This window comes from Microplitis mediator, chromosome 9 (genome assembly GCF_029852145.1).
Source record: "Microplitis mediator isolate UGA2020A chromosome 9, iyMicMedi2.1, whole genome shotgun sequence".
Lineage (NCBI taxonomy): Eukaryota > Metazoa > Arthropoda > Insecta > Hymenoptera > Braconidae > Microplitis > Microplitis mediator.
Genome location: NC_079977.1, coordinates 13,777,917 through 13,837,186, shown reverse-complemented (window position 1 = coordinate 13,837,186; position 59,270 = coordinate 13,777,917). Strand labels below are relative to the sequence as shown.

General features: G+C 30.2%; 5 protein-coding genes across 6 annotated transcripts; 1 reads left to right on the top strand and 4 right to left on the bottom strand.

Moving 5' to 3' along the window:
* Window positions 1-30,900: 30,900 nt before the first annotated feature.
* LOC130674516 (uncharacterized) lies at window positions 30,901-37,128 on the bottom strand. The gene is made up of 2 exons (XM_057479865.1): window positions 34,268-37,128; window positions 30,901-34,138 (listed from the first exon to the last, which is right to left on the bottom strand). Exons 1-2 carry the CDS (start codon window positions 34,566-34,568, stop codon window positions 33,960-33,962), a joined length of 480 nt encoding a protein of 159 aa, XP_057335848.1. The 5' UTR covers window positions 34,569-37,128; the 3' UTR covers window positions 30,901-33,959.
* A 4,967-nt stretch (window positions 37,129-42,095) lies between these two features.
* Window positions 42,096-55,906, top strand: LOC130674515 (uncharacterized). 2 transcript variants are annotated; one of them, XM_057479863.1, is made up of 2 exons: window positions 42,096-46,147; window positions 47,543-55,906. In XM_057479863.1, the coding sequence occupies exons 1-2, from the start codon at window positions 42,620-42,622 to the stop codon at window positions 49,571-49,573; spliced, it is 5,559 nt and encodes a 1,852-aa protein (XP_057335846.1). In that variant the 5' UTR covers window positions 42,096-42,619; the 3' UTR covers window positions 49,574-55,906. The 2 variants fall into 2 exon arrangements, with proteins under 2 accessions (XP_057335846.1, XP_057335847.1); XM_057479864.1 differs by having other exon boundaries at window positions 42,097-45,475.
* On the bottom strand, window positions 49,914-53,202 carry LOC130674517 (uncharacterized). The gene is made up of 3 exons (XM_057479866.1): window positions 51,003-53,202; window positions 50,634-50,801; window positions 49,914-50,518 (listed from the first exon to the last, which is right to left on the bottom strand). The coding sequence occupies exons 1-3, from the start codon at window positions 51,042-51,044 to the stop codon at window positions 50,255-50,257; spliced, it is 474 nt and encodes a 157-aa protein (XP_057335849.1). The 5' UTR covers window positions 51,045-53,202; the 3' UTR covers window positions 49,914-50,254.
* Window positions 55,907-56,593: 687 nt separating the features above from the next.
* Window positions 56,594-57,958, bottom strand: LOC130674175 (uncharacterized). The gene is made up of 2 exons (XM_057479445.1): window positions 57,244-57,958; window positions 56,594-57,189 (listed from the first exon to the last, which is right to left on the bottom strand). Exons 1-2 carry the CDS (start codon window positions 57,956-57,958, stop codon window positions 56,594-56,596), a joined length of 1,311 nt encoding a protein of 436 aa, XP_057335428.1.
* An 87-nt stretch (window positions 57,959-58,045) lies between these two features.
* Window positions 58,046-59,008, bottom strand: LOC130674174 (uncharacterized). The gene has a single exon (XM_057479444.1). The coding sequence runs from the start codon at window positions 59,006-59,008 to the stop codon at window positions 58,046-58,048; it is 963 nt and encodes a 320-aa protein (XP_057335427.1).
* Between the last annotated feature and the right edge of the window lie 262 nt (window positions 59,009-59,270).

Below are 59,270 nucleotides of genomic sequence, written 5' to 3'. Positions count from 1 at the left end.
GCTCTAATAACTTTGAAACAGATGGATTGAACGAAAAATGATAAGAGACCTTTTTTGTAGAACGTTCAATTTCCTACAAAAATATGTACTAGTCTCTTTGATCTATTGATTTGTTAACGAAGTTAAAAATACTTAAAGCTAAAAAAAAAAATTTTCCCATGTTATTTAAATGGGAAAATCGAATTCTTCAATGAGCTAGGTCTGTAATCGACATAGAATTTTTTTTCTTGCGCGTAATTTTTTTTTTCTGTGTTGAACTATGGTTTTTTCCACATGCACTTAAAAAAAAAATCTGGCTCCGAAATGAAGCACCCTAATATATATATATATATATATATATATATATATATATATATATATATATATATATATATATATATATATATATATATATATATATATATATATATATATATATATATATGTAATATATATATATATGTAATATATATATATATGTAATATAACCAATTTTGTCATTACGATTACGCCTACAATCCTTATCGGATCTTAATGAAATTTTCTACACTTATTCTACCGACGATTATCACGGTTAAATTGGAAGATGGGCTTAGTCGGTTGATTAGTTTAAAAGTTATGGCTGTTTGAAATTTTCACGATTTTTCGAAAAAATCAACTTTTATTTACTTTTAAAGTTCAAATAACTTTAAAACTAAAACTGATAGACACTTTTTGTAAAAAGTAACTTAAAGCTTGTTTAATAAGCTTTAATTTTATACCTCAAACTTTATGTTTCGACTATTACTTCCAATAATTTTATGGTCTTGAAAGTTTGGATCGAATAAAAAAATCTAAAAAAATGGTTTTCATTCCGGATAACTTCTGTATTTCCCAATATAATCTAATTCCGCCCGTTATATTTTGTTGTGAATGAAATAATCTGTAAATTTTGCAACTATTTTATATTTTCAAAGTATTTTGTTCATAACTTTTGATGCTTCAAACGTACCTGTACGCCTTAAAATCAAAACTGGTCCCGTCATCACGATAGCGCTTACAATTGTTATCGGATCCTGATGAAATTTTTTACATTTATTCTATAGGCGATTATCTTGATCAATTTCGAAGATGGGCTAAATCGGTCTATTAGTTTAAAAGTTATGACTGTTCGAAATTTTCACGATTTTTTGAAAGAATTAGCTTTTATTCACTATTAAAGTTTATGTTACTTTAAAACTAAAACTGATAAACAATTTTCGTAAAAAGTATCTTGAAGCTTGTTTAATGGGCTTTAATTTTTGACCTTTAACTTTATTTTACAATTATTTCCTCCAATAATTTGATAGCCAAAACATTTTCGAAAAATATTTCCCAAATATGTAGAAATATTGCGTGTTAGTAAAAGATATCGATACTGCCATTCTAATATGCCTTATCCCACATTTGAGAAATTTTTCAGGAGACTATAAAAACGTTTCACGGTCGGCAAAACAAAATTATTTGTAATATGTTTACATTGGTATAACCTATAAATTCATTTTCATGTTTTTCATAAAATACTGGCATTTGTAGTGAATAAATAATTTTGAATTGTATGCCGTAAGAAGAGTCAAAAATTATACATAATTACCTTCCTATTAATGTCGTTAATTGCTTGCTTAAATTATTAAAATTAACTTAAAATTGAAAATGTTCAGCGTGACTGAACCTATACGAATGTGGGATACGACATATTAGAATGTCGCGAAAGTCTGCGTGTGGGATACGACATATTAGAATATTTATTTAAAAATACTAAATAAACAATTTGACCTCTAAAATTTTTACACAAGCTGCACATTGTTACAATGATTTCATTTTTCAAAAAAAGTGAAAATGTCAAATTTTGTGGGATACGCCCTATTAGAATGGCATGTTTTTTTCATTTTATGAAATAAAGTTTATTTGAGGATGTAGGTATAACAAAACTTAATCAGAAGTTCTTAAAAAAAAGAAATTAAATTAATGAAAATACTTTAAAAAAAGAATTTTTTACGAAAATCTCTTAACGACTGGCAAAAGATCGAATTGAAAGGAGTTGAGAGAAACATTGCTGTTTCTTATATTTTAAATTTCAAAATCAACGACAAAACATTTTAGGAGCTATCTGTAAGTATTGATTTTTTTGCGTAGTAAGTAATAGCTGTAATATTTATTACAGATGAAGTCGATAAATAGAATTTACTAACAAACCGAGGATACGTAGACAACGTTTTTTCTGTTTTGACGGAATCACGTAACAAGTTGAATTTATCAAAGAACATAGCATACATGGAAACTTGTTTGACCGTGATACTTATCTAGATGACATCATTGTCATGGTCTTAAAGCGTAGGCTTATCTACCCACATTTGATATGATCTTTTTTATAGCGACCATTTTTGTACATTGATTATTCAGAAACTGAATTTAATTATATTTTCAAGATATTATTAACGTAACGAGACCGAAGTCTGCCTTTTTTTTACAGGAGACCGTTTCTTCGCCCTTTTCGGTATACACGCGATTTTCAAGACACAAATGCAATGGCTTAGTTGAAAGAAAAACAAGGTAATTTAGAATACTTAAGAATGTATTTATCGATTTCTATCAAGGTTTTGTTGCGCTATATAGAACGGAATTATTGCTTTACATAAATTATTATCAGAATCCATTTCAACGAAGGAAAGAGCTTAATACTCGAAATTATTTGTTTGAAATTATACGTAGAATATTTGGAATCATCGAATAATGGGATGATTTTTTGAAATAAATCCATCTCGTTTATCTATATAACCTGAAGAACATTATGGAACAAAATTTTGCATGTTTTATGTACTCTTTATAATATTTTTATTCTTTTCCAAGCGTTTTCATTAGCACGGAAGAATTACCGTTGTTGAATCACTGATAATGGTTTTAATTTGGTTGTGATTCGGTCAAATTTCGAAAGTATACTAAGAATTTCTAACAAGACAATAAAAAAAAAGGCCATTCGGCAGCCGAAATGGAAGTAGATTTCTCATTGTTTAATTTTTTTCACTGTTAAAATAAAAGTTGATAATAAAATCAAATTTTTTTTTACATTTTCTTAAAAATTCTTAAAACAAAAGAAATCCAAAAATTATAAGTATAATGCCAAAAATTGAAGCTAACTAAATGAGCTTCAGAAGAATTTTTGATAATGCACTATATGTTTTGATTTGACGTTATTTGAAGATTCGTATGCATATATTCAAACTATTGGACCAATGGTATTCCGGACCCTATTCGAAAAATTATGAAAGATTATGGTTTTAGGGCTCGAGAATTCTACCATAAGGACAAAGGCGATAATTTGCTTTCAATAAAATCTACTAATAAAATATTCTAAGATTAAAAATTGATTGCGATACATCAAAGTGTCATACTTGAAATTAGTACTAATATTTGAAATAAAAAGCCTATTAGAATATCGAACGACGAGTAGATATAGAGAATATTATCATCATAACTAATGTTAATCTTGTTATTGATATATCATATCATTTATACACTGTCGATAAAACAAAATTGTATATACCCACTGAATTGAGATGTATGGATTTTATAAGTGTCACACTGCGATTATATGAATTTAAGTAGCTCCATGAATGTACTAAGGAGTAGGAGAACTAATGCAATAGCAAAATTTCATTGAATGAATGGTAAAATAAGTAATTCCAGTGGTCTAGGTATATATATAGGCATGAAAATTAAAGCTTATTCGAAGAGCTTTCAGATGGATTTGATGTAAAGTCGATAAGTTAACACATTTAAAAGATATTGAAGGAAGAATAAATAAAAATATATGAATTTTGGACATTTTGAAAATTTAGAAATGCTATAACTTCTAAACTAATGGACCAATTGAGCTCATTTTCAAACTCGAACAAGGTAGTCACCCACAAAATACGTATACTAAGTTTCAAGGTGATCGGTGTGAAATTGTGGCTATGATCAAAGTGAAAACCCGCATAAAATTAGTTTTTATAATATTTTGTAAATGTTCAAAACCATTTATCTACTAGAAAAAATGGTCAAATTAATGAGCTGTATAGTCAAAATTGTAGGCAATCGGACGAGCTTTCACATAGAACAAACGAAAATAAGCTATATCTTACCGTTTAGAAGTTACATCCAGTTAAAGCAGCAAACAAATTTTTTTTGAAAATTTTGCAAAATTTCAATTAACTATAACTTCTAAACTTATTGGCCGAAATGGCTCATCTTCGAACTCATTCAAGGTAATCGTCCATAGAATAAGTATACTAAGTTTCATTAAGATCGGTGTAGAATTGCGGACGCTATCGTTGGAGAACGGCGCGTTATATTATATATATATATATATATATATATATATATATATATATATATATATATATATAAATACATATATAAACTTTTGAACTGAATGTATTTCCTGACTCAGCTCGTCGAGCTGAGTTTAGAGGTAGCAAAATTTTTCAAAAATTCCATCATGAGGACAAATACAATACCCTGATTAAAAAAAATGATTAAAAAGTATTTAAAATGATTTGTTTTTTAATCATTTTAAATACTTTTTAATCCTTCAAACCATTTCTAATCCTGTCTCTTATGGACATTTAACGTGTGAAATCATTTTTAATCATTTATTTTAATCAGGGTAGTTAGATTTTTATGAAATCTACTAAAAATAAAAAGACCCTGCTTTCAAAATCCGATAGATTCTTATAGCTGTATTATAAGGCTCTATACTTAACCACAGCATTTCTTATAGAACTCATTCATTCTTATAAAATCTCTATGGGAATTTATAAGAATCTATTGTATCCTATGAGATTTTCTAAACAGGGGAGCGTAAAAATTATGGTCTTGCAAGTAATGTATCGGGGAAGAGGGAGGAGCAAAATGGACCCCTTAAGAAAAACGGACTTATATTCTTAGTGGTTCGTACTTGTTTTACTTTTTTCTAGCCCCTTACCATATTTTTAGTCTTGAAATGCCACGTCTGTTGAAAATTAAAAACCTTTCAATCTGAGGCAAAATGGGCCCCCCCAAAAAAAGTTTTAATTTTTTATTTTTTTTACCCTTTTCACTTTTTCTAGTCCTCTGCCATGTATTTGTAATCAAAATGCTCCAAAAATTAAAATTTGGAGCAAAATGGGCCCTCTAAGAAATCTACTAAAATTCGATTATTATTTTATTTTATCTTAATAGTATGCTACACATCAAGGGAGGAAAGTAATACCTTCCAAAACGAATGTATAATTACCTACACGAGATGAAGGCACAGGTGGCAAACACTCGGATTGGGATTTCCTCCCTGATTAAAAACTCCGATTGAAACCAATGAATTCCGATTGAAAGTCTATCGGATTTCAATCGGAGCTAATCGGAGTTAATCGAAATACAGCGGTTTCAATCGGAAGTTTAAATTAGGGCTACTTTCCTCCGTGGTGTGTATACGATTTTTCACCAGATCTGCACCTAAAAGTTTAATTTTTTGCCTCTGTTTTGTGGGAAGAATGGCGCATGCACGTTTTTTATCATTTGTTCTCTCATAAAAAAAAAGGACGACTTTCTTCCCTATAAATAGGGCAGGAATTTAAACTTTCAGTACAGGTATAGTAAAAAAGCTAATTACTAAATTTTTCAGAATATTGATTTTTCACGCTTAATTACACTCATGCCATAAATTAAAGGAACAGAAAAATTTTAGATATTTTTGCAAGGCTGTAACTTCGTAAAAAATAATCGTATCGAAAAAAAAAAAAATTTTGTAGCATGAAATCTCTAGTTTCGATGCATTTTAAAAAAAATTTTCTTAGATCTTCAGCCATTGCGCAAACATGAGAAATACCGCGAGACAAAAATTTTCTAAATTTTTTCTTTTCTTTGAGAGAGTCTACGGGCTGCGAAAAAATTTTTTCAGCTAAACCAATGCATAGGTCGGTTAGCGAATTTAATTAGCTTTAATTTGCATTTTTTTTAGATTCGTGCGACAACTTGTCGCTGAGATATCAGCCTTCTAACGAAAAATGATCCTTTTGGGTTTGATCATCGATATTTCAGGTACCAATGATCACACAGTAAATTTGAGGGTGGCGTTGAAAACTTGAATAAATTCCCTACAAGCCCCTTTCATCATTTTTCATGAAAAAATTTTTTTTTATTCTTAACATCCGTATGAAGTGAGTACAAAAAAGTGACTTTTTTTGGTTTTTCAGTAAATCAACCGCTACTTTGTAAATATCGATAAAAAAATAATGTTGCCAGGTACTTTTAAGCTTAATGTACCTCGAATAACCCTGAAAATTTTTAAATTGATCTATCGAACCGTTTTTTGGGGTGGTTTGATCAAAGCTTTGCTGAACAATAAAAAGAACAAGTTTTGTTCCTTTAATTGTGTAATCTGAATAAAAATTAAAAAATTAATTTTTTTCGACTATTCTTTAATTTTACGTTGATAATTCAGCAAAGGCATGGAAATGACAAAAAAAAAATTTCCAAAAAATCTCAAAAAATATCGAAGAAAAAAAAAAAATTGAAACTTGTTTGTCTGTGTACGAAATTTTTTTTGATAAAACTTCTGTCTTCTTCTCTTTGTTATAAGATTCATACATTGTGTTCAGAATATATATATATATATATATATATATATATATATATATATATATATATATATATATATGTGCAGCTTACAAATTTACATATATAATTATCAATATATGTAATACATATATGTGCTAACTTATAAGTTTACATATATGATTATAAATATATATAATACATGTATTAACTTATAAACTTACGCATATAATTAATTATATCAAAACTTCCCAAATCGAAATTTAACTTTGCTTAAGTACTCAATATACTGAAATGTTCCTATTTCTGTACTCGTGATTCTTAAGTGGACCTAAATAAGTATTTTAGTTACTTTTCACTCTTATTAGGTCCTATGGATTTTAAAAAATCGAAATTTAACATCTTTTAAGAACCTATAAAAACTATTCATTATCATTGGGTAGGATAAATTCTAAACTTTCTAGTTAAAACCTAAGTATCCTAAATAGAAATAATCGTCAAATTCTATGTTACTTTTTTTTCTAATTTAACATCTTTCAGTGAATTTAACTAAACCCTATGAGTACATTATACGCTGAATAGTTCCTAAAGATTTTATAACAGAAAAAGATCATCTTTTTTTTTAATCTAAAGGAACTATTTATACTTATTCTAAGTCTTATAATTTCTTTCATCTTTGGGTAGGACCTAAACATTCAGCGTATGATGAATCTTAAATTCTAAACTTTGTATTTCTAATGCTAAAAATAATTAATAATGACAATTAAAATTATATTAATAATTTAATGAAAAATCATAAAATATAAATCTACTTTTATAACAAAAAAAAAAAAAACTAACTAACAAAAAAAAATTCAAATATCCAATAAATTTCTATGAAATATTTCATTTTTTAATTTTACATTATCAGAAAGACATGTAACAGTTTTTTGTAGATTTATGCTATTTTTAAGCCGAAAAATTTTTATGAAGAAAATTCACTTTTGAAAGTAACTTGCGAATAAAATCCCTTGGAGATTTGAATCACGGTGGAAACAGGGTGGGTTTGTTCCATTTTACCACTGTGATTACGCGGTGTATCCACCGTGGATACACTGTGTATACCCGGTCGTGAAATGGAACAAACCCACCGTGTAACCACGGTTGATCGACGGTGTTTCCACCGTGATTCAAATCTGCGAGGGATTTCTAAATCTTAAATCTCCTTGTATTATTTTTGCTCAAAATTTTCCATCAGTTATTCAAAATTTTTTAAAAAATTTTTAAATTGTCTTACACGTTGAACCTATTTTAATTATAAGTAATTCAAATAAATATAAAAACTGCACGAGCCTACTAATTTTTTTCTGCACGGAAAAAAGCGCAGCTCAAAATTAGCTAATAATTATAGTCGTCAAATAAAAATTACTTTCCTAAGAGAAATTTACAATCCCAAACCAAAAATTACTATTATCAATGGAAAATTACATTTTTTTGTTGATTCTTACAATCAGTATTGTAAATTTTACGATTTGTAAAAGTTACACGGAGAGAAAAGAATAGTAATTATTACCATTCTACATGGTAACCATGCTCATTTTCAGTAAAATGGTAAATGATGCTATGTAGAATAGGATACATTACCATTTTTCTGGTAATGATTACTATGCTACATTGAAACGAGTGAAATGGTAAATATCGCTAGTCTGCACGGGAATCAGAGCTATGTAGACTGGTAATGAGTCCCATGCTAGAATAGCTGTCCCTACAGTTTAATAAATATACATGCTATAGTATGCGCGAAAGGTTGCGCAGTAACATGCGTGTATGTGTTTATGTATGTGTGAAAGTTGGTGTCATCTCCTTTGTTAATAATTTTATTATTTTGTGTAAAAAATTTATTAAATCTACAAACTAAATTAAGAAATTGATTTGAATAAAAAAGTAAATAATGGTTGATCGAAGTGTAAGTATTTGAACATTTAAATAATAATTTTTTAATACTCTAATCATTTTATTTTAATAAACCTGACATATAACCTCTTTTATTGCATGCAGGTTCCTGCTATCCATTTAGGTGATGTAGATCCTGGCGAATCTGGCCCGCCCCAATTATTATTAATTTATATTTAGAAAATTATATAATAATTGTAATTTTATTGTTAAAAGTTAATGATTATTAAAAAAATATGTGTTTTATGTTCTGATTTGCTTTTAATCTAAGTTATTGAGCAAGTTGAAATTCCAATAAATTACATTTTGATTGTTTATTACAAAGCATTTTAATTAATTGAATTATTATTAATTTTCAATCAGGAAATTATATTTCATTATAAGTGCTCATTTAATTATTTCAATGAATTAATTTAATTTATGTATGTGTATTTTAAATAACCTGATTTACGGATTCTATCATAACCTTATTCACTAAATTTTACATAAATTACATAGCAAATATTGCTAGGTAAAATTGTAATCTCGTCCATTTACATAGTCCGCTCGTCAATGTAGAATAGTAATCATTCCTATGCTAGCATAGCCAACGTTACCATTTAGAATGGAGGGGATTACTTTGCCACTTGACTCTCATCGCTAAAAAATCCTCGTTTCTATGTAACATAGGAATGATTACCATTCTACATTGGAATCAGATCTATTCTTTTCTCTCCGTGTATAATACAGATTAGCAAAAATTGAATAAAGAATGGTAATTATCCATAATTATTTTACAACGATCGTTCTGGAAATAACAATATTCAAAAATCTTTTTGATAATATTACAATTCTGAGTTAAAAACATTTGTAAGTGTATAAATTGAATATTACAATTCATTAAAAATAAATTACTATAAAACTTATATTTCTTTTTATCTATTCCATAAAATTCAGTAGATAAAATAAAAAATATTAGTATATAGAGTAGATAGTGATTTTCATTTGGAAACAACAGAAAAGTCACTCATGACTCAAGTTATGTTTACATGAATTTCGCAAAAATTATTCATTGATATCCCGATTATTACAATTTGTAAGATTATTAATTTTATTTTATAACATTTTAAAACTATTACTAAAAACATTGTAAAAAGAACTCAGGTATTCTAAAAATTATAATATCAAATAAATTTTGTTAAGGTATTGCAGTTTTTAAAACATCGATAACGTGAATTGCTACTTAGCGGGTAAAAATTACTATTTGCCATTGTGACTTTTAATGCGTAAGATATAATATAGAGGTCATTGTATTTTATTTATATTTGCCATATACTTTGAGATATTGGGAGGGTACCTGTAGCCGAATGGTTAGCATGCTTGCACTTAAACTGGAATATTCGGAAGGCGTAGGTTCGAATCCCATACTGGTAAAAAAAAAAAAGATGGTGGATTTTAAATTGGTATTGAGATATATACATTTATATATATACAGATAAATTCCGACAGTATGTATATATATATATATATATATATATATATATATATATATATATGTTGGAAAAAAAATTTATTATTACACACAAGGAGACAATTTTTACTATCTGGATTAGTAAAAATTCAATAGCAGTCTCAGTAAAAGTTTTATTCTAAGATAGATTTTTTACTAAATCAAATGGTAAATTTTATTGAATGCTTTAGTTTTGTACTCTAAAACTGAAAGTAATTTTACTTATAATTTAGTAATTCATAGGATTAAGCGATTATAATTTTTACTCATTTAAAAGGAAAATTTCCACATTATTGGACCGTTTCAAGTTTGCCTCGGCGAAATAGTAATTTTTATTTGAAAATTAACGAATATTACCAGATTTTTTTCTCCGTGTGGATTTAATTTAGAATTTCTACACGGAGAGAAATGAAGCTCAATATTAACGAAAAAATACTGTCTGATTTTCGATTTCTACTAAATCTGTTTAGAAAATCTTAAATTATAATAATTTTTATGAAAAATTAGTAGAAAGTAACAGGTACGCAAAAAAAATTACAGAGTAGCATAATGATTTTTGAAGTCTTTGATTTTTAATAACCAACAAATATAAAATAAGTTATGCTATGAAAGTAATATCAAAATAAATCTTGAAATTTTATAAAGTCCCGGGAAAAAATCACCATGCATGATCATGTATGATCATGCATGATTCGTGCCTGATCGTGCAAGATTCATGCATAATTCGTGCCTGATCGTGCAAGATTCATGCATAATTCAGTCTTGATCCTGCATGACTCATTCATGGCCAGGCATGACTCATTCGTGATCAAGCATGATCATGCATGACTCATTCTAGATCAAGCTTGCGCATGCATTAAGTTTGAAATAATTGTATCCAGAGATATTATCCATCAGGAAAGGTCATGCTTGAGCATGCTCTATTATGCATGACCATGCATGGTTCATACTTGATCATGCATAACTCATTCATGGCCAGGCATGACTCATTGGTGATCAAGCATGATCATGCATGGCTCATTCTAGATTAGACTTGCTCATAACTTACGTTATGAATAATTGTCTACAGAGATATTATTTATCAGGAAAGGTCATGATTGAGCATGCTCTGTCATGCATGACCATACATGGTTCATACTTGATCACGTATAACTCATTTGTGATCAAGCATGATCATGCATGATTCATTCTAGATCAGGCTTGCTCATGACTTACGTTAGAAATCATTGTATCTCGAGATGGAATCCCTCGGGAAAGGTCATGGTTGAGCATGCTCTGTCATCCATGATCATGCACGGTGCAGACATGATCATCATCGGTTCTATGCAAATAGTGAAAACTATTTATAAATATTCATGATCATAAATGACTAAGCATACTCGTTCATATTTGTATTCATTCGGCTATCTATATTTTTCTCAATTTATCTATAAATTGTCTTATTGAGAAGGTTATTTGAATGTTTGCATGTTTAAATTTCCACTATATATAAATGGTTTTCGCTAAATTTAAATTTGTATTCATAAATATTAATTGTTTAATACATTAAGTGAATAATATGTTAAAAACAGTTTTTAATGAAAGTTCAAAATAAAAGAACCAATGAAAATTGATAAATTACTCTCTATCATTTGTATAGTACGATTAATTATATACCTTAGTTTCTAATACTTACAGCAACATCTTTCAAATAAATAAGCTATGGGAATGCATGTGCATGCATAATAACGCGTGCTCATGTATGGGAATGCCTGATCGTATTTTTCATAAGCAGCCAATATTTAAATACGACCAAACGTGCTCAAGAGGAATCACAGATTACAAAATCATATGCCTGCTCAGGGAAGATCATGCATGATAATGTATGATCATGCATGATAATGTATGGTCATGCATGATCATGTCTGGTCATGCATGATCATGTCTGGTCATGCATGACTGGGCACGATCATGACTTCTCAGGCAGAATCATGCATGATCATGACTGCTCAGGCAAAATTATGCCTGTTCATGTCTGGCCAAAATTCAGGCCTGATCATGCATGAGATTTAAGCCTGCTCAGGCATGATCATGCATGCTGATTTTTTCCCGGGTCATTTATTGCGCATGTCCAGTATTAGCTTTCATGTAATATGAACACTATAGCGCTACCTTCATAGAAGTCAAAAATGGTTCAACAACAGTTTAAATACTCTTACGATTTACTATTAGTTTTTTAAACATGGAAAAACGGTTTATTTACAGCTGTAATGTACGACAATTTATTGGTTTTAAGATCAAAATGAAACCAAAATCAATCGATTTTATAATGATTGTTTCTTTGAAATTTAACTTTTCCAAAATGGTTAATACATAATCATAATGCTTCATCCAAACCATTTTTAAACGATAAAAAACTAGTGAAGAAACAGTTAATGGGCACACGTAAAAAAATGCTGAAGTTGAATTTACCACACCAAACTAGTAAAAATTGTACTACACTTTGTTGTCGCCGCATTGACAATTGTGGTAATATAAGCCACAGTGTGCATGATATTTCTTTACTATAGGAGTTCTGCCCTGTGGAAAAGGTCTTATAAAATCTTATAAAAAAAATTGGCTATGAGAAAACGATCAGTATTTGTCCACGAAAAATCTCAAAAATTCTGATACAATTATTTTCTCATTGATGGTGCATCAAAAAAAATTTTTTCTTAAAATTCTCAGATAAATTATCAGAATCTATAAGAAACAGAAGCTGTAATATTGTGATTATAAGTATTTATAAGTTTTCGAAAAATGTAAAGTTTACAATTGAGTAGATATTGGAAATGAATAAGATTGTATGAGACGATTTCTGAAGTAATCATACAAGATTTGATACTGATTAATCAATGTGAGTACAGTAATTTTCCATATAGTAACGAAAAAATTTATGAGATTGATTAAGTTATAGTTTCTTTAGTATTGATTAAGGTTTATATGCTAAATTATTGAATTTTTTAGCATGAATTCAAAAAGTTTTTATTATGTATACTCGAGAATATTTGTATGAGTATTTACGCGGAAAATCCTTAGCAATCTATTCACGAAAAATCTATGAAATTGAGTCAGTTCATTTATTCATCAAAAATTACTCAAGTATACATCAATAATAAATATTAAAGTCATGATGTATTATGGGATATACCATAGTACAACCCAAACAGGTACTTATTGGTCTGTCAAATGACAGAGGAGTACTCGAATAAAATCGTATTGAAATTTGGAATATAACACTTCTGAAATAAATGTCTTGCCAGGGACACTACAAATCGTAGGCGCGATCTCGTGGCGAGCACCGAACTACTCCCGCTGCTGCTGCTTAGCACCGGTGACTTTCCCCTTCTCCATATCGATCTTTTCTCCCGAGAAATTTTTTTCTCTTGGCTTAAGCAACTTTTGTTATTTTGGTCGGAGAATACAAAAATACTTGCGTGAAAAGAATAGTACACGGAGAGAAAAGAATAGTAATTATTACCATTCTACATGGTAACCATGCTCATTTTCAGTAAAATGGTAAATGATGCTATGTAGAATAGGATACATTACCATTTTTCTGGTAATGATTACTATGCTACATTGAAACGAGTGAAATGGTAAATATCGCTAGTCTGCACGGGAATCAGAGCTATGTAGACTGGTAATGAGTCCCATGCTAGAATAGCTGTCCCTACAGTTTAATAAATATACATGCTATAGTATGCGCGAAAGGTTGCGCAGTAACATGCGTGTATGTGTTTATGTATGTGTGAAAGTTGGTGTCATCTCCTTTGTTAATAATTTTATTATTTTGTGTAAAAAATTTATTAAATCTACAAACTAAATTAAGAAATTGATTTGAATAAAAAAGTAAATAATGGTTGATCGAAGTGTAAGTATTTGAACATTTAAATAATAATTTTTTAATACTCTAATCATTTTATTTTAATAAACCTGACATATAACCTCTTTTATTGCATGCAGGTTCCTGCTATCCATTTAGGTGATGTAGATCCTGGCGAATCTGGCCCGCCCCAATTATTATTAATTTATATTTAGAAAATTATATAATAATTGTAATTTTATTGTTAAAAGTTAATGATTATTAAAAAAATATGTGTTTTATGTTCTGATTTGCTTTTAATCTAAGTTATTGAGCAAGTTGAAATTCCAATAAATTACATTTTGATTGTTTATTACAAAGCATTTTAATTAATTGAATTATTATTAATTTTCAATCAGGAAATTATATTTCATTATAAGTGCTCATTTAATTATTTCAATGAATTAATTTAATTTATGTATGTGTATTTTAAATAACCTGATTTACGGATTCTATCATAACCTTATTCACTAAATTTTACATAAATTACATAGCAAATATTGCTAGGTAAAATTGTAATCTCGTCCATTTACATAGTCCGCTCGTCAATGTAGAATAGTAATCATTCCTATGCTAGCATAGCCAACGTTACCATTTAGAATGGAGGGGATTACTTTGCCACTTGACTCTCATCGCTAAAAAATCCTCGTTTCTATGTAACATAGGAATGATTACCATTCTACATTGGAATCAGATCTATTCTTTTCTCTCCGTGTACTTGTTCCGAGAAATTTTATTCTGTTTAACCAAAAAAATGCAATATTGCTACAAAAAAATAATGTATCTTGCACCAGAAAAAAAAAAAAGGGGCAAGATACATTAGTGGGTTTGTAAAAAATCACATAAAAACTTATATTTTCACTCATCTCCGAACAGTTAAAATATTCAAAGTACAAGAAAAAGTGATAATATTAGTATTTTTGGTGTAAATTCTTATTAAAAAAAATGAAGTTAAGCAATTATTTTTGAATGAATCTGATAAAATTAATATTTTATGTGAATGGAAATTATTTATAAAATCTCATAAGTACTCCATAATATTTTATAAGTAATAGCCTTCTAACTAAAACTTACAAAAACTCATAAATCACATAGCTTTTAAATTAAAATTAAATCTTTTAAGTTTTTACAAGTTAATTTGATTATAGATTTTCTTACTAATTCTCATAAAATTTTTATGAGAAAAAGGTCTGCATTTGTCCATGTGATTCCTGATTCAGTCTCATAAAATTTTGGCGAAATACATGTTAAATATTTTCTCATAAAATATGATAAATATTGCACGACTCATAATGCGAAGCATTAGGGAGTGCTTTACGATCAAAAATTTTTATTCGCCTCCTTTCTACAACTATTTCTGTTATTATCGTCTTATTAGTGAACAGAAACATCTCACATGATGCACCAATTTACAGACAATGTAATAAAGATTATTTCTGCGATTTTCAAAAACAAATTCAGTGCAATAGAAACGAGAAAATCATTAAAATAAACTAAAATATTTTCCCGTCAAGCAGTAAAAAAATTTTGTATCTTGAAAACACAATATCTCGAAAAAGAATCCATAATTTAACTCCATTTTTTTTTTAAATGACTCGTTTTGCCCTAGAAGGATTTGCTTTCGAAAATGGCTATCTAACTTTGTGTTATGCAATTGTAATTAATAAAAAATTAAATCGCATTTTCTTTAATTTTAGCCTAAAAAATATGTGTGGACATTCGTCTTAACAAGTGCGCATGCGTGGTATTTTTTTTTTTCTAATACTATCACCCAGTGTGCCTGCGCCATACTTTTAACCGATTCATTCGGCGCGGGTATTTCGAAAATAAAAATATAAAAAATTGAGATTAGACGAATAAATAAATAAATAAAAATAATAAATAAACAAGTGAAAAATAAAAATAGAAAAAAAAAGTAAAATTTTTCACAGATCGTACGGCGAAAAATTTCGGAATTTTTTACGTTTGAAATTTATTATTTTTTTTTTTTTATTTTAAATAAAATTATTTTTTTTATCATTTTTATATAAATAAATAACATTTGTACTTCAAATTTTATTTATTTTTATTTTTTTTATTTTGCCTGCGACATTACTCTTTCGGAATATTTTAATGTTTACGATCAAATAAGCATTATGAGTCGTGCACTTTTGGATTTTCCAAACTTTTTTTAGTTTTTTTTTTAAGATATTCAATAAGATATTATCTCCTAGGATAACTCTTACTAAAACTTATAAATTCTGAAAATTTCGTATAAAAAAATAATCTTATTGAGATTTTGTAAGTATTATAACATCGGAATTCGCCTGATCAATTCTTATTGAAAATACATTAGAATAAACTGTAACAATCTTATAGAAGTAAAAGTACTTATTCAATCTCATAATCGTTGGCGGAATTCGAGTCACAAAATCTCATAAATTAAAAAATCTTACTCATTCTTTCAAAAATCTAGTACGGAAATCATGATAGGAAAACATCAAAAGCTTTGACTCATAGATTCTCATAAAAATTCATATGAGAATTTCTTAAAATCTCATAGATATTTTCGAAGCTCATAGATTCTCATAAAAAATATTCAATATCTTATCAGAATTTATGAGAGCTTTTCCACAGGGTGCTTACTACTGTAATGTGGTAAAACTTTGTGGGCTCCACAACTACTCAATGTAGTATAAAATACTTATTTTGTGGTTTTTGGAACCACACAATTTAATATAACCTAATGAACACAATTATGTCAAACTGACGTCAGAATGATGTCAGCTACGTCATGATTTACGTAAGATGTAAGTCATATATGAGTCATATATGACTCATAATTTCCCGCTTCCTGACGTAAGATTTTTACGTAAGATAGATGACGTAAATATGACCTCCGATTGAGATCATCATGACTTAACTGACGTCAGATTGACATCACTCTGATCTCATAGAGGAGTAAAGTTGCTACCAAATTCTTACAAAAATATGACGTCCAGCTGACGTACTTGTCATTTAGTTGACGTCAAGGTGACACAAATTTAATCTAAAAATAGTGATGACCTTTAGAACAAGTATACCCGGGGAAAAAAAATTATATATAACCATATACAATCAGCGGCGGGTATTCATACCGTACCCGGTTACAAGCGTGCCTTGCAGATCTCTACTATTATCACTCTACCAACATACAACTTTCTTAAATAGATTTCTATGCGAAAATATCAATACTAAATATATTTATGTTGCAAAATAATTCTATGTAAAATTATCTCTATGTAAACTTATTCTATTAAGTATAAATATATGCGAAAATAATTCATGTCCAAAATATCTCTATATTATATATCTCTATGAAAATTAAGTCTCTACAAAATTTACTATAATATGACAGAATTAGGTGTTAACATATTTATATTATGGAATTTCTCCATAACTATACAACTCTCCTTAATATTTCTCTATTCTGCATATCTCTATGACACAACAATTCTATGAAAAAATTTTTCTATTTAAAAATTTTTCTATGTTGACAAAAGTCAGTTTCATAAGATCTCTCAGCAAAAAAAAAACTAAGTTTTACGAATGATTTTGTGTCTTACCACCAGCAATCGCGTGGCGCTACCATAAAATTCCAACAACAATACAATAATAATGATAATGATTTAAGTAATTATAATTTTTTCTTTTTAAATGTCATTAAATTTGAATCCTGACTTTGTCAGTATTTTATTATAATTTCATTTGAATCCTGACTTTGTCAATATTTTATTATAATTTCAAATTTAATGACATTTAAAAAGAAAAAATTATAATTACTTAAATCATTATCATTATTATTGTATTGTTGTTGGAATTTTATGGTAGCGCCACGCGATTGCTGGTGGTAAGACACAAAATCATTCGTAAAACTTAGTTTTTTTTTTGCTGAGAGATCTTATGAAACTGACTTTTGTCAACATAGAAAAATTTTTAAATAGAAAAATTTTTTCATAGAATTGTTGTGTCATAGAGATATGCAGAATAGAGAAATATTAAGGAGAGTTGTATAGTTATGGAGAAATTCCATAATATAAATATGTTAACACCTAATTCTGTCATATTATAGTAAATTTTGTAGAGACTTAATTTTCATAGAGATATATAATATAGAGATATTTTGGACATGAATTATTTTCGCATATATTTATACTTAATAGAATAAGTTTACATAGAGATAATTTTACATAGAATTATTTTGCAACATAAATATATTTAGTATTGATATTTTCGCCTAGAAATCTATTTAAGAGAGTTGTATGTTGGTAGAGTGATATTAGTAGAGATCTGCAAGGCACGCTTGTAACCGGGTACGGTATGAATACCCGCCGCTGATTGTATATTATATAATTATGTAAGATTATATATAACCATGTGATTTTTTTAGTGGCACTATATATGATTATATGCAATTATATAAAATCATATATAATTATATATAATTCTGTATAATTATATATAATTGTATATAATTATATACAACCATATATAATTATGTGAAATTAAATATATTCATTTTTTATTTTGTTGTGGCATTATATATATTCATTTTTTATTTTTTTGTGGCATTATATATAATTCTGTATAATTATATATAATTGTATATAATTATATATAACCATATATAATTATGTGAAATTATATATAACACAGGTCTATAATGATTTTGGTGCTGCTAAAAGTAGAACTGATTTCAAGTACATTCGATACCCTGATAAAAACGTGATACTTACTTTTTTAATGCTACGTATAGTTTTCGAGATTTCATTCATTAAAAAACAAAAGAACATTTAGTTCAAAACAGTTAAATACATTTAATTACACATTTTATTTCACAGGTTAGAAGCTTCTCTTTTTAGATTTTCTCCGATGGATGTCTTCAGGACATTCCCGTGTAATACTCCAACAGTAATCTGCCATCATATGCTCATCCCAGCGACCTTGGTATCTATCTTCTATCACCTTTCAATCTTGATGAAAACGTTCTCATTATAGTGCCGGATAGCTCAACTGGTAGAGCACTCGGCACGATACCGAATTGGTCTGGGTTCGATTCCCAGTTCGGGCTATCTATATTTTTCTCAATTTATCTATAAATTGTCTTATTGAGAAGGTTTGCATGTTTATGTTTCCACTACATTTAAATGGTGGCATATCGACGCCATATCAATATTATTAACTTAAAAAAAAATTTATTGATTATAATGACATTCATTATGATAAAATACGTTTTTTAGGTTATTATGACGATCGATACAAACCTGAACGTAGCTTCATAATTTTGACAGCTTCGCACGACATCTTGTGGGCTAATTAACCAAAATATAACCTAGAATTAGCGGCACCAAACAAAAAATTTTTTTTTGTAGACCTGCGTAATCATTTGTGATTTTTTTGTGGCATTATATATAATTATTAGGGTGCTTCATTTCGGAGCCAGATTTTTTTTTTTTCAAGTGCATGAGGAAAAAACCATAGTTCAACAAAAAAAAAAAAATTTTCGCGCATGAAAAAAATTATATGTCGATTACAGGCCTAGCTCATTGAAAAATTCGATTTCCTCATTTAAATAACATCCCTCGCAGATTTGAATCACGGTGAAAACACCGTGGAAGTGTAAACACCGTGGATCCACCGTGGTTACACGGTGGGTTTGTTCCATTTTACCACCGGGTATACACAGTGTATCCTCTGTGATTACGTGGTGTATCCACCGTGATTTCACGGTGGCTTGACGACTGTGTATACACGGTGTTCCCACTGTGATTACGCGGTGTACCCACCGTGATTCCACGGTGGCTTTGTGCTATTTCACCACCGTGGTTCCACAGTGTATCCACTGCGTAATCACAGTGAAAACACCGTGTATACACGGTGGCAAAGCCACCGTGGAATCACGGTGGATACACCGCGTAATCACAGTGGTACAATGGAACAAACCCACCGTGTTTCCACCGTGATTCAAATCTGCGAGGGATGGGAAAAATTTTTTTTCTAGCTTTAAGTATTTTTAACCTCGTTAACAAATCAATAGATCAAATAGACTAATCCATATTTTTGTAGGAAATTGCACGTTCTACAAAAAAGGTCTCTTATCATTTTTCGATAAATCCATCTATTTCAAAGTTATCAGAGCTCGAAGTAAAGTTGGAGACGTTTTTATTTTTCCGATGAAACTATCAGACTTATCACAAAATTTTGTAAAGTCTTTTTTGTTGACAATTTTATTCTCTACAAATTATTATCAGTAAAATAAAATACTTTGTTCACAGTTTTGTGGAAATATTTATATGATGTTTATTTAAATTTTCACAACGTTTCGTCGGTTTCTCGACTTCCTCAGGTGCTAGAACAATTAAATACAAAAATACTTTACAATAATATTCGTATAATTACATTACAAAAACATTATCATAACATTGTATCACTCAGACAGTATAAACTCAACTCAAAAATTCAATTTATGACTAAGTCCAAGAATACAACAAAAACACACATACCTCAATTCCCTGTTGAAACAATCTCATAGATTCCCATAAAAAAATATTTACCCTAGAAATTTAATGAGAAATGGCAGTGTATTTGGCACTGAAATTCCTCATAGTTTCTCATAGAACGATTGTATGAGAAAAAACGCAAAAGTCTTATTTTTTATTCAGTTCTCATAAAATCTGATAAAATTTTTATAAGAAATTTAAAATGTTTTGTATGTTTATGATATTTTATGAGACATGAAATCATAAGCAGAGCAGTCTATCATTTCAAGCGATTTTGAATAATCTTATGCGATTGAAAGGTATTTTCGTCTTATAATTAAATGAGAAAATATTAATAATCGACTGCGATTTTCCTATAAGGTTTTATGTGGAAATAGTACACTGAGAAAATAATTTTCTCCTGACAACTAAATTTTAGTTATGACAAGTAAATGATTTGATTGCCCGCATTGCCAATCATATATTTGGTTATTTTAACTAAATATTTTATAATCAACCAACAAAACTAGTTATTGGAAACTATAAAATATTTAGTAAAGATAATTACGTGTTTAGTAGAAAGCATAAAATCAAATTAATTATCTGTAGAGTTTATAAAGTAGTCATAATGAAATATATGAGTGATCTTTAGAGAATGTGTTATTAATAATAATTGAATATTATTTTAAAATGACAGAATATTTATTTAACAGTTAAATAAATGCATATTCAAAAGAATAATTTATTTCCTTGCCACTTAATTTTTTTCGTACTATGACAAAAATTGTTCAGAAAAAACATTAATATTAAACATTAATGTCATAGTCTAAAACAGGATACCACTATAATCAAAAATTTTCAGCGGATAATCCGTCCCATGAATGCTTCAAGCTGGCGAATATAAAAACTCTGAAATAAGTATCTTACCAGGGACACCACAAATGGTGGGCGCGATCTAGTGGTGAGCACCGAACTACTCCCACTGCTGCTGCCTAACATTATAACTTTTTAAATCAATAATCATTTGGTTCAAATAGATATTTATTAACCTCGAACAAATATATATATATTTATTCTAAATGAATATATTTTTTTTCGTATCTAAGTAATGTTTATTAGAGTTAATATAACAATACTTTGCTTTAATATTTGGATTTATTGGGACTATAAAATAGTTTAGTTGTCCCTTAAATAAATATTTTCTTAACTTTACCAAATGATTTTATTATCTTAGAGAGAGAAATATTAATGTCAACCGAAAAGGGTCTATTAAATCATTTGTTAAAAATGATAAAATAGATTATATTGACGTAATAAAATTTAGTTGTCCCAAATAAATTTTAGTTTTTGATTTTAGATTTTGAATGAATTTATGCGAATGAAAGGGATTTTCGTTTTATAATTATATGAGAACGTATAAAAAATGAATTGCAATGTTCCTATGAGCTTTTATGTGGAAATAGTAGATCGTATTTTTTCCAGCAGTTTTGAATGAATTTATGAGATTGAAAGGGATTTTTGTCGTATAATTAGATGAGACGTATGGATTATCGACTGCAATTTTCCTATGAGGTTTGATGAGGAAATACTTAATCTTTATGTCATTTCGAGTGATTTTGAATGAATTTATGAGAATGAAAGGGATTTTCGTTTGATAATTATATGAAAATATATAATTAATTAACTGCAATGTTCCTATGAGGTTTTATATGGAAGTAGTCATCACATATTATTTCCAGAGATTTTGAATGAATTAATACACGGAGAAAAAAATCTGGTAATATTCGTTAATTTTCAAATAAGAATTACTATTTCGCCGAGGCAAACTTGAAACGGTCCAATAATGTGGAAATTTTCCTTTTAAATGAGTAAAAATTATAATCGCTTAATCCTATGAATTACTAAATTATAAGTAAAATTACTTTCAGTTTTAGAGTACAAAACTAAAGCATTCAATAAAATTTACCATTTGATTTAGTAAAAAATCTATCTTAGAATAAAACTTTTACTGAGACTGCTATTGAATTTTTACTAATCCAGATAGTAAAAATTGTCTCCTTGTGTGTAATAATAAATTTTTTTTCCAACATATATATATATATATATATATATATATATATATATATATATATATATATATATATATATATATATATATATATACATACTGTCGGAATTTATCTGTATATATATAAATGTATATATCTCAATACCAATTTAAAATCCACCATCTTTTTTTTTTTTTTACCAGTATGGGATTCGAACCTACGCCTTCCGAATATTCCAGTTTAAGTGCAAGCATGCTAACCATTCGGCTACAGGTACCCTCCCAATATCTCAAAGTATATGCCAAATATAAATAAAATACAATGACCTCTATATTATATCTTACGCATTAAAAATCACAATGGCAAATAGTAATTTTTACCCGCTAAGTAGCAATTCACGTTATCGATGTTTTAAAAACTGCAATACCTTAACAAAATTTATTTGATATTATAATTTTTAGAATACCTGAGTTCTTTTTACAATGTTTTCAGTAATAGTTTTAAAATGTTATAAAATAAAATTAATAATCTTACAAATTGTAATAATCGGGATATCAATGAATAATTTTTGCGAAATTCATGTAAACATAACTTGAGTCATGAGTGACTTTTCTGTTGTTTCCAAATGAAAATCACTATCTACTCTATATACTAATATTTTTTATTTTATCTACTGAATTTTATGGAATAGATAAAAAGAAATATAAGTTTTATAGTAATTTATTTTTAATGAATTGTAATATTCAATTTATACACTTACAAATGTTTTTAACGAAGAATTGTAATATTATCAAAAAGATTTTTGAATATTGTTATTTCCAGAACGATCGTTGTAAAATAATTATGGATTATTACCATTCTTTATTCAATTTTTGCTAATCTGTATTATATCTTTTACAAATCGTAAAATTTACAATACTGATTGTAAGAATCAACAAAAAAATGTAATTTTCCATTGATAATAGTAATTTTTGGTTTGGGATTGTAAATTTCTCTTAGGAAAGTAATTTTTATTTGACGACTATAATTATTAGCTAATTTTGAGCTGCGCTTTTTTCCGTGTAAGATTAAAAAGGATTCTCGTCTTATAATTGGCTGAGAACGGATGAATCATCGATTAAGTATATCCATTAAAATCTTATAGAAACATTGCAGTTAATTTATCATACCATCTCATTAAATTATGAGACGAAAATACCGTGTAATCTTCTAAATTCATTCAAAATCGCTTGAAATGATATAGCGATATCAACTATTTCCACATAAAACCTCATAGGAAGATTGTAGTTACTTAATTATACGTTCTGATTTAATTATAAGACGAAATTTTCTTTCAATTTTATTAATTTATGCGATTGAAAGCGATTTTCGTCTTATAATTAGATGAGACGTATGAATTATCGACTGCAATTTTCCTTTGAGGTTTTATGAAGAAATACTTAATCTTTATGTCATTTCGAGTGATTTTGAATGAATTTATGAGAATGAAAGGGATTTTCGTTTGATAATTATATGAGAATGTGTAATTGATTAACTGCAATGTCCCTATGAGGATTTATGAGGGAATAGTTGATTTCCATATCATTTCAAGCGATATTGAATGAACTAATGAAGTTGAAAACGATTTTCGTCTTATAATTAAATGTGAACGTACGAATAATCGACTAAAATTTTGCTATGAGGTTTTATATGCAAATCCTTAATCTTTCTATCATTTTACGCGATTTTGAATGAATTAATAAGATGGAAAGGCATTTTTGACTTATTATTATACGAGAACGTATGAGTAATCAACTGCAATGTCACTATGAGGATTAATACGGGAATAGTTTGTTTTATTGTTTTAAGCGGTTATAAAATATCATTCAACATTAATAGGCTCCTACACGGAGAGAATTTTATGGTAAAAGTTACCAGCAAGTTATAGTACAATTCTTAAACTGAATTATATGATTGATAATATCATTTAAATTATTAAATAAACAATCTGAATGGTAGTATCTACCATCTATATGGTCAAGTTTACCAATTATTTATGATAACCAGAAATTATAACTGTTATTATATTAAATAATTACTACTATTATAAAAAATCGTAATTCTTAATAACCTGATGGTAATGGTTACTATCAGCCTGAATATTGATGACCATCTAAGCTAATAAAAAATTAAAATATAAACGTTATAGTCTGACGCTTGTCTATGTGTAATTTGTTTAACTGGGGAAGTGATTAATTTCACACACACACACACACACACACACACACACACACACACACACACACACACACACCTACGCACGGGTTCGCACACGGGTGCGCACACTTACCTGCACACATACGTACACTTATCCGCACACATGCACACGCACGCACGCACACGCGCGCGCTTGCACTCATACACCCACTCGGACATACACACACGTGACACTCATGCACACACACATTCTTAGTTAAGAATTTTTACAACTTTGAATGGTAATAGTTACCATCATCGATTGTAACAATTATAATTTTTAATAATTACAATTAGCATCTTCGATAGTAACCGTTACCATCATCAATTGTAATTGTTATCATTTTCAATAGTAATACTAATCAGTACAACCACTGAAAAATGTTATTACCATTTTAGATAGTTAAAATTACAATTGTTGTATTGTAGATACAATAATTAATTTCTCTCCGTGTAGATATAATAATTTTTCTTTATGTAAAATCTTCAAACATTACGTAGTTAAAAACATTTTTTTAAAAATTATTAAAAAATTTTTTTTTCTAATCGATTTAAATCGTTCCTTTTAATAAGGGATGTCATTAAGCTTCATATTTTCCAATAGTCGACCACAACAAATCCACTAAAAGTAAAAGATTTTCTGAGAGTTACTGATTTTTAAAAAAGTCTCATTGAATCTCATAAATCTAGCGTTTTCGAAAAATAGATTTTATGAGAAATTTATGTCATTATGATATATACCAAGTTCTCATCGGATCTCATAGGATGACAATTTCAACATGAAGAAATAAAATTTATTATAATTCTTTCAAATTTGTTTAGTAGAAATAATATAGTTAATAATCATGTAGGAACTTTTTATTTACTTGAACATTTGAATAGTAATTTAAGAGAAATTTCTTGTTAGATAAGTCTCTTAGAAACTCATAAATCAAGTAACCACATAAATATATTTTTATGAGAAATTGATGTGTATTTGGCACTGAAATTACTCATTAAATCTTTTAAAATTTTTGCATTCATTACTCTGCGGAAATGTCTTATAAAATCTTTTAAATACTCTAAAATTTTTTTACGAGAATTCAACTTTAGATAAAGTCCCATTCAAACTCATAAAACTCGTAGGTGTTTTTACATAAATAGAATTGATGAGATTTTGAGAGATTTTTACGTATCAGAATATTCTATATAAACTCTCATTAAGAGTAAAGTAGTAAATACTTATAAAAACTCATAAAGAAATTTTCTATATTCAATCTTATAGAAATTTCTGACGATTTAACTTATAGTATCTCATAACATAAAAATTCTCATTCATTCCCATGAAAATTGTATAAGATATATCGCTTAAGATCATGAACAAAATAAAAACCCATAAATTCTCATAAAGAGTTTTATGAGCAAATTTTTCGTTTCTCATAGAAAATTTTGTAGCTCATAAAGTCTCATAGAAAAATATGTTTTTTTTATGAGAATCTATGAGTTTGTTTCAACAGGGTTATTAAACATCAATTGTTAAAATCATGTCAAATGAATCAAGACAGGTTAACAACCTGAACTTATTCCCATAATATTCAAAATTAATTTATTCATGTTTTAATTAATAAATAATAAAACCAATAACAAACATTAATTAACCAAAACTCTGTCAATGCTACAATGCTCTACCCTCAGGTAATAACAGCTGATACTAATGTACTATACGTTCTCACAACAACAGTCATCTACATACTCGTACCATCAAAACTTTGGGCCCTGTCGCTATTTAAAATTACGTTATATACAGAACTTTGGGTATCAGTCCTCTTATTAATTGTATTATTCAACTTAATAAAACACATCTCCCCGAATGTCTTAAATAAAATAAAAGATTACAGAAAAAAGTTGTTAGAAGATAAATTATCTTTTTCTAATTTCATTCCAGGAGATTTTTGGCAAGAAAAAATGAAATATCATAATGATCGTTTTGTTCTTGCTCTCTATATTTACTTCGATAATTTCGAAGCTGGAAATCCATTAGGCTCCCATGCTGAAAACAATAAATTTGGTGCGATGTATGGAACTATTTCTTGTTTACCAGAGAAATACTCTTCATGTTTAGAATATATATTTTTAGTAATGTTATTTTATTCTGATTACCGTAAACGATTTGGTAATTTTACACTTTTTCGAGCAGTAAAGGATGAAATTAATTAATTGCAACAAGATGGAATCACTGTACAAAATGGTTCTGAAACTGAAACTATTTACTTTGAATTGGGTCTTATTATTGGAGATAATTTGGGACAGAATTCTATATTTGGACTGGTGGAAGGTTTCAATGCAAACTATTGTAGAATTTGTCGTATGCATAAATCAAATTGCCAAATTACTTGTACTGAAGATGACTCTTTGCCTCGTAATGAAATTAATTATAATGAAGATTTGGAGAAAAAAGATTGTTCATCAACAGGTGTAAGTGAAAAATGCATTTGGAATGAAATTGATAATTTTCATATTATGATAAATTTTTATGTTGATGTAATGCATGATGTTTATGAAGGAGTTTGCGTATACAGTATGACAGCGATTTTAGAGTACCTCATCTTTAAAAAAAAATTTTTTTCTCGTGACCGACTGAATATTCGAATTAAAAATTTCAATTGGAATTTTACTGAAAAATCTAATGCACCCCCAACAATATCATTTTCTGACAAAAGTAAGCATCATTTAAAAATTAGAATGTCAGCATCAGAAATGCTCTGTTTTGTAAGATACTTCAGATTAATGATGGGTGATTTGGTAAAAAATGAAAATGATGAAGGTTGGTTATTATATAAGGGGCATTCCACGCCAAATCGACCACTTTTGACCCCGACCCCTTTCGATTTGGCTGAAAATTTTTTTTCCTTTTATGCCCGATTAAAATCATTTTTCAGAAAATTTTCAAATTTTTTTACCCAACCCAAAAAAAGTTATGAGTTTTTCAAAAATAAGGCTTTTATTTTATCAAATAGCTATAACTTCTTCAAGAATTGACTAATCGGGACGTTTTTTTTTTTTCAAAATTTTTGTCATTGAATGTACTTTAAAAAAAAAAATACAAAAAAATTTTATGATGATAAACTCTATGAAATTTTCAGTTTTTTTGAAAAAAACCGTGATTTTCTTAAAGTACGTCATGTTTTATTTTTTTTTTATTTTCTCAAAAAAAACTTCATTTAATGCTGCAATTTTTCCCGCCAATCCTAGAGTAGGCCGACTATTCCTTCTATTTTTTTTTATCAATTGAAAAAAAAATTTTTGCCCAGTTGGGCTTATTTTGGAGGATTACCACTATCAATGAATTTTTTCGTCTCAATTCTTCAAAGCCGGATGTCATCTATAAATCCTCAAAAATTTCCAGACTGATGTTTAGCAAAACATGCCCAACTGGGCAAAATTTTTTTTTTCAATTGATAAAAAAAAATAGAAGGAATAGTCGGCCCACTCTAGGATTGGCGGGAAAAATTGCAGCATTAAATGAAGTTTTTTTTGAGAAAATAAAAAAAAAAATAAAACATGACGTAATTTAAGAAAATCACGGTTTTTTTCAAAAAAACTGAAAATTTCATAGAGTTTATCATCATAAAATTTTTTTGTATTTTTTTTTTAAAGTACATTCAATGACAAAAATTTTGAAAAAAAAAACGTCCCGATTAGTCAATTCTTGAAGAAGTTATAGCTATTTGATAAAATAAAAGCCTTATTTTTGAAAAACTCATAACTTTTTTTGGGTTGGGTAAAAAAATTTGAAAATTTTCTGAAAAATGATTTTAATCGGGTATAAAAGGAAAAAAAATTTTCAGCCAAATCGAAAGGGGTCGGGGTCAAAAGTGGTCGATTTGGCGTGGAATGCCCCATAAACATCTACGACAAATCGTCGATATTGTAACTGCACCTACTATTCCAAGAAATTCACTAATTCTTTGAAAATCTTTAATTTATAAACATTATTTGTTATACCTCAAAATTTCTGATAACAAGTTAACTCCTATATTTCATTTACTTTTACATTATCTACGTCTTATCTTACTGAATGGTCCACCGTCGCGATGATCTTGTATGCGCTTCGAATCAAAACATCATGAATTAAAATTAGCATCAACTCAATCGGGTACTAAACATTTATTACAGAGTATTGTTACCAAATGGGAATTAAAGTTTCTTTCAAGTATTGAACCAAATAAAATTGGTAAAGAAATAGAAAATAATTCATATCATCGGATAGAGGTTAAAGGTGGTATAGTATTGAATTTGAAATGGATTCAAATTAATGGTACCAAGTATCACGTGGGTTCAATTTTATTTTTGAATTTAAATAATTCACAACTTCCAACATTTGGAAAGGTGGACTTAATTTTTTTAGTTGATAAGGAAGTTGATTTTTTATTTGAAATATTTAATTCTGAAAAGTTTTATTACGATTTTTTTGCTAATTGTATAAAACGAACGAATAAAAGACAAAAAACTATTAGAAGTTATGATAGTCAGCAGCGTCACATTCCATGTTTAATTTGCCCTCGCGGTTTTGCGAATGCCGTAAAAATGCCGTAAATTTTCGGCATTTATACACATGCCGTAGATATCCTGCGATTTTGCCAGATTTATCCTGATATAATGAAAAATTGTAAAAAATTTGGTTTTATTTTATATTTGCTTCTGCGGTTAAAATCATCGAAAATGTGCAAAGTGTAAAATTTTATATTTTATTCTATTAGTTCACACATTTCTTATTGAAACAAAAGAATGTAAGTGAAAATAAGAATCCGGGAAAATTGAGGTTTTCAATTTTCTTAAGTTTGTTTGTATAGATATAAATACAATTAGTGTCAACTTTCGAATAAGCGATTTGGCATAATGGTTAACAGATCAGGCTTTAAATCATTAGGACTCGGGATCGAGCCCACGAGTTGGCGGGTTTTTTTTTTTTTTTTTTTCATGACAGTTACTGTACATATAACTTTATAATGTTATATATAATTAAATAAAATTTTATATAATTATATATAATTTTTGTTCCGGGTAGAACGGTTTAATGCTGCAAAAATGCCGAAAATATGCTGTATAATTGCGGTTTTAATGCTGTTAAAATACCGTATTTTTTCTGTTTTATTACCGTAAATATTCTGAATTTTTTTCGTAAATTTTTGGTAGTAATGCGGCAAAAAAACTGGATGCCAATAGTTCGTCCTAACGGACATGTTATACAACGTACTACTCTGGCAAAAACGACATCTAGAAATCGTGACAAAAGTACCAACGCAACATCTGGAAATCGCGACATTCGTCCAGCGTGACATTTGGATCGTTACACTGTACGTAAAATGTGACACTCATGCAAGTGCGACGTCTGAAAAAAACGACATCTAGACAAGTCGAAAATGTTGCAAACGTGACATTTGAAAAACTCACCAATCTGAAAATGGGACATTTGACAAACACGACAGTCAAGCCAACGATAAATGTGGTAAAGTCGACAAATATGTTATGTGACGTTTAGAAATATGGACATCTTTGCACAAGGACAATTGTACATTGTGACAATTGTAAAATTTGACTTTTGGAAATGTTACCACTCACTTACAAGCGACATATGGATAACGTGACAGTTGAACATAGTGACACTTGTGAAAAGGTACATTCGGAAAAATAATTATTTCTACTTACCAGCAATGAATTTATAAGAAATCCGTAGATAAAGTAGATTTCTTATGGTAATGAAACATGGAAAGAGAGAGGACATACATTTTAAATAAAACTCTAACTAATGCAGCCAAAAAATTATTTTAATATGTTTAATAAATTTTAGGATAAAACAATCCAATTGAAAATATTAAATTAAATTTATTTATCATTATCACTAACTCAAATTGATATTATTCTACGTACATAATAAAATGCTATACAAATAATGTTAATTAAAAATAATCTCGTAATATAAATTTTTTTGTACCTAATTGAATTTATGAAATCAAACTTACTTACCATGCTCTTATACCAGCTATATTCTGAGTACACTATCTAATTCTATAAAAATAAGAATAATTAGGATATAAATTGATGGTTTATACAAAAAATATTGCTGAAAGTTTTTTTTTTTTTATTAGGAAAATTGATATTTATTGTTTTTTTATAATATTGGAAGGTTACAACAAACAATTCAAATTTTTTTTTTTAAGTTAAATTACTATATTATTAAATAATATAAATTATTAAAAACCGACAATAGAAAACCTGACAATATAAAAAAAAATTTTTACTTTCAATATTTAGATAATTTATCTAGTAAAGTTAGTATAAAATTTTATTACTTAGTATATAATTTTTAATCTTCATTAGAGTCATGTTATTTCGCTTTTTAAGGCCAAACTCAGACAGCTCCCCCTCCCCTTTTGGAAATATTCAATAACTTTTAAGGTCATGCCTAGACAGTGCCCCCCACTTCTTCAAAAATTTCAATGGCTTTGAACTGTTATAACCATGTTAAAATTTTAGTAATTAATTAAAAAAAAATTAAAACCTTAATTGAAAAAAGGAGAACGTAATCGTAATTTCACTAAGATATAGATTTAAAAAAAAACATTTGCAGTTGATATCAATTGGAAGCTGAACGAAATTTGTAAAATAAATTTCAGTATAATCTTCATGTTAATTTTATAATTTGAATTTTCAAATTTTCTAGGCTAAAATTTATTCAACAAATTTCGTTTAACTCCTGATTGATATCAATTGCAAGTAATTTTTAAAAAATTCTATACCTCGGTGAAATTACGACTACGTTCTCCTTTTTTCAATTAAGGTTTTAATTTTTTTTTTTAATTAATTAATAAAATTTTAATACGGTTATGGCAGTTGAAAGCCATTGAAATTTTTGAAGTGGGGGGCACTGTCTGAAATGCCCTTAACTGTCAAAGCGTGTCAAAATTTAATCAATTAATGAGAAAAAAAAATCAAGCCTTAATTAAAAAGAAGGTCAACGTAGTTGCAATTTTGCTGAGATGTAGAATTCAAAAAAATTACTAACAGATGTTATCAATTAAAGTTAAACGAAATTCGTTGAATAATATTTAGCCTAAAAATTTAAACAATTAGAATTATCAAATTTACATAAAGAGTTTACTGAAATTCATTCAACAAATTTCGTTTAACTCCCAATTGATGTAAACTATAAGTTGTTTTATTTGAATTCCACATGACAATGAAATTGCAACTTGTAACGGGGTAAATATTTAAAATTACAACTTTAAATCAACATGACTTCCCGCGGTTGATTAATTACCCATAGTACCCCATATGCGTTACTATTTTATCGACTTGTCGCCGGGCGCGCTAATTTAAGGGGCTCGTCCCCAAGACCCAATAAGGAAATAAGTTGGAGTGGTGGATTTTCCGATAAGGGCCGAATGATCGCGAACTTAGATTTGATAAGTGAGTGACAAGAGTGAAAACGGACACAGTCGGACGGACCGGCAGAAGACACGGACGAGTGACCACACGTGAACAGCAAGAGAAGTTGGAGGAAAGAACCAAATCAACGGAAATCGGCAGGAAGGCTGTTATAAAAAGGGACGCCACGATCGCTGGAAAAATTTAAGGAGAGGTAAACCAATTGTCGGCCGGTTGCCACAAATTATTAAGTAACTAATTAATTAATAATAATTAAATAATTCGTGAGCAGTCGCCATTTCCGATTGGATTAAAATATAAATTGTCGGCAAGAAGAACAGTATTCAAAATAAATTTACACGCGGTCCGTCTGAAAATTTCTCGGCAGGAGAGCCAGAAATTATAAATAATAAATCTAGTCATTAAGGAATTGTTATACTATAAATTAATCAATTTTATTTAATAAGAAAAATATAAAATATAAAATTTACAAAACCGAAAATTAAAGGAAAATTAAAAGTGCAGTGAAATTAGTGATAAAAGAATAAGGATATAAGTAATTAAATTTATTAGTAATGGAAATCAGTTCTTGTTGTACAAATTTGTTATTAACGTGAAGACTAGTTGTAAATGGATAAAAGAGAGATAGCGTCAGTCGTTGGCGGCAGTTTTTCGGTGTCAGTAAATTCTTACTCAACAACTTGATATTCGAAAAACTGAAAGTATATAAAATTGTCATGTTGATAAAGTGTCGTTATAAAATTGTAGAATCATTAAAAATTACGGATAGAAATTTAGTCCAGTGGACACATAAATAAAATCGAGATTAAATAAAATTGTGCGTGTAAAATAATCGGGAAAATCATACATTGTAAACGTGTGTGTGAGTGTGAATACAGTCCTGGGGACTCGAATGTAAAACGTGTGTGTGTGTGAGAGAAAAAATTAAGTTTCCTGTGGAAACGTTTTAAAATAATAGATCCAGGGGATCTGGCAAGTTGCCAAATTGTTTTAAATAATTTGATCCAGGGGATCAGGCCGGTGGCCATATTCGTGAAAGTCCAGGGGACTAAATTTTAATTTTATTAAGATCCAGGGGATCAGGCCGGTGGCCATTTCGTATAAAAGTCCAGGGGAGTCGTTTATTTAAATAAGATCCAGGGGATCAGGCCGGTGGCCATTTCGTTATAAAAAGTCCAGGGGACTCGTCGTCGTTCAATTAAGATCCAGGGGATCAGGCCGGTGGCCAATTCGTATAAAAGTCCAGGGGACTCATTCGTCGTATATAATAAAAGATCCAGGGGATCAGGCCGGTGGCCATTTCGTGTAAAAGTCCAGGGGACTAATTCGTATAATTAATAAAAGTCCGGTGGACAAAATTTTAATTATTAGTGTTAAGAATAAAAGTCCGGTGGACAATATTGTTATAATTAGTTATAAGTAAAATAAAAGCCCGGTGGGTATAATTGTGATTCGGTAAATAAAATTTAAAATTATATTGATTTGAATTGTGTGTAAAAATTAATTTAATCCCTCAATCTCCTCACTCTTATATATTTTCAACGACCCTGATTTATAAATTATAACATCTCCGGTTCTGGAAGGCCGAGTCTTATCTTCCAGTGGCGCCCTTATTAACATCAATTAATAAAGGGGCCAAACTTGGCAAGGTTGAGATACACCTTGTTATAAACTACATTGTCTTTTTTTTTAATTTATTGTTTAATTTTTATTCCAATTGTTAATAAAATTTTGATACGCTTATGAAAGTGAAAAGTCATTGAATATTTTTTCGAAATAGGGAAGGGGCAGTGTCTGAGAGTACCCTCAAAACGAAATTTCTTTTTTTTATAAAACCTTGCTGAAGACCATCTTTGACACCGTTTTTAAAAGTTTTTTTAAATAATAAAAACTTCGTTTACATACTGATGACACATTTGACATATGAAATCACCACCCTCGGTTAGCACATCATTCAACATCTTCTTATGACAGGCTTCGCAAAAAGTATAGTGCCCACAGGGCTTGTAGTAGACGTTCGGAACAGCGGCCATGTAAGTCATACATTCTTCACTTCCTAAAATGGACAAGGTTTATTTGAGATTATTTAATATTTAACATTATAAACGAATATCCAACAACAAGAGTGAAACTGATTTAATCGAATAGATAATTAATATCATGAGATATTGAATATTCAACTTACTGATAGCGTTGTTCAAGTCCGCAGGTGTAACCGCGTCGCGCCGTAAACTGCAGGCAACATCAGCACCATTTAGGTCGGGATTAGGAACATTGCCATGAGAATAGTCATCAAAATCGAGAATGATAGTGTCAGCCTCGGATTCTTCCGAATCATTATCAATATCATTATTTGAATCCATGTAAGTAACATCATCGGGATTGCTAGAAGTAACAGCTGCAGCTTCATTATCTACATCTCCATTAGTCTCATCATCGGAATTACCAGTATCAACATCTGCAATCACTTCATTTTCTGAATCCATGTTGGTGTCATCATCGGAAGAATATCCGTTTCGAAAATCACCAAGAGTCCTAGCTATTAGTGATAAGATATCCTAATTATTCTTATTTTTATAGAATTAGATAGTGTACTCAGAATATAGCTGGTATAAGAGCATGGTAAGTAAGTTTGATTTCATAAATTCAATTAGGTACAAAAAAATTTATATTACGAGATTATTTTTAATTAACATTATTTGTATAGCATTTTATTATGTACGTAGAATAATATCAATTTGAGTTAGTGATAATGATAAATAAATTTAATTTAATATTTTCAATTGGATTGTTTTATCCTAAAATTTATTAAACATATTAAAATAATTTTTTGGCTGCATTAGTTAGAGTTTTATTTAAAATGTATGTCCTCTCTCTTTCCATGTTTCATTACCATAAGAAATCTACTTTATCTACGGATTTCTTATAAATTCATTGCTGGTAAGTAGAAATAATTATTTTTCCGAATGTACCTTTTCACAAGTGTCACTATGTTCAACTGTCACGTTATCCATATGTCGCTTGTAAGTGAGTGGTAACATTTCCAAAAGTCAAATTTTACAATTGTCACAATGTACAATTGTCCTTGTGCAAAGATGTCCATATTTCTAAACGTCACATAACATATTTGTCGACTTTACCACATTTATCGTTGGCTTGACTGTCGTGTTTGTCAAATGTCCCATTTTCAGATTGGTGAGTTTTTCAAATGTCACGTTTGCAACATTGTCGACTTGTCTAGATGTCGTTTTTTTCAGACGTCGCACTTGCATGAGTGTCACATTTTACGTACAGTGTAACGATCCAAATGTCACGCTGGACGAATGTCGCGATTTCCAGATGTTGCGTTGGTACTTTTGTCACGATTTCTAGATGTCGTTTTTGCCAGAGTAGTACGTTGTATAACATGTCCGTTAGGACGAACTAATGGCACCCAAAAAACTGGCCAAAATAACTTGAATAATACCATATTTATGCAGTATTTATACCGTATAATTCCGGTATTATTTCGGTATTTCCAAAACCGCGAGGGTGTATAAAAGGTAATGACTATTACGTAGGTACTAGACATATGGTATAGAGTATCAGATTGTTTCTAATAAAAAATTGCTATTATGACTTAATCTTAAAAAAATTTTATAATCATATTATAACTCGAATAAAGTACATGGTCAGTGAATCAAAATATATTTCATAAAAAAAAAAAAATTTGTTCTGTATTACCTGTCATTCTTCCTTCTGCTTACCTCACCTACAACTTCTTCTATTAAATTTTATTTCTATACTCTTATCAGTGAATAGTGATTTTAATGCAATTTTTAGAATCTTTGCTTATTGAGTATTTGTTATTTCTTGGAATTATAACTTTTAAAACGATGTTTTTCATATTTTCTATTAATAAAAATAAATACTTAATTATTCTAAGTTTATGCTTATACGAGAATTTATAGATTACAAATATTTTTTTAAAATTATCCTTATCAGGTATTGATAAAAAGTAGGCTTTTAAAATTTGAGTCCCTATTATTTCAAGTTATTCATTATGTTGTAATTGTTACGTCCCAGCCTGCTCATCAGATGGCTCTGCCAATTTTTAAATCTTAAATAATAATAGACCGACCTGAGACCCGCCAAATCGATATATTTAAATAATAGAATAATAATATATTTTCTTTATAATAAATATTAATAAGTATGCACTTAAAAATGATCAAGTAGATAAGATATTTTTAATGCATTATAATATTTATTCATCATCGACAATTTCTCTAAAAGAATGTTAATGAATAAAAATAGATAAGAATAATTGTACGACAAATAATGACTGTTAAAAGAATATAAAAAGTGAAATTAGTTTTTCCACGAAAAAGTGAAAACATTGAAAAACATCGTCCGACTGCTGACGCAACAGCATCCGCGTCGAACGATGATAACGAACTCCCTCTTTTTGGGAATAAGGCCCTAAAACCTTATCCCACTTTTTCTCTAGGGTGTTGGCTCATGTAAAGATATAAAAAGCCGATGCCCAATGCATCACTCTCTCAGCTCAGCTCACACTCGTACACTCTCACATCAACCAGAAATTATAATAGTGCGGCTTATAACACGCAAGTAAACTCTCGGTTTAAATCGATTATATTATTCTTTTGACACGAAGTTATTTGTCACATAATAATTGTAAACCCAAGTGTATATTTATCCAAATTCTTCGACTATTCTATTTTATATGAATAAATCAAACATATTTATTCTTTAAATCACGACCAAGTTATTTCGAGCTTTCGAGAACTACCCCGTATCCGAAGATCTACAGTCACGTCCAATTCAAATAATTCGCGCCGGCAACTCACAAGCCGACACGACTCCAGGACGTAACAACTATATATAATTAAAATTGGTGGCAGCGACGGACTCGAACAGCCTCGAAGTAGCCTGGTGATTTTCAAACGAAGAATTCAAAAATCCGGAAAATTTTTTTTCCGTAAATCAGAAAATTTTTCATCACAGTGAGTAAATTTAAAAAACAGAAATTTTTTTTAAACACACATATTTTTGAGGTAAAAATTTCGAAAATTTTTTTTTACGAGAATTAAATTGTGAAAATTTAAATTAAAATTCAAAATTAAATCGCGGAGTTTAAACAAAAGTAATTAACAAAAATTAAATAAAATTTAAAAACTAATATCAAGAATTTAATAAAAAAAAAATAAATAATAAAGCCGAAGTAAATTTAATAAATTTTTAACAAAATAAAAGTGAGAGTTTTTAAAAAAAAAAAAAAAAAAAAAAAAAAATAAAAATCAAGAAACATCAAGAGATCATAAATATATAATAACAGCATCGAATATATACATTGAAAATATTTTCTACGAGCATCATTCAATCATCAAGAAATTGAAAATTTTCCTACGGCGATTGGGCATATCGTCATTATCAACATCAACGAAAACTACGACAGCACTAGCAGAGAGATCAACGGCAGCGATAACAACGACAGCAGCGATTACGATCACCAGCGCACTAGCAGCTTATACCTGTATATTCAATTAAGTAGTAAGTCAATTATATTGTTGAATTTTTTTTTTTTTCCTCTGTCTTTTAAATATATATATATAAAATGAGTATCGAAAAAATGGAAACCTCCCTTATGGAGACCCAGAACGAAATAACAGCATTAAAAGCACAAATCGAACAATTAATAGCAGAAAAACAAGAAATGAAAAACAAATTTGAAGATAATTGTCAAGCAGCCATTGCACATCAAATAAAATCACATTTTGAAAAAAATCCACCCGTAGGTGCTTCACACCAAACGCCTCAAAACCTTAACTTCACAAAAAATTTGATCACAGGAAATAAAATAGATTATAAAGACTTTTTGAAAACTATTCCAGACTTTGACGGTACAAAAGACGGTTACCCGATAGAATCATTCACTAAAGCATGCAAAAACGCTAAAAAACTTTTTAAAGACGAAATTGACGAAGAATTTCTAGTTAAATTATTACAGACCAAATGTAAAGGCGAACCTTTAAAAAGGGTTAGCAATTTAGACCCGGCAAACATTGACGATTTCATTTCATTCTTAAATTTACATTTTCGACATAGTAAAGAAGTTTCATTGTGGATGAAAGAATTTGACAATTTCCGACAAAACCCAAACGAACGCGTTATAGACTTTAATTACAGAGTAAGCCAACACTTACAAAGTACATTATCAGAAATCGAATATACCGACGGGGAAAACAAAATAGAAAAAGCTACGCTAGCTAGAGAAACCGCAATTAGATCGTTTATGTCAGGTTTACACCCGAAATTTGCTATTTTCTTACAAGAGGATAGATATCCAGACCTCGAATCTGCGACAAAATCTGCCGAAAAAGTAGAAAGACAACTACAACAAATGAAAAATGTTGACAACTTTTTCAAAGTATATGATTCCCAAGCTAAAAAAGAAAGTAAAGATTATTATCATATTCCTTCAGATAACAAACTTGACCCTCGAAATACTCGGGACAATAGTAATAAAAATAATTATCGTCAGAATTCTTATAATAATACTCAAAATTACGCAGAAAAACAAAATAAATATCAAAATAAAAATCATTCAATAGAACAAATCATTAAATTCTGTAAATTTTGTAAAAGAAATAACCATAATATTGACGAATGTAGAGCCTTAATGTATAAAAATAAAACTGAACTAAGACCAGATCCAAATAAAAATATTTTAAAGTGTAGCTATTGCAATATGAATGGTCATTCAGTTAATAATTGCCGTAGAAAAATTTACAACGAAGGAAAACGCGACGGGTTAAATTCAAATCAGAATACGAATACGGGAAACGACAAAACGTTTCCTCGTACAGGCGCGCCGATGGGAAACGTAGCAGCGCAGCGCCAGATACCACACCCAAACTAAGATTACCATCAAAAACTTATTCCGTAGGTGCTATAGCAACTGACTATAAGCCCACGTCGATTATGCTTAGATCTAAGGATATAATGTCTAGTTATGGAAAAATTTTAATAGACACCGGGTGTAATTTAAATTTGATTAAATATGGAGAAGTAAAATATAAAAAATTAATTGATGAATCTTATTGTTATAAATTAAATGGTGTCTCTGAAGCTATCACTTTAGGTAGAATAAAAATAGAAATTTTCAATAAAAATACTTATTTCCACGTAATACCAGATGAATTTCCTTTAGATTATACGGGCATACTCGGCATGGAATTTTTACGAGAACATGGCGGAATAATAAATTTAGTAGATAATACGGTAACATTTCAACGCTTAAATAATTTACAAATGTCATTAACAGAAGGAGAATATTTCGTTTTAAAAGCTCGTACAAAAACAGCAATGTTTGTTCGAGTAAATAGTAAACTAGAAGAGGGTTATACACCCCGTATTGAATTTGAAAACGGTATTTACGCAGGCGAAGCTTTAGTAAGTAATAATAACGGTATCGCTCATTTGTACGCGATTAATACTCTCGATAAAGATGTTAAAGTAAAAGTACCCGTGATTCCTCTGTACCCTTTCGGGACAAGCGAAGACGAGGATACTAGCTTGACGCATGACGACACAGACAAACACGATAACAGTACCAGGGCCCGGGAAAATCGTGTTGATAAGGTGTTAAAACTTTTGCGTTTAGAACATTTGAATGAGGAAGAGCGTAAAGCAATAGTTTCTCTTGTAGAGAAATACGCTGACCTATTCCACATTCCGGGAGAACCACTGCGCGCGACAGAGACAGCAACCCATACTATACCTACTACCGATGACGTTCCTGTAAATACTCGACAATACAGACACCCTCCTGCACAGAAAGACGAAATAGAAAAACAGATAACGGAATTAATGTTAATGGATATAATTGAACCTTCGACCTCACCGTATAATTCTCCTTTATGGATAGTACCCAAAAAGGCTGACTCTAAAGGCAATAAAAGATGGCGTCTAGTAATTGATTATCGCAAATTAAATGATAAAACTGTTAAAGATGCATATCCACTACCGTTGATAAATGATATTCTTGATCAATTAGGTGGTGCGATTTATTTTTCAGTATTTGATTTAAAATCCGGTTTTCATCAATTGAAAGTAGATTCTAAAGATAAACACAAAACAGCATTTACAACTCCTCATGGTCATTATCAATTTAATAGAATGCCATTTGGACTTAAAAATGCTCCAGCCCCTCTCGGTTTTCATGATACGGTTTGAACACTGTATTAAAAGAGCATACACGTAGTCGATAACAAGTAGTTTTACCGTATTTATACGGTATGTTTGTGAAATTTAATTACGGTATTCCTACAGAGCTTATACTGCGTTTATACGAAGCTTATACGGCATTTCTACCGTATTAATACGGCATTTCTACCGTATTAATACGTTATTTCTACCGTAATAATACGGTACTTCTACTGTATTAATACGGCATTTCTATAAGATTAATACTTAATGTATATGATATTAATACGAAATTTCTACCGTAACAATATGACATTGTTAGCGCAATAATACGGCATTTCTACTGAATTTATACGGCATTTCTACCGAGTTCACACAACAATTCTACTGATTTAATGAGGTGTTTATACGGAATTTATCCAGTACAAGGTAAAGAAAACTATATATAATTATTAATGATAAATGGCTCTATATAATTATTTATATTGCTTTACAATGTATTATGTCACTCGTATATTTTTAATCATATAGTAGAGATTCTATAGACTTTTGATTAAAATATTTTTGTTAAAGCTCAAGTTCAAATTCAGAGATAAATTATTTATGGAAACATTGATAATAAATATTTTTGTCATTATGTAATATAGGTTGTACTATATTACCATCAAAAAAGGTACTTATCACTCTATCAATTAACGGAGGAGTACCCGCGCCAGAATGGTCACAATTTCGGAATATAAGACTTCTGAAATAAGTTTCTTACCAGGGACACTACAAATCGTAGGCGCTTCCTAGTGGCGCGCACCGAACTATTCTCGCTGCTGCTGCCTAGCACCAGTGACTTCCCTCTCTTCCATATATATCTTTTCTCCCAAGAAATTTTTCTCTCGGTTTGAGTAACTTTTTTTTTTTTTTGGTTGGAGCATACGAAAATTCTTTTGTTAAACAAATAGTAATTATTCCAAGAAATTTTATTTTTTTCAAACAAAAAAATGCAATATTGCTACAATAACCTGGCACGGCTTTCTTCAATAAAATATCTCTTATTTTGAGAAATAAAAACTTTTAAAACAATTAAAAATTTTTCGACTAAAGCATAAAAATTTGTTAACTTGAGGAAAAAAAATTTTGATTCAAAGTAAAGATTTCAAAATAATTATTTATTTGATGTAAAAAAATTTTTATTTTCCGAATCTTTAAAAAAAATTTTCTTGTATCAAGAATATTTTTCTTAGTTCAAGTTAACTGTATTTTCTGTGTAGAGAAACTAAAATTTAAAAGACGCGTGAAGGTTTTTATAATGTACAAATAAAGAACTTGATGAGCTAAAAAAAGACTTTTATGTCAAAATACCCATACGACATAAACACTGCAGTGTTTAGACATGTTTCAATTGAAGAATGTAATTTTTAATCATAAAATAATCCTAGTTATTAATATTGATCCTAAATGTATTTCAAAATTATCTGATGTTCTTGCGAATCATTACTACATAGAAAAAACAATTAACTCGAATCAAGAAAACAATTCCTGATTCAAGAAATTTTGTTTTAACGATTCGGAAAAGTAAAATTTTCTTGCACCAAGTAAATAATTATCTTGAAATTTTAATCTTGAATCAAAATTTTTTTTCCTCAAGTAAACATATTTTTATGTTTAAATTGAAAAATTTTTACTAGTTTCAAGAGTTTTTATTTGTTAATGAGAGAAATTTTTTTGAAAAAATTTTTTTGTGAACGTAAAAATGAACTAGTTCATTTTTACAGCTGTACTTTTTTATTGAAAAATTGAAAGCAGAACATAGTGAAGAGATGAGCCATTTAAGAATGCAAGTAGTAGTAAAACATATTGTATCTGTTATAGAATCTGAAGATTGTTTGTTAATAAAACTGAAAGATATGAAAAGTATTTTTCAGCCTGTAAGAGTGAGACGGCATAATCACTGTATAAATGCGGCATAACCACCATATTTATACCGCATAAATACCGTTTAAATACGGTGCGAACATTATATGAATACCGTGTAACCACTGTTTAAATGAGGTATAACAACCGTATAAATACGGTATAACCGACGTTTAAGTACAGCATAAAAACCATATAAATGGAGTATAATCATTGTACAAATACGGTATAGCGAGAGCGTAAATACGGTATAAACACAGTATAAATACGGTACAGTCCCTATATAAATTTGGTATCAACACAATATATTTACGGTATTAATACGGTAATAAAATTTCACAAACACACCGCATTTATACCTAGGGTATACCGTAATAATACTTATACCCAAAAAATACTCGGAAAATACCGTAGAAATACCGTTATGGCAATTCCGCGAGGGGCAACATTCCAAAGGTTAATGGATTTAGTCTTGCGCGGGTTACAAGGAGCTGATCTCTTTGTTTACTTAGACGATATCGTTATTTACGCACGTTCTCTAGAAGAACACAACACTAAATTCAATAAATTAGCCGAACGCTTGCGAAGTGCGAATTTAACTCTACAAGCCGATAAATGCGAATTCTTAAAAAAAGAAGTAATCTATTTGGGCCATCTTATATCTGCCGACGGTGTCAAGCCTGATCCGGATAAAATAAAAGCAATTAAATGTTTTAAAACACCCGGAAGTACGACTCAAGTGAGAGAATTTCTCGGACTTGCTGGTTATTATCGGCGATTTATTAAGGATTTCGCAAAAATTTCTAAGTGCCTATCTGATCTTACAAGTAAAAACGCAAGATTTACATGGACGCCTGAACATCAGGTAGCTTTTGAAACCTTGCGGGATAAACTATGTACAGCTCCGATATTGCAATATCCAGATTTTTCGAAACCATTTATATTAACGACCGATGCATCTAACTACGCAGTTGGAGCAATCCTCTCACAGGGTAAAATTGGCGAAGACACAATTGTAGCAACAGCTTCTCGTGTGCTTAACAAACATGAAAATAATTACTCAACCACAGAAAAAGAAATGGTTGCAGCTTTATTCGGTATGAAAACCTTTAGACCGTATCTCTATGGCAGAGAGTTCACTCTTGTCACCGATCACAGACCGCTAGTTTGGGTAAATAATATGAATGACCCAACATCGCGTGTAATGAGATGGAGAGAACGGCTTAAAGAATTCGAGTACACTGTGTTATATAAGGCGGGAAAAATAAATACAAACGCGGACGCTTTATCGCGCAATCCGATAATCGAAAACCGTGAAACGTATCCTATTAAAATTAAATGGCGACCCGGTAAACCAGGAATCGCTAGATTAAGGACTTCAGATCCTTCAGATGATGGTAAAGTTATAAAAAAGAAATCTAAATATCATAAAAATTCAGAGTCAAGTAGCTCAAATGAAAAATTAAAATCGAAAAATATTAATAAAAATAAATTAAGTTCAGAGGAAAATACTATAAATGATAAAATAATTTGCGATAAAAATAAAATTGCAACTAACTCAGTCGACAGAGTTAGAAAAATTAATTCGAAAATTCAAATTCTTGAGCAAAATACTCAAGCGGTCGATCTACAAGATTCGGTCGAAAAACGAAAAATTCTTGAGCAAAATACTCAAGCGGTCGATCTACAAGATTCGGTCGAAAAACGAAAAATTCTTGAGTCAAAAACTCAAGCGTTTGGGCCTAGAAACCCAGTCGTCAAACCCACTAGCGACAGCAATAGGATTAGCTACCCTAACGACCGGCGGTTAGGTAAAAATAATAAAAACGGATATATCGGTAAAAATAAAAATTTAAAAAAGAAAAGATCTGACGTCAGACGATATAATCCATATGAAAAATTTTCGAGTACTGAATCACTAAGCGAAGTTGATTACAGTAAAAATAAAAATAATAAAATAAATACAAATAATCCTCAAGAACTAAAATCCAATTTAATGAATAAAAATAATCAAAATAAAAGCAAGTTAGACTCTAATGAAAATTCAAATTCTATAAATAAATCTAACGAAAAAACGAAAATAAATAAAGATTCTAAATCAAATTCAAATGTTTTATCAAATCCAGAATCAAATAAACCGATAAATCTCCCTGATTACTCTGACGTATCATCGTCATCAGGAGACATTTATGATGCGGTAGCTCTGAGAAAAAAACTCATGAAATATAACCCTTCGTGTTTAAGTGACGATTCTTACTTGACAGATTTCGGGTTGTCTTATATAAATTCTCCAAAACGTAAAAATTCACGTAATTTAACACCATCACCTCAATCTCTAAATCCACAGACACCTAAAAGTTACAAAAACACAAATACTCCATTATCATTATCACCAAACGTACGAACACAAAATACATCCACACATTCAGACCTAAATATACAAACAGATAAGAGAAATACAAAAATTGATAAAAATAAACCTATTCCTTCTCAAATTAAAAGAACGACCAAGATGGCAGAATTTACACCTTCTCCAGCAATACGTACACGTAGAAAAGTAAATAAACAAAGCAAAAAAATTGACAAAATAATAACTCCAGAAACTTCAGATGACGAATCAAACACTGACGAAACAGAAATGACTGACTCAAAAATATATTCCGAACATTCAAATGACATTAGTACTGAATCACCAATTGAGACAATCCCTATCACTCCTAGAACTCCTATTAAACCCAAATCCGTAAATAATAAAGACATGGGAGGTGCAATCCCATGGTCTTCTGACGAAGGAGGCGACCACGCAAGAATTATGGACGTCTCTGCGTTAATTCATAACGAACCAGAAAATAAAATAAATATGTCGACTAATGACATAATAGAAAAATCTTTCACAACAGAACCCATGATAATAGAATCACCCGACGAAACAACAACTACCGAAAACAACACATTAACACACAAAAAAATAGTCAATAAAAATACAGTAAAGACACAAACAAATACTACTAAAACAAACCCAAATTTAAATAATACAGACAAAAACAGACCTCACGGTACTGATACTGAACAAACACATACTAATAAAATTACACCAGAACTACGTAGATCAACTAGAAAACGTAAAATCAAGACATGTTCATGTTGTACAGATTACGACGAACACACACATTCACACAAACAGATTCCGAATAAAATACAACATCTTGCGAATAACTTTAAAAATAAAACGAGAAAATCAACTAGTAAAAATTCACAACCCAAATTGCCAGACATAATGGTAACTTTAAAAGCAATTAAACGCCAACAAAATTTAAATAATAAACGTAATAATGATAGATTGTCAATAATAAACGAAAATCTAAGCCCAATAAATTCACAACAGACTATCTCACGTAAAGAATCACCAAATCCTACACTAAATTCACCTATTGATCATAATTCAAAATCGCCTGAACGAATAAATTCATTCAACGACTTAAATTCCGCTCAACAGATAAATTCAGTTGACGACCAAAATTTTGAACAAATAGAACAAACACATTCATTTAACGACCAAAATTTTGACGAACTCGAACAAATAAATTCATCTGATAATGACGTAGACACACGACAAAATTTGACACAATTAAATTCAGACGGAAACCAAAACAATTCAAACAACGATGCGATAATAATAGCGAACGACAATTTATCTAACGAAGAAATAGATTCTGATGATGATTCATCCGTTGTTTCAGTAATGTCGAACGACTTTAGTAACGATAATATAATAGAAACTAGAGACAATTTAGAAATGCAAAAAAATAGTTATTTATGTTTTTTTAATACAGACGGTCCTGTTACAAGCGAAATAGGAAAACAATTATTATTATCAGGATATTTAAATTTGAGTCCATTTGCTGATTATAAAGTAGGTCAAGTAATCAAAATGGGAACATCAAAAAAAAAGGTACTTGGGTTAGTTATTCAAAATAATAGCACAGATGTGGCTACCGAAAAAGATTATTGTACAGCTTTTAAAAATTTAAAATTATATATGGAAAAATCAAAATTAAAATCAATTAGTGTTTCTCAGGGACGAAGTAATTTATCCAAAACTGTATGGTCAAAAATTAAAAGTATTATAGCTAAAACATTTAAAGGGACAGATATTAAAATAATCATTTGTAGAGATCAACTAATAATACCTCCAGTAGAAGAGAGACAAAAAATAATGGCAGAAAATCATGAGACCCCAATGGCAGGTCATAAAGGTGTCACTAAAACTTACAATAGAATTAGACAAAGATATTTTTGGGATAATATTAAAAAAAATGTTGAAGATTTTGTTAGAAAATGTATCAGTTGTCAGAAAAAGAAATTAGTAAGAATTAAAACAAAACAACCGATGGTAATTACTGATACATCCGCAGAAATTTGGGATAAAGTAGCATTAGATATTGTGGTACCAAATAAAACATCAGCTAACGGTTACTCATACATTTTAACGATGCAAGATGACCTTTCAAAATATTGTTTCGCAATACCTTTAATAACTATGACAGCAAAAGATATCGCAATAGCACTAGTTGAAAATTTCATATTAAAACATGGTTGTCCAAAAGTAATTTTGACAGACCAAGGTCAAGCTTTTATAGGTAAAGTAATGGGTTGGGTAGCTAAAACTTTTAAAATGAAACAAATAAAAACAACAGCTTTTCATCCTCAATCGAATGGTTCTCTGGAAAGAAGCCATCAAGTTTTAACAGACTATATTAAACATTTTACAAGTCATGACGATTGGGATAAATGGTTGCCTCATGCAACTTTTGCCTATAATACAAGTGTACACGAAGGTACGAAATTTACACCATATAGATTAGTTTTTGGTAAAGAAGCGCGATTACCATCAGAATTTTCATATTTAGATGATATCCCTACCTACGCGGATTACGTTAAAGAACTTGCAATTCGATTGTTAGAATCAAGAAAAGAAGCAAGAGAAAATTTAGAAAATTCAAAATTAAAATCCAAAGTACGATACGATAAGAAAATAAATCCCGTAAAGTTTAAAATAGGTCAAAATATTTATTTAATTAAAAATCAGAAAGACGGTAAATTTGATGACAATTATTTAGGTCCTTACAAAGTGACAGACGTACTGCCAGACAAAAACGACATAGAAATAGAATACAAGCCAGGAAAAAGAAAAATTATCCATTGCGATAGAGCAAAAATTGCTCATTAAAATATTATTTTTTTTTACGAAGATTCACTATAATAACTATATTTTTTTTTATTATTAACCTATAAACGTAATATATAAAGAAAGATTTTCCAAGAAAAACGTATCACACTATTGCAGATAAATAACGGAAAAATGGACAGCGCAATATATTTCCTAATCATGGGACAACTAATCATCTCTGCGTTACCAGCGAATGGTTTTATTGCATATGACTGCGGAGCTCCAGCTATGAACATCACCACGCTGTCATTATTGAACATTAAAGATTGCGACATCCCAATATCACAACCAGCAAAAACTGACACGAAAATACAATTACTCCAACTAGTAGAAATGTCACATATACAGGTAATTCAATGCAAAATAATATTGAACCGAGCCATATATAACTGCGGGCACTGGAGCCACGTATCAACAGTAGCCAACGGACACATGGAATACGTACAGGAAATATCTCGAGAAGCCTGTAAAGGAATCCTAGAAACTAAGACGTACCGAACTTACGAAACGACCATAAAAGACATCTTCTTAAATAGCACAACAACTCAACCAATAACTTTGGCTGGGAACGTGGACCTTAAAGGAAACTGTGAGGCGGGTAAATTTGCCGATCATTACGGTTCATGGACAAATGTAGTAGTCCACGGACGAATCTCAATTACAATCCAAGACTACCTCGCACCAGTAAACTTACAAAAGAACGAAGTATTGTTGAGGTCAGGAGTAAAATGCGCATACTCAACGGGTAGCTGCATGGACACAGAGGGCGGAAACACTTACTGGAACCTACTAGAAACTGACCAGTGCAAATTTAATAGGTTCAAAGTACTCTACGAAGGACCTGCAGAGAAAATAAAAGACATCTCAATACCTAAATTCGGTCAAGAAATATACTCGGTAACAGCAAATCAAATCACTTTTGCACTATCAGTGAAAGGTTTCATTCCGGTTTGCGGTTACAAGATAATAAAAACAGAACACCCCAAATTATTTATAGTAGACAGCGAGGACAAACACTTCTTTCTGCGTAGAACGACTCTGTCAACAGAAAACATGGATATATTTGCATACGTTAACACGAAAATAGTTTATCTGGAACACCACCTCAGAAAAGAAATAACAGCTTTATATAATGACGTAATGCAGCAACAATGCGAACTAGAAAAACTGATATTACATAATACCTTAGCACTAGCCTCTGTGAATCCAGCAGAATTCGCGTTCCATTTCATGAAACAACCAGGATACATCGCACACTTGGCGGGCGAAGTAATACGACTAGCTAAGTGTGTACCAATAGAAGTAAAGAATAGGAAAACAACAGAATGTTTTCAAGAATTACCAGTAATTAGAGGAGAACAGGAATACTTCATGCTACCTAAAACACATGTTTTAGTTAAAACCGGAAACCAGATTGACTGCAACTCACTGATACCCCCGCTTTACAATATAAACAACGCCTGGTACCAACTACTTCCCCAAATATCACCAGCAACGGCGCCAGAGGAAATAGCGACGAGAACAAAGATGTCCTGGAAGTACACCAGCCCAGCAAACTTAGCAACAGGAGGAATATACTCTGACGACGACTTGGACAGATTGAGAGAAAATATGATGTTTCCTATAGAAAAACCAGCAATTTTAAATACAATAGCTAGAGGAGCTATAGGGCAAGAAATAAATTCCCAAGGAATATCATTAAGCAAACTTATAGACACAAGCGAAATAATGGAGAAATTACAAAATACATGGGGAAAAGTATATAACTTTTTCAACATAATAGGATCATTCAGCACTACATTATTAGGAATCTGGATAACAGGCAAAGCATTCAAATTTATAATTGACACAGTAATGCACGCTTTGGCGCTGCACTCAGCTTTCGGTTGGAGCCTATGGTTGCTCGGTGCCATTTGGGACTCATTGACAAACTTCCTACTACATAGAAACTACGCACACAGCGCCAAAACTACGGACGAGAAAACAGACCACACAGAATTACAAGTACTTATCGACAATGGAAAACAAGAAGAAAAACTAGAAAAAATAACGCAGAAGGTTGACTTACCTACTATCGATGAAAATAAAAAGAACAAAATTGAACCTAACGACACACGGTCTACATCAGAAATAAAAATATTCTCATAAAATAAAATAACTAATAATAAGAAAAGGGTTGAATAATAAAGAAAAAAAAGTATACATAGTGAAATTTTTTTTTTTTAAAAAAAAGGAATTTCTTTTTATTTTTTTTTAATTAAGTAGATACATATAATAATTACCTTACTTACTAACTAAACAATCAATGAATATTACATTAAAATTAACAATTACAAATATTTTTTTTTTATAAAAAAAAAGAAATTAATTACATTTAAACTAAGAAAGTTTTTAACGTACAAAACTAAACTTTTAATGAAGATAAAAAAAAAAATAATAATAAATAAATAAATAAATGGATAATTAAAAATAAAAAAAAAAATGCTAGTAAATTATAACGAAAAATATTAATAAAGAAAAAAAAAATAATAGAAAAAAAAAAAAAATTTTTTTTGCTAGTAAATTATAACGAAAAATATTAATAAAGAAAAGAATAATAAAAGAAAATATACTAGAACAAAAAAAAATAGAAAAGAAATAATGATAATAATTAAAGGAAAATAAAAAAAAAAGGAAAAAGAAAAAAAAATCCTAAATAACTTAATTAGAAATAATAATAAAAACATTTTTTTTTGTCATCCGACGACTTCACGAGCCGCCATTTATTTGGTTTGAATACAAAATCTTATAAATGAAAAAACAATTTCTTTTTCTCCGTTTAAAATAAATTTAGTCAGAAGCGTAGAAATACTCCAATGACGGGAGCTCACTCCACGCAGGATGAGCCCAATCAGCAGCTGGATGATCGCATCCCCAGCGGCCCTCGTGCATCCAGCGAATCCCGATGTAGTCGAAATCATCGGGCTCGGTGACATCAGCCGGCCGCATCAGCCGCTGCTGGAACCACTCGTTCCGATCAGCTTTCCGCTGCATTCTCCTTCGCGCCATTAAATCAACGGAGACCATGCCCTTGATATCAACACGATACTCAGGCTAAAAAGAAAAAAAAAAACACAAACGTAAATAAAAAAAAATAAAATTACAAATAAAATTTCGATAGTAAAAATATAAATTAAACAATACACAAAAAAAGGGGGGTAAAACTTACATTTTTTACTAGGCAAATAAAATTAAATAAGTCGAACAATTTCTGAAAGGCGGACACCACCCTTTTAAAAGTCCGGCGGCTGACGGAAACACGCCGTCCGCACCGGGACGCCTGCCCGACCCACAGAAGGACCCGCAGGAGACAAATCCACATCCCGGTTAATGTTAACTATAAAAAAAAAAAAAAAGAGACAAATAAATAAATACATTTGAATATAAATACTCAAGTAGAGAAAAGAGAAAAAAAAAATATATGTCAATCATAATTTTTTTTTTCTTCTCTCTCCTCCTAAAATTTAACAAAAAAAATAATAAACAGTAAAAAAAAAAAAAAAAAAAAAAAAAAGGGGAAAAGAAAATTAACACGTACCAAGGACTCCTGAAAATAGTAGTTAACTTGGAGCTGCGGCATCGTAGAAACAGTTATTAGTTACTAGTTATAATAACCTTCTTGGAAATAGACGATCACACAATAAAACACTAACTTTTATAACAGATCTCCCCGAACCACTCACTAAACCCCACTCGGAGACAATAGATCACACCCATTCCGAAATAGGCAAATGAAATATCGGAAAAAGGGCCTCAAACCGAAGAAAACCCCCGCTCCAAACCTAACTAACGCCCACGCGCACCCCTCCGGCGGCTGACACGAACGAATTTATATGAATTTTTTTTTTACTATATAAAATTTCTCCAAAATTTTTTTTATTTTTTTTTAATAGCGAAAATATATAATAATAATAATAAAATTTATTTAAAACCGTAAGATGGACGGTGGAGGAAAAGGTCCTTCATGATATGATGTAATTTGATTGGTTTTTTTTAATATAATAATTACATTTATCATTAAAATTGTTATTATTAATAAATAATAATAATAGTAATAATGAAAATAATAATAATAATAAAATAGAGAATATGCTATTAATTGTTGGAACGTTCTAATGCTGCATAAGAAAAAAAATCGTAAAATTTTTTTTCCCCAACTTTTGTTCACTCATGGACAAACATTTGACATTTTATGTATGTACGTATATCTTTGAGTTCTTTTTTTTAAAAAAAAATATATATTGTTTTTTTTTCCAAAAGAAAAGCGAGGCAGAGGAAATGAATTTTATCAGGAATATATAGAGACAAAAAATAATAAATTTTTTTTTATAATAGAAACCAATTGAAAACCCTAGCGGATCGCTATCTACTAAGTATACACCAAATATACACGGTGTATACGCGGCGTATATACACTGAGTATACACTAAGTTTACACCAAAAATTTTTTTCGAAGTCCCATTTTCATAAAAATTTTTAAGTGCTGTAAGCAAAGTCAAAAGTTTTTTAAGTGTGACTGGAAAAAAATTTTTTATAACAAATACAAATTTTTTTTTAATATTTAAAATATAAATAATTAGTCATGCTATAAAACAATAAATTAAAAAATTAAAATCATTTGTTAAAACTACTCTGGTTTTTTTTTCCTCCATTTTATCACTCCAAAAACATACTTTCAAGATCTAAATATGATCTTTTATTTATAAAAATAAATATTTAATGTTAATGTATACCTGTATTATAAAAAATAATTTAATAAAACTATAAATATGTTAATTTTTACATTTTATAGACATGTAATAAAAAAGATAACCTCGTTCGTAGTAGGTTAGAATTTGAGGGTCAACAAATTCATCACACCTTTAAAATTGAGCCTAGTTATTAACCTTCAAATTTTAGCAACAAAACTCATTTTAATGTTTTATACGTATATTAAAATAAATTTTAATTAAATATTGATCTATCCATACATTTTTATTAAAATTTTTTTACTGACATGATAATTAGTGCACAGATTCAATTGTTGCACGTTCTAACGTCAACTGCTTAGACTACACTACACTTAAAAAATGGCTTCCTCAGCCACCTACGACTAAATCATTTTTTTTTATTCAGTTAATAATTTCTATGTTTTTTAAATTGCCATTAATTAGGCTCAGAATAGATTACTATAAATTAAGAAAAAATCGATTTTCTTATTAAAGTTATAGTTTTTTAAGTAAGTTAGAAAAAAGTTGAAAAGGTCAGAAACTGGGTCATGGTCAACAACAGGGTCTTTTACCTTATGTGTATATTTTTTTTTAATTTTACTGAAAATTTTAATTTTTATAAAAATGTTAATTTTTTTTCAGAATTTTATTTTTTTTTATTTCAATTTTTTTCAAAAAAATTTTCTTCACAACATATGTTCTGAGAACTTCAAAAATTTTTTTTAGTGTATACTCGGTGTAAACTCTGTGTATATTGTGCGCATATACACCGTGTAAATTCAGTGTAAACTTTGAGTGTATTTGGTGTATACTCAATATGCACCGAGTATACACTAAATAAACCCCTAATTTACACTGACACTAGGTATATATCGAGTTTACACTAAGTTTACACGGTGTATACGGATCCGCTAGGGAACATTAACGAATAAATATTCGAAATTACCATTTTTTTTTAGAGTAATGGAAAATTAATACTTTTTTTTCATTAAGAGAAACACTTATAGTATGACATATGAGAAAAGAAATTATGGGAAATTATATTGAAAAAAAAAAAAAAAAAAAAAGAGGAGAAATCTTGTTTTGAAAAAAAAAATAAATAAATAAATAAATAAATAATAAATTTTCAGCCTACAAATCTCGACATTTTTTTTTAATTTTTAAGAATGTGCAACATTCTTCCAATACTAAAATTATAAAGAATTAATAATATAGATATATAACGAAAACAATATTAAATTTTAACATGCAGACCTTAATTACACATAATATAGAGAAAAAAAAAAACGTTATATATAATATTTCTCTCTCCCCTCTTTTTTTTTTTTGTCATATAATAATAAAAAAAAAGTTAATAATAGTATACATATAAAATTTTTTTTTCTAATAAATAAAATTTTTTTTCTCTTTCTTTCTACAAACAATAAAAAGACAGACAAAAAAATGGAATCGAAACAAATTCGAATAAATAAAAACAATATATTTCAGTAACAATAAAAAAAAAAAAATCATAAAAATAAATTTTTTTTAAAAAAAAAAAGAAAAGAGAAACTTGTGACGTATGAGTTCGTCACCCGAGATAATGAGAGGATTAAAATAAAACAAAAATAACTACAAAAGTGTTTGCTAACATTAAAAAAATGATCGGATTAAAGAAAACGAGATTTTAATGTATGGCCATTAAAGAAAAAAAAAACGTTAAAATCGATGTGGCAAAGATAAATAATTAAAACTAATATCAAATATTGAATGATTTTTTTTTTTTTTTTTTTAAATTAATTCGAATATTTCATGTAAAACCTCAAATAATAGAAATACACAAAAAAATTTAATGACAGCGATAACTCTATTATTATAATCAATGTTTACACACCTCACAAATGTAAGATTGTTCATAAACACAATCATGTTAATTTCAGTTTTTTTTATATAAAGGGATTCAAAAAGAAAAATATAGATAGATAGATAACATATTTTATTCGACCACGAGATGTAAATCTCCATATAAAGATATTTACATTAGGTTCGATATGGAAAATTAAAAGTATAATAATAATACAAATTTTGTATAAAAAAAATATATAAATAAAAATTTGTTAAGTGATAAGAAAACAAATTATCCACATGCGATAGATCGATACCCTCAATATATCGAACCAAAATAACAATCGAATATGATAAAAACGAAGTTTTATCAGATTGTGGCAACACTATTTTAAGTATTTGGGCTACAGGTCGGTAAGTAGATTCCATAAAAACCGGAGATGGGTAAAATAGAGAATTACTGCTGGGACGGTCAAAACCTTTTTTTCCGAGAGGAGATAAGGCCCAAAACAAGCGGGGCGCTTGTCCACCGGGTGGGGAGGTGTTACGTCCCAGCCTGCTCATCAGATGGCTCTGCCAATTTTTAAATCTTAAATAATAATAGACCGACCTGAGACCCGCCAAATCGATATATTTAAATAATAGAATAATAATATATTTTCTTTATAATAAATATTAATAAGTATGCACTTAAAAATGATCAAGTAGATAAGATATTTTTAATGCATTAAAATATTTATTCATCATCGACAATTTCTCTAAAAGAATGTTAATGAATAAAAATAGATAAGAATAATTGTACGACAAATAATGACTGTTAAAAGAATATAAAAAGTGAAATTAGTTTTTCCACGAAAAAGTGAAAACATTGAAAAACATCGTCCGACTGCTGACGCAACAGCATCCGCGTCGAACGATGATAACGAACTCCCTCTTTTTGGGAATAAGGCCCTAAAACCTTATCCCACTTTTTCTCTAGGGTGTTGGCTCATGTAAAGATATAAAAAGCCGATGCCCAATGCATCACTCTCTCAGCTCAGCTCACACTCGTACACTCTCACATCAACCAGAAATTATAATAGTGCGGCTTATAACACGCAAGTAAACTCTCGGTTTAAATCGATTATATTATTCTTTTGACACGAAGTTATTTGTCACATAATAATTGTAAACCCAAGTGTATATTTATCCAAATTCTTCGACTATTCTATTTTATATGAATAAATCAAACATATTTATTCTTTAAATCACGACCAAGTTATTTCGAGCTTTCGAGAACTACCCCGTATCCGAAGATCTACAGTCACGTCCAATTCAAATAATTCGCGCCGGCAACTCACAAGCCGACACGACTCCAGGACGTAACATAATAATAATAAAATAAATGCATGCCAGGACTGGTTGGTAGTTAGGATGTTAGAAAAATACGCATATTTAAAAATATAACAATATTTTTATTTGTCACAGCACAAAATATCACTGGGTTACAAATTAAATCGTTGATTTAATTTATTAATACTGTTAAATGTCGAGCTCATGAATACGTAAATGATTGAATATAAATTATTGAATTGAGCTCGAATAAATAAACGAATTAAAATAATTAAGTTGAGTTGAATTGAACTCTGAATTGATTGCAAAAATGTCTGAATGAAAAGTAACATGAAATCAGAGGTTACCGAGCGAAGTTAATTATTGAACACGTTAATTACTATTTTTAATAGCACTGAATACATAACTAATTTAGTTATTGAGTTTTAATAATGATAATCACCTAATTTAATTTAATTTAATGAGCTCATAATAAATTACACTGATTTTAATTTTTTTGTTGAACACGTGGTAGCATGATTGCAGAGGCTACTGAGCGAAAAATAACTTTTAATTTAATTAGGAAATTGAGCTTAATGATAATCAAATAAATAATAAAACTGAGTCTTTTATTTTGATGAGCACTTGAATTAATTTATAAAAGAGTAGATAAGCACCTGTACGATTTTCCGTTAAATTAACCTCCTCAGAAACAGATTGTAGATCACTGGAATTCTTGATGGTTTTATTATTTAATTTATGAGCTCCGATGCTCGTAATTATAAAAATAATTATATTTTTATAGAGAGTTACAAACCCTTAATATAATTGATTAATTACTTTTATTTATTTACTCGAGATGAGTGCAAAATTAATTGATTATATAAAATACGTGGTGTCACTTGAAATTATATGAACGCAAGAAAAATGGCGTCGGTCTTCTCGACACGAGGCAGGAAAAGCATACGCGCATGCGTCGAACTGCGCAAGTCAAGTTTTAATTGCCAGACACTAGACCCCAGTAGGTGCTGCCTCTATTCGCCGGAAGTGCAACTACATTCAAATTTGAATGTAGTTGTGATTACGCAACATTCCGCCCGCCATCAGCAACAGAGTTGATGATTGATGAGTTCTTGAGTACTTGATCTTTTGGTGAGCATGTCATTGAACCAGTTGAGTCATTATTCGTCATCTTCTTGAGGTTCTGGTTCAATTGGGAGGAGTGCAAGCTTCGTGATTGGACGAGTGAGTGTTGAGTTCACTGTTTTGAGCGTAGCAACCCTGGTCAATCCATCTTTGCCAGGGTGGAGTGCGATAATACGAGCGAGAGGCCACCTGGTTGGTGGAAACCTTTCGTCAGTGAGTAATACATGTGACCCAACTTGAATTTGATGAGTTGTCTTTGAAGATAACTTGTAGACCAATGATTCCAGAACTGTTGAACACGTTGTTGTAGAAATTGCCATCTAGACAATCGAGAACTAATTGTATCGATGAGTGCTGGTTCAGGCATCATGCTGAGTGCTCGTCCAATTAAGAAGTGACGAGGAGTGAGTGCATCAATATCATCTGGATCTTCCGTGAGTGGCTCCAATGGTCTTGAATTCAATATAGCTTCAATTTGCGTAAGAAGAGTCGTAAATTCTTCAAACGTAAATGAAGACTCTCCCACTGATCGAGTAAGATGATGTTTGAGTGATTTGACAGCAGCTTCCCACTTTCCACCCATGTGTGGAGCTGCTGGTGGATTGAAATGCCAGGCAATACTGTTCACAGTGATGTGATCCAGTATTTCTCCTGGCTCTTGAGTTCCTTGAGTGAAAAGACGGTTGAGATCTGTTTCAGCGCCTTTGAACGTCGTTCCACAATCGCTGTAGAGTGCTGTGCAGATGCCTCGTCAGCTGATAAATCTGCGGAGTGCTGCGATGAACCCACTAGAGCTGTTGTCACTGACTACCTCTAGATGTACTGCTGACGTAGAAAGACAGACACAAACACAAATCCAGCCTTTGTATGTTTTTGCTCGCCTGCGTCTCCAATTTTTGAGTGTTATTGGACCAGCATAGTCAACTCCAGTGTGAGTGAATGCAGATGATAGAGTGACTCGTGATACTGGTAGCTGACCCATGAGTTTTTGAGCTCTATCAGCACGATGTCGTGCGCATTTTATACATTTAAGTACAATTGAGCGTACTGGTTGTCTACTGCCAATGATCCAGTACTTTTGTCGTATGAATGCAAGAGTAAGTTGAGTACCACCATGCATGGTACGCTGATGAGCATTAGAGATGATGAGTTTAGTGAGTGCCGCATTCCGTAGTAGAATAGCAGGATGCTTACTTTGGTCTTGATTTGGAGAATTTTCCAATCGTCCATCTACTCGAATGATGCCGTCAGTGTCAATGAATGCAAACAATCGAGCAAATAGATGACCAGTAGGCCATGGTGCGTGTTTGGAGTGTATGTTGATCTCGTTTGAAAACTGAATGCGTTGAGTTTCTTTGATACAGAAGTTGAGTGCAGAGATTACTTCGTCAGAAGTAATTGGAGTCTTGAGTGATGAGTTTGGTGATTTCTTGATCAAGTCACGGAGTCTAAAGCAGATTGCAGTAGCTCGTAACATGCGTAGGAGTGGTATTGGCCGTTCCATGATAGGCCAATTTGATTTCAGAGATGAATTCGATGAGAAAAGGGCCAGTCCAGGCCGTTCTTCTGCTTGAGCTCCTGTATCATCGATTCATGGACATTTAGGCCAGGACGATGAACTCTTGAGCAACCATGGTGGGCCAGTCCACCATAGTTGATGATCACGGAGTTGAGTAGGTGTCAACCCTCGTGTTGCGCAGTCTGCTGGGTTTTGTGTGCCCGGAATGAAATTCCAGTGGCCATCTGGAAGTAGATCTTGAATATGTGACACCCTATTCCGAACAAACTCCTTCCAGCGAGACGGATGAGATTTAATCCACGTGAGAGTTATAGTTGAGTCCGTCCACAAGTATGTTGGCGATTGAGTGAGATTTAGAGTGCTCTGGCAGTGTTTTATGAGTTTTGCCAACATGTGAGCTGCGGTGAGTTCTAACCTTGGTATCGTTACTCGTTTCAACGGAGCTACCTTGGTTTTAGAGCAGAGCAGCGTAACTCTGACTCCATGAGCAGGTGTGTGGACTTTGATGAACACGGCAGCTGCCATTGCCAATTGTGAGGCGTCCGAGAATCCATGGATTTCGGTAGTTGAGCACGGGGATGAGTGGATCCATCTTGGATTTTTGATTTCAGAGATAAGTTTGAGTTCATTTTTGAAGTTTCTCCATTTATGCCGGTGATTGGCTGCCAATGGAGTGTCCCAGCTGAGCATTTCGAGCCAAAGCTCCTGCATGAATACCTTGGCTCGAATGATGAGTGGTACGAGAAATCCAAGAGGATCAAAGATTTGAGCGATCTCTGCTAAAATGATCCTTTTTGTAAACTTTTGAGTTGAGCATGGTGGTGAGTACGTGAAATAAAATTGATCTGAGTGTGAGGACCAGTACATGCTCAGAATCTTGGTGCTGGAGTCTGAATCCTCGAATTTGTGATTCTTGATCGCTTCCACATGATTGAGTTGTATTTTTTTATGATTGCTTGCCCATTTAGCAAGAGGAAATCCGCCCGCCTTGCAGAGTGCTTCAAGTTGATCAGCAACTTGTTGTAATGAGTTCATCTAACACGTGTGCGATGATGACTGAGTCGTTTGAATGCTTAGATGAGAGTTTGAGTGCAAATTGAGATTTAGCTCTACCAGCATTGGATACACGGATACCAATAATCTGTATAGATGAGTGTGCTTTAGAGTTGAAGTGAGTGCACCAAGAAATCTGAAACAAAAGATGATTCAGAACCTGGATCCAGCAATATACATACTGGATGAGTATTTAACTGATGATAAGGGCAAGTAGGTAAGTTGCGAGTAAGATTGCTTAGCG

Coding starts and splice junctions, on each gene's coding strand:
- LOC130674174 (XM_057479444.1), bottom strand. CDS start 59,008: ATGAACTCATTACAACAAGTTGCTGATCAACTTGAAGCACTCTGCAAG.
- LOC130674516 (XM_057479865.1), bottom strand. CDS start 34,568: ATGGATTCAGAAAATGAAGTGATTGCAGATGTTGATACTGGTAATTCC. Junction 34,139..34,267: donor GGACTTGAACAACGCTATCA/GTAAGTTGAATA, acceptor TGTCCATTTTAG/GAAGTGAAGAATGTATGACT.
- LOC130674517 (XM_057479866.1), bottom strand. CDS start 51,044: ATGCCGCAGCTCCAAGTTAACTACTATTTTCAGGAGTCCTTG. Junction 50,802..51,002: donor ACTATTTTCAGGAGTCCTTG/GTACGTGTTAAT, acceptor TTTTTTTTATAG/TTAACATTAACCGGGATGTG. Junction 50,519..50,633: donor TTATTTGCCTAGTAAAAAAT/GTAAGTTTTACC, acceptor TTTTCTTTTTAG/CCTGAGTATCGTGTTGATAT.
- LOC130674515 (XM_057479863.1), top strand. CDS start 42,620: ATGGCAATTCCGCGAGGGGCAACATTCCAAAGGTTAATGGATTTAGTC. Junction 46,148..47,542: donor TGGGAACATCAAAAAAAAAG/GTACTTGGGTTA, acceptor ACACTATTGCAG/ATAAATAACGGAAAAATGGA.
- LOC130674175 (XM_057479445.1), bottom strand. CDS start 57,958: ATGGAACGGCCAATACCACTCCTACGCATGTTACGAGCTACTGCAATC. Junction 57,190..57,243: donor AGTCAGTGACAACAGCTCTA/GTGGGTTCATCG, acceptor GCATCTGCACAG/CACTCTACAGCGATTGTGGA.